This window comes from Oryzias latipes, chromosome 21 (genome assembly GCF_002234675.1).
Source record: "Oryzias latipes chromosome 21, ASM223467v1".
Taxonomy (NCBI): Eukaryota; Metazoa; Chordata; class Actinopteri; order Beloniformes; family Adrianichthyidae; genus Oryzias; species Oryzias latipes.
The window spans coordinates 3,403,626-3,475,714 of NC_019879.2; the positions used below are offsets into that span (position 1 = coordinate 3,403,626).

Sequence of the window (72,089 nt, forward strand, 5' to 3'; positions counted from 1 at the left end):
CAGCAGGACCCTTGTGAGATTTTCTGCCAGGAGGTAATGCCCCTAAGTACCTCAGTGGTACTGTAAAGTTGTCTCTGCACTCCACTGGTGCGGCGAGACGACAGAATCAAAACCACATACCAATTAAAAGAAAGCAAGCTTCAAGCAATGTTCTTTAAAAAAAAATCCTTTGATATGCCTTCGCTCCAGTTTCTGCCATGGCAGCAAACTTTCAGTGACTGAGGAGCTCAAACTGAATATTTGAGTTCCTTTTGATTTCAATTTGAATGTGTGACGGAATGCAGCAAGTTTTCAAAGCTTTGGGGTACAAAATCATTTTTCAATCCCTAAGGAAATGAAATACACTTCTCATGCTCAAACATGGGCTGGACTGTTTTTTTTCTTTTTTTTAATAGATCAACCTCAATCAATCCACCTTTTGCATCAAAGTTCTCCCATCTGTGGTGTTTTGTACAACCACACCTCAGCAGATATTAATTGGCAAAATAAAAGAATACTTCATCAGCAGGAATGTGATTTCATGGTCAGTATAGAGAGGGCCAGACAGAGACAGTCTTGCTTCACTGCTAAATTACTCATTACATCGACAGCTATTCGTCTCCAGCAGCACTGATGGAGGGTGAGTTGATCTGGAGGACACAGCCAGCCAATTCCCCGTACAGCAAGAAAATGTTCTAGCGCTCTCTGAGGGATGATGTCCATTTTAATAAGTAGTTGTCTGACAAGTTTCAAAAGGCTTTAGCAGCAGACGTGATAAATGACACGATTGACCTTCTGCTCACTGCATGCAGTAGCAGAACAGCAGCAATGCACAGGAACTAGAGCTACATTAAATTTAGCAGGCTGAATCGGGACACATACAGTGATTTTATCTGTTGTTACTGCAGCTTCTGACATATCTCACCTGTCTTGCAGTAAATGTTCTAGTGGTGTTGTTTGTTTCATCTGGTTTGTCCTCTGAATGCTCCAGTTACTAACTTATTTCTTTTGTCTGTAGCAAATATTCCAGTCATCTACTTCCTGTCTTTCTCAAATCCCAGCCAGTCGCAGCAGCCATACGCCCTTACTAAGTCTGATTTCGTCCAGAGCAGAGGTCTGTTACTTAAAGCTTTGCGGCCACATTTCCCCCCTCCATTGAGGCTCCAGTTAGTTTTAAAGAGAAACTTGTTTGGGCTACATGGCCCATCAAGTGTAATGAAACAGTCAGATAAGAAAAAGCAGTAAGTATCACTCCAAGTCTATGGCAGCCATAATGTTCCAACAATCCATCAAACTGTGTGCCTTTGTTTACCAAAGTCGTACTGAAACACAGACTTTGAAGCACTGTGTTCCACAGAAAATCAATTAGAGGTCAGTAAGCACAACCAGCATTGACACCCCTTGTGCTATCCCGTGGGGTCAAAATGACCCCACACTTACATTGAGGTGTTCTCCCTACCATGACAAAGGTGGATAAAGGTAAAAAGGATTTCATGTAATCCATGGACACCAGTGAAGATCACAAATCATTGAGCAAAAGATTCTGTGCACTGTCTTGTGGGGTCCACATGACCCTGCTCCCAATGATAAAGTACCTTGGATAACACAAGGGATACACAAAGCACGCCATTTCCATTGTTGAAAAATGTAAGTATTTTAAGTGTCTTATGGTCCAGAAATGCAGGAGGGGTCACTCAGTTGTAATTTACAAATTTCCGGCTGAGATGCACCGACAACGGCAAAGCAAATGGTGGATCTTTTCTTTTTTAATTCTGATGTCACATTACTTATGATTAAATTTGCTACATTGAGATGATCCTATATGCTACAGGGTTTCTTATTTTAAAAGGAAGTCATGTGATCCTCTATCAAGTTAAGCTATTTCATATTTGTTTCTTTGTTGATGGTTCATTGGTCCTAAAAAAAAACAAAATTGTTAATTCATTTTATTAGAAAATGGTGAAGCAGGACCCAATATGCAGGAGATCGGGTTTGGTGACGAAAACGTAAACATTTAATAAATTGACCGGATCGTGACAAAACAATGACGAAGTGGAACAGATGAAATGAAAGTCAGACACTTAAATAGACTGTGTGCAATTCAAATAAATTCATTTTTTAATATTGCAACAATAGTCTTCTCAATGGGCTTCAAACCATAAACATGAAATCATGAAGAACATGAAGTCAAAGAATTAAACAGATATTGGCTAAACTAAACTATAAACAGACTTAGCTAAACTGGGCATGACAATGACATAAATACAAAGCAGTGTTTTATATTTCTAAAGGGTGAAGCAAGACTTTTTGGCTTCTACTGGGTTGTAGTAAGTAAGAAAATGACTCAAATTGTCCTTTAAGTGTTAAAGGTTACAGACCCACACGAGGATTCTTCATATTCCTCCTCTCTAGCCGCGGTTACATGGGCAAAATATCTTGATCGCATCAATGGTCGGGTTAAAATCCAACCGTGCACATGGGATCAAAAAAACTTTTTCCCATTAGAAAAAACGTTCACATGGGCCACTCTCTCGGTCGGAATAAATCATTTGGGCATGCGCAGTAGTGTTAAAAAATCCCGGCAGAGGACATGAGTCCCGTTGTAAACATACAGCTGCCACATACGTTTCTGCAGCAGCTCTGTAATATACGAGACGATCTTCCAAACGTGCTTTTATTAATGTAATGAATATTATGAAGCGCCTGTTCGCTCATCATTTTATTTTTAATCCGTGTGGTCAGTGCTTTTTTTGTGGAAGAACGGAGATGGAAGAAGCCAGGGTTAAGGGAGGCTAACACGCGCTAACAACATTTAGCCTATCTATGAACATAAAAATTAATCCATGCGGGAAATGCTGCAATCTGCATCTTGGCTGCACGTAAATATGTGGGAATAACCTCAACCTCTATTTTTTCGGGACACAACTGGGAACACAAATCCATGTGCTTGTTTGAACAGTTTCTTGGCTCTAAGAGGCATTTCTGCTTTAAGCTCACACACTGCCCCAATGCCGCTGTGTGTGCTGGCGGTCCCAGCTCTGCTCGGACGCGACTCTCCTGAAGCTGGCAGCCGCTAACCCAGAGCGGCGGGACGGATCACAGTCCATCCAAGTCTCCCACACATAACAAAACAAAAAAACGCACACGTAACAAAGCATCCTCCCCTCCCCTCACACTCAAATTAATAAATCCGGCTTTTCTGCTCAGACTCTGAGACACGGTTCATTCTGTCCACTAGCACTCGAACCCGGACGCAGAGCTCAGGTGCTGGGTCACGGGGCACAAAGCGCCCCTCCCCGGCATCCCCCTCGAGGGGTGTAAGAGAGGGGAGGGTCAGCGGGGCGAGAGCCAGCGGGGCGAGATCGGAGTGGCGCTTTTCACGGTGCCACCGCAGAGCAACTGGTCGGCCCCGTATGCGCTCCAAAACTTTCTCTCAGCGAAACACCGTCTATGCGTGACGTAAACAAGAGCAGTCTTGTGCCTTTGCTGCACTAGAATCATGTTCTTTTTGTTCACTTTAAGAGCTGAGTGGAAACAGTAAAAGAAACTATTTGCATCCAATCTCTGTCATTTTCTCCAAGTATGTTTTAAAGGATTTTATATTCTGTGAAAGACAAAAACAAGCAGGCATCTTTACAGCAGCACCTATAGAAAACTTCTAGCCATATGAAAATGCAGAACACAAACTTTAGTGTAAATGTTGGTCCATTTTCAGTGGTTAAAAAAGGGACACACTTGCCTCATTATTCTGCAGTTGGCATCCTGACAATCCAAAAGCGTCCGCTGTCATTTGTGATGTTCTCCGGCCTGGGAAACTGCATCATTTGCATAGAATTTTTCTAAATGGCACCGACAGGAGATATGATTGCCGCTGTCTTCACAAGCAGAGCAGCTCCTCAAAGACTCCAAAAAGAATTCATCTCTATTTAGGAGCATCAAATGCTTTACCATATATGTTTCACCAGCAAAAGGTCTGACGGTCTATCATCTTTAATAGGTGTTTTGACATGATTGGCATCCTTGATGGGAAGTGTGTCCCTTCATGCTTTGATTTCAGTCACTTAAGAGGGGGAAAAATAGCCACACTAAGACATTCATAGTGGCCAGGTTCACCTTCAAAGTAAAGGCCCAGTTTAAGCTAATGATTAAGCAATTCCGTTGAAATTAATTCTGTAGCTGCAGCACCATTTACCTCAATTTGGCCAATTATTTTAATATTGAAAGAGCCACTAAATGCATGTGCAACATGCATTTATTCATAGCAAAAAGTTGTGTGCTACACCTGAAGGTTATTTTAAGTAAACCTGAGTTGTAACTGCAGTAACTATTCTACAGACCATGTGTATGGATAGTATACTGACTGTATATTTCTTCAGATTTTATTGGAGCAAGTATACAATATAAAGATAGCAAGTAAACTTCACTTATGCTGTCTGACTTTTAGTAAAGACTAAGTATGCTTGTAGAACACCTAAATAGACTACTTTTTTGTAAGAGCATTGAAAAGAAAAGTTATTATTTTTTGTTTTATTTTTTAGGAGGAGCCATAGAGACTTAAGACTTGCTATCCCTCTGCTGGTAGGGTGATCCACATTGTGCTGTACGTGTTTGTTTTCACCCTGCAGAGGAAGCTCATTTCAGCCGCTTGTATTATGGACCATGGTCTTTCGGTCATGACCCAGAGCTCATGACCATAGGTGAGAATTGGAACGTAGATCGATCGGTAAATTGAGACCTCGTTTTTTGACTCAGCGCTCTTCACCACAACGGTCCTGGCTCAATGAACCAACAGGACAACATCATCTGCAAAGAGCAGAGAGAAAATCCTGTGGTCCCCAAACCAGACCCCCTCCGGCCCCTGGCTGCACCTAGAAATTCTCCCCATAATGATTATGAACAGAACTGGGGATAAAGGGCACCCCCACCGAAGTCTAACTTACACCAAGAACATGTCCAACTTCCGGTCATGTGAACCAAGCTCTTGCTTGGGTCACAAAGAGACCAGACAGCCCTCAGTAAGGCTCCCTGGACCCCACAGTCGGAGCACCCACCACAGGATACCACGGGGGACGCAGTCACACGCCTTCACCAAACACATATGTCCTGGATGAGCAAACTCTCACGAACCCTCCAGCACCTTGAAGAGGGTGTAGAGCTGGTCCACTGTTCAACGACCACGAAGGAAACCGCACTTTTGTTCCTGGATCTGAGCTTCGACTATCGGACTAACTATCCTCTCCTGTACCCTGGCATAGACTTTCCCAGACTGACCTACTAATGTTGCTAAATTTAATGAAATAATTTTATCAAACCACACCTGAATTTATATTTAAACATGATTTACTTTTGCCTTGATTTCAATGACTTTGATACTTTCTATATTTCCTGAAACGACTTCAACTTAAATGAATGCAAAAACTATTTTCTGCACAAATAAAGGAAAGGAAAAACATTTTTTTCTGGATTTATGAAAAACAACAGAGGAAAAATCTGCTGACTGCACCCCTCTGCACTGCTGTCACAGAAGTAACTGTGATATCTAATAATGCTGAGTAAAAGCATTTGTTTTCCTGACATCCCCGTCATTACAGAGAGCTGTGGACCACTCTTTGCTAGGCCAGTAATGATCAGGATGCATCATGAAAGGACATTACAGTCATATTTATGCCAGCCATTCCCCAGTAATCCAGGGTTGGTTGTGCACACTTGCTGTAGACTCAGAAGTGTAGGGGGGAGGCAATAAAAGACCAATAGCAAAGACGTATGCTTACAATTTCAATAATTTTGTATCAGTCCTTTTTTAAGTTCTTGGGGCTACAACCTAATTTTTCTAAAGAGATTTTTGATCTGGCCCCTGAGATTACTCTGGGAGTTTGTTCTGACAGTAAGTGCTGCCATTATTGATTACATTCGTCTCGATTAAACCAGAAGGAGCTCCATTTTTAGATACTTTTTTGATTATAAACAGAAGTTGAACAGAGGTCAAGCAGCTCAGACTCTCAAACCGAAAACCTTGATAAAGTTTAAGAAATAAAAGTGCTTTACAGAGGACACTAGGACACGTTTTTTCTTTCCTTTTTGTTGTGACAATGAAAAAATCCCTGTCATTTGTCTTCATGGTACGCCAGATATTGTCTTTGTCACAAATTAATTTGTAAACATGATTTTATTCACTACAACAACTCTTAACCTGATTGATGCCTAAAAGTTTTTTGGTAACGCTTTCTTTTACAGTACAGTACTTACAGTGTACTTAAGTGGTATTTACATAGTACTTATTGTGTAACTACTTGGTACTTACAGGGCATTTACATGGTACTTTTTAATGGGACTTACATGGTTTTTTGTGTCTACCGGTACTCGTTACTTACATGGTACTTGCTGTGTATTTATGTGGTACTATTTGGTTCATACTTATGTGGTACATATTGGGTATTTATAATGGGTATTTACATGTTGTGCAAAGGTATCTTTTGTGGTACTTACCACATGTAAGAACAAGGTATGTACAAATAAAGTTCCTTGAATTTAAGTCTGCACTCGTATGTTTCATGGTATTTACCATGAATTTACCACAAACTACCCATTAAGTACCATGAAACTGGACTGTAAAAGAAAGTCAGCCCTATTTCCACTCAACTAAATGGTAATTTCAGTAGTAAATACTGGGTATGTTTACGTATTACCTTCCTGTTCAGTGTACATACAACGCTGTACGGGCACGCGCAACAATTTGAATTTCTCTTCCTTTGGCAGGTAAGCCAGTGTTTTAAATATAGAGCCCTGGATATATCTATAAAGAAGTGTGTCAAAAATATACAGTACACGCACAGTGAGTGACTTACGTCCTTTACCTTAATGATTACTGTTTTCACAACGTTTGATCAACAATGGCGGTGTAGGTACCATAACCATTCGGCCTGCGTTAACCGTTCAGGGTCCTTCGACTAGTGCTGACGTCACATTATGTGATTTTCTGTCCGTTGGTCCAATGACGTATGAGATAGTGATTGGTCTGGACAAATTACAACACTACCAGAAAAAGATATTGTGCGGTCCGTTGCAAACAAGCAGAGCTCCGATATGGAGCGAGATTATCTTCTAAACGTGCTTTCATCATTGTTATGACTTTTATGAAGTGCATTTGCAGCCGAACGGACTGCGTTCCGAACCCTTCCTTGTCTGCAACACGAAGCTACGAGACTCCAGCTGCTCTGCTCAGAGACACGGTTCACTCGTGTGGAGCAGCAGGTTCATTCTAACAGCAACAGATCTTTTTACAAAGTGGATTGTGGCAAAATCTCTATAAACATTACAAAGAATAATGTCAGACACAACTTATGAGGGAAAGGAAGAGATGAAAATATGTAGAGTCCGAGCAGATCTCCACGCTAGTTAGTTTGTCCAAGTGGGGCTACCGTACTCTGACATTATCCTCAGTCGAAAGGACCCCAAACGGTTATTGCAGGCCGAATGGTTATGGTACCTACACCGGCATGACCGGTCACTACAGTGACAAATACCATTAAACATATGATTGCAGACTTAAATTCAAGATACTTTATTTGTACTTACCTTGTTCTTACATGTGGGACGTACCACAAAAGACACCTTTCCACAACATGTTAATACCCAGTAAGTATATTATAAATACCCAGTATGTACCACATAAGTATGAACCAAATAGTACCACATAAATACACAGCAAGTACCATGTAAGTACAGAGTAGACACAAAAAAGTACCAATTAAGTACCCAGTAAGTCCCATGAAAAGTACCATTTAAACACCCTGTAAGTACCTAAAAGCAGTGATTGGTCAACATTTCTATAGCAACAACTCTCTCCAATCGAATGTAAGCTTGTTGGAAGTCCATACCCCTACATCTTCAAGCGGGATCTGGAGAATCTGTCGAATTCTTCTAAGGTTCAAGGTTTAACTTGAATAACTTGCACTACAGAAAAAATAAAAAATAAAAAAAGGATGATTAACAATTACATGTTAATTAAAGGAAACACAGCAAGAATGGTTAGTCTGAAAAATATAATACTTCACAGTAGTAAAACATCAATGCAATTAAGGTAATTCCAATGTATTCTTAAGCTAAGAAGAGCAGCCTTGTGCTAATATGCAACACTTTACAATAGTAAAGAATCCATTGGAATTACGGTACGTTAATTATGTAAAATTAACAGGACAGGGTCCAAATATTTAGAGTGACAGATTTGGTGAAGTGGCAGACTCAGCAGTTTGGGGGCCCCAGGCACACAAAAACACGGGGCCCACTGCAGCGGTTGCATTAATTTTAATTATTTTTTTAATCCTTAAAACGTCAAATACCTTCCTTACCGATCCACTTTAGACAGCATCAATGTCAAGAATCCAAATGTTTGAGAAAAAGGTAAAAACTCAAATCAAATTTTAAATGTTAAATGTATTTTATATTATATACATTAAATGTATTAAATGCACTAATTCATGACTTTCTGGAAGAAACAAAAGATGATTTTGTGTCTTTTATTTAATTTGTCAGGCTTTTCTAACGAGGACAAAATAGTTTCTTTTACCCTGTTCTTGTTTTTGCTTTCTTATGACTTTTCCTCTTTTCCTTGGATCACTCTGCTTCATTTGACCACTTTTTAAATATTGCTTTGAATCATCATTTAATCTCTGTCAGTGTAGTCAGATAGAGTTAGCCCAAAATCCATCTAAAGACCACCAGACCCCAAGAAAAACCACCCAAATTATTAATGAGCTTTTTCGGATAACTGCATGAGCCCAATCTGAGAGGACTCGGGTCGTCCACCACAGTCATGCACGTTGGGCCTAAAATGGGACGACCATGGCGCAAAAGTAGCGATGTCCACCTCTGATCGGTTTCTCGCCCAAACACCAAGCCTTACTTAACGCTCACCCACACATGCCCACCTTATGTACTTCACAAAGGTCAGGCAACAAGGGGCTTCAGACGTCTTGCTTGGCCAGTAAATGTGTGTGTTCTTGTCGTAGTTCTCTCAGCGATGGGGTGGTGCGCCTCGCTAAATTATGCTGTTAGTGAATACGACCCATTTGGAAGTAGGGAATGGGAACATTGTGGAGATGGAGCCAAACCCACTGAGAGGTGAGTGAGCTGGAGCACAGAAGGACACTTAGCAATGCTTGCAACCTGACAGGCCTTCCAGAAAAAAAGCATGTAAGAGCTGTCTGAACACACAGAATGAAATGCTGCAGCTTAACCATAATGGCTCAGAAATCACATGCATTTTCCATCTGTCCTGACATAAATGTTTTGTGAACCAAACGGATGACACGCTGCACAACTCTGAAGAACGGAGGCACCATTTGCATTTGGAAGTGGCTAGAGTAAAAAATGGATCATAAAAGAGAAACGCTTTCATTTAAACATAAGAACATCAGCACTGGATTCTTTAACAAATGTAGGTAAAAAATTAAATATTAGTATAGAAAAAATAAAATGGCATTAACTCCATGAACCTAAAAGTAAAAAAAAAAATCTGTAGTAAAAGATAAGTTTTAAAAAGTTCTGTTTCAACAGTTGTTTATATGTTGAATTATGGGTTCAACTGACAGCATAAAAAGAAACCTTATGATAAAAAGTTTGCACATTGTTCAATACCCACTCTGATGAAAATGGTGTTCTTGTGGCGTTTTTCTGATGATGGAAGACCTGCAGTAAGTAAAATGAAGGTCAAAATTGGATTTCTGAGTTTTGTTTTATTCAAATCATTGTGAATCAGAAGCAGACGAAAAAATGCTGTTTGAAAAAGGAGTCTGTCTATTTGTGACGTAAAAGAGACACCAGATCAGGAATGGGCAACTTCAGGCCTCGACAACTGCATTCTTGCATGTTTTCCAACATACCCTGCCCTGGCATCTTCTCCATCCTGTACTTGACGGTCAGAGGAGCGCCTTTTTCAAGAGGCTCAGGCAGCTTCGCCGTCACACCAACCGCTACAGGAGATCATTCCTACCTCACTCCATCAGACTCTATAACTCATCATCCATTTGCCATAGACAAACTCATTTGAGGTCTGTCTTGTTTTTCTAGAGCTGTCATACGAACCAATTGTTTTCCTGATTGTCACTCATTGTTGTTTGTTTGTTTGTTTGTATTGAGTGGACGCTGCAACAACACAATTTCCCAAGCTGGGATCAATAAAGTATCTTTATCTTATCCCTGGACTAAATCCATGTATGTCTTTGTTTTCCTCGCTCGAGCCGGCATCTGGTTCAAAAAAGTATCGTTAAGTAGCTCTACTGTTGCTCGCCATTTTTAATGCACTGGTAATGTTAGGGGCTGTAAGCGTGGGAGTGTAAACAAAAAGCTCAGTTACAGGTGATGGGAAGTAAGGGCGGGGTTGTTCTGCACCAGTGCCGCCCACAACTGGGAGGTGACTCTCTGATGAACAAAAAAACTATGTCTGACAAAACACTGTTTTTGTTTCTCATGGCTAGATCCAGCATAATTTGGATTTAATTCCACCTGGAACTCTTTGAAAATAGATCAGAAGATGATCGGAGTGGGTCTTTAAAAAACACAGATACAGTAGTTAAAGAAAAGTTTAATTATCACACAAAAAATAATAATAAAATAACTGTTGACATGGAAATCTGTGATATGTCCACATATCCTTACAATTTTTGGTTAACCCTGCTGTGAATGATCTTTAATGGTAATGACTTTTATCCCATGCAAGCAGTGAATGTGAGTCAAACCAAGGGCAACAAAAACTGTTGTAAACCAATCCACAGCGTCAGACAGCGCAGCCAGCTTCGTCTCTGTAAAGGTTTGCGATTAATCAAAATGGCAACACTGTTAATGGTGGCATTACGGCCACGGTCAGCTGGGAGGCATCATCGCACAAAGCTGTGAGCGGATGGTGAGGGTTCGGAGGATTGAGGCTGAGAAAAATTAAGTCTCAAGACAGTGCTCTGCAATGTGTTACGGGAGCCCCAGTCACCACATGCAGCCAGACAAGGCATTAATCAAAGAGATGCCAGACGCTCAGAGAATGCTCTTTTCTGCCACATGTACACACCTTCCATTTCAGTGATTTATTGGTTATTATTAACCATTGATTTCAGTTTTTTGTCCGTGATCTCTCATCTCCGGACGCATCATCGGCCTCAAAGGAGATCACTCTTGTGAGTGGGAACAGGATTTTTGAGTAGACGGTGTTAGAAGCGGAAACGCGTTGAACAGTTTGTGGTTAGACCTTGAACCAGGGACAGTTTCAGTGATTTATGGCAGCTCCAGAGCAATGACAAGATATGGGAATGTGAAAATTTCCCTCTCACAAAACAGTATCTTGTTTTTTTTTTACTTATCTCTCCATCTCAAGCTCCTTTTTTTGCACCTTTTTGAATACTTTTGGTGTGAACCCCTGTAAGAAATATGATACATGAAGTCTAGAAGAAACAAAAGAAGGATTTCGCACATCATCCAATGGAACAATGACTATTTCCAAATATAGCTCATTAGATTTTTTTTTTTTTTTTATGAACTTTGTAATGCAGTTTCAACGTCAAACCAAGGTTTGTAATTGTAGATGAGAAGGAAATATTCGGTCTGGACAATGTTATGGACTATCAATGAGGATGGCTTGTGCCATTTAGAGCTTGTTTTCAATAGGATAATCAAGAAGACTTTGTCTAATTGACTTGAAACTGCAAAGAATAAAATTTCACACCTTTATTTAGTTTGATCTAATTTATTGTCTTAATTTAAAACCTAAAACTGTCAAACTCTTTACAAAACAGTATTTGTCAAAATAAAATTGTGTGTTTTTGTTTGTTTTTATTTGTGATCTTTAAATTTGTATGGAAGTTATTTTTTCCACTCAACCCTTCAAAACCAGCTGCTTCAACAAAAAGTTTTTATAAAGTTGTGAAATAATCAAAGTTTTTTACAGTTTGGTCAAGATGGCACAAAAAAATGATGTAAAGTAGTAAAACCTTAGGACACCAAGATGCATAAAACAAATAAAACACTAAATTGTGAAAATAAAACATCAATTACCTCCAGTTGGGTCTAAGCATAAGGCTTTAGTTAAAAGCTAAGAAAATGAGATTTTTTTTTATCTTAAGCTTATAAGGACAAAAATCTATTATCCATCTGAATTACAGGAGGTCAACTATTTTGTAGAGGATATTTCTTAACCACTGCGTACTACTGAATTAACTCCTTTTGGAACAGACAAAAGACGTTTGGGGCTTTTCAATGAGAGCAAGTCTGAATGATAACTCTGGGAATTGCAGTTTTACATTCATTCATCTTCTAAACCCATTTTGTCCCTTTCAGTGTCACTGGGGGCAGCTGCAGCCGCAGCCCCACTTGTGGAAAAATATTTTGTTTCACTGGTAGTCAGGCGATTATGTCCAAAGACTGGTCTTTGATAAACTGTTCATTACTTTTACTGGAGTTGAGGAGTCTTACAGACTTTCTTTTTCATTACCTTGTCCTGTCCAGCAGCTGAGCAAACACATTAGAGCTGATGGCCTCCTGTGTTGGACGGGTGGTACTGTTACAATAGGGGGTTCAGTAGTTTTGGAAACACGATGAGTACATTTGTATAAACCCCTTTTGTATTTGAGGCTTAACCTAATTTCTATCAATATTCTAATAATCCTTATGTTTAATCATAAAGGATGCCACACCTTAGCCTTTTTTCCTGCTTAAGTGTGTTAATCTTGCATTTATATCATTACCATCATTATGTAGGTACAGAAATGATGCACCCGGGGTTGGTGGATTTCAAAACTCATCACAAAAAGGCAATTTGCTTACTGGATTTATAAAAATTAATTTGATAAACTTTGGGCTGCATGGTGGCACAGTGGTTAGCGCTCTTGCCTCACAGCAAGAAGGACCCTGGTTCAAGTCCGAGCTGAACTAGAACACCAATGGGGGACCTTTCTGTGTGGAGTTTGCATGTTCTCCCCATGCACGCGTGGGTTTTCTCCGGGGACTCCGGCTTCCTCCCACCGTCCAAAAACATGCTCCATAGATTCATTGGTCACTCTAATTTGTCCCTGGGTGATGTGGCCCTGCGACACACTGGCAACCTGTCAGGGTGTCCCCAGCCGTCGCCCACATTGGCCAGGATAGGCTCCAGCAGCCCAGTGACCCCGAAAGGGAACACAAGGATTAAAAGATGAATGATGAATGAATAAACTTGTTCCAAAAAAATGATATAATTACACGTCTTAAAGCCAAATGGACCATATCTCATGTAAAATCGGAGTAATGCCTGCTGTAACTTTGAGAAATGTCTGTACTAGTTTCACATCTTCTTAACATTTGGTTGTAATATAAGACTTCCAGTTTTCCCACAAGAATGTTCTCTAGATGATGGCACAGAACTTAAAAGGGGAATGAAATATGAAATTGGTTTCAATTGTTAATAAAATAGGAAAAGGATCTCTTGATAGAACTTGACATTTCCTGTTTCTAACTCTTCCAAAAAAACATAAATGAGGCATTGATTGAAATTTTCTCACATCATTGAACTCCCATTTTGTGTTTGTCCTTATTTATTAATATTTTGAACCATAACCTTTCCTATTTATTATTGTTTTAAACATCGTAAATAACATTTGAAGTAAAATATAAACTGTCTTTACATTCTGCAGAGTTTTATGGATAAATGGCAACAGAATTATAATTTAAAAAAACAAGTTTAAGCCGAATTTATTGGCTCAACTTTTTAAATGGTCATTAAAAAGCTCTGGGTTTTTTTTTAGAGCAATCTCCAAGAGGTTGTTTTCTCCTGCAGCTTTATAGTCTTTGTATTAAGATAAAATCGCTTCTCCTGAGACGTTTGTTTCTTAAAACTGCAATCTGAGCCTCCCAAGCTTTTTTATTAATTTGCTTTATTAGATTAATTTCTTAGGGACAGATTTAAAAACACAAAATGTAAAAAAGCTATTCCATGCTCACACCACAATAGCAACAGCTATTTTGCAGCTTTTGTCCTTTGATGGGTTTTTGATACAGAAAAAAGTATTAATGAATAAAATAGACCCTGAAGGATTCAAGTGATTTCAAAAGTTTGCAGAAACACAGAAACAGGAAAAGAACAAGGGATTAAGACCACTTGTGTGTAAGGCTGTTGCTGCTGGCACAACCAGGACTTTGTTTGCTTTATTAAAAATACTAAAGCTGGTCTCAGACTTAAGTTTGATGGGGAGCAGATTCCAAACCCTTCCACTTTTCACAGAGTGCAGCTTGGGCTAAAAGAGGTTTAGCAGAAAGACGCCTTATGCTGCGTTCACACCAAAGGCGTTTTACGCATCAAATTGCTATCGGCCGTCTCTCTTTGGACGCTCCCCACTTGCTGCTCGACCCTGATCCAGAAATGCGTGCATTAACTCGAAGCTCCAGATGCGCGTGGGGAGGGCATTGAACTACTGTTACTCCTTGCCCGTTTATGCATTCATTCCAACGGATTGCGATGTGTAAAAAAAGTTATTTTGCGGCGATTCCGTCCAACTGTCAATATATTAAAGATAAATCTCCTGCATTAGAGGTTTAAACTTACTGTTTTGCTTGAACAAAAAGAGTAGCTGCAATGTAATGGTATTTTATTAAAGAATCCAAACTTTAGATATTTTTATTAAAGTTTCTGGCTTGTTTTTCATTCTAGTTTATTGTTAAATTTGCCTATTTAACTGCTGCAGATTTTTGATAAGGTCTGGAAACACTCCGTTTGTCTGTGTTTAGAACAAAATATTTTTTCCAACCTTTATTTTAATATGCAACATGCATCCCTAAAAATATTATGCTTGGAAGTTTTCTCCTGTTGTGTTTCTTTCTTTCAGTGCCCATTTGTATTGCTTAAAAAAAAACAAAAAAACATATTCACCAATGCCCTGCCTTGAGGTGACTAAATTGTTGGAAAAGGCAGAGTTATTATTGCACTGTAAATGATGTTTCTGAATCCCATTCTGCAATAAAAGCACAGCACATTGTTAGCCTGGCTAATCTGTTTTCCTGGTAATTTAATACTTTTATAGATGGCAAACGATGATCTATAGCCAAGAAAGAAAGGCAAAGTGCGTTCCATAAGCCCTGGGTGGCGATTTGTTGACTAATGAAGCCATTAACCTCACACTACCAAATTTAATACAAGCAAAGTAATGGCTTCATTAGAGGGAAAAAATGGAGCTCCGCAACGAAATTTCAAGGCGCGTGTGCCGGTTGTGCAAATGATCCCCCCCACCACCATCACCACCACCAGTGTGAGCAGCACTCACACAAACACACACAAATCTGACTTTCTGCTAAACATGCGCCAACATGGAGCTGGGAACGTTATGGAGGAGCAGCTGTTTCAAATGAAGATCCATATTTTGTTCAATGATTCATTTAAAATGATGCATCAGTTTGTTGCTAAGTCATAACCATTATCTTGGGGTGTTATTACCCCATGCAATCTCCTTCATCTTTTGAGAGAATTGGATCAGGTATTAGCTTAAAAGGTGCATCACTGGTTCAAGTATGCAGCTCATTTTGTGACTCCAATAACAGCAGCTTTTTTCAAGCGTCTAAAATGCACGGGCCACCAGTTTGGCTCGCTGTAATTAAGATGTTTTAACAGCCTTGAGTGCTGGATATCATCAAAAATAAAAATGAATAAAAACATCGCCGCCCAGGTTTGCTCTTTGTGCTGCAGTGATATGACGGTGCACTGCCTCTCAGGCATAGGTCAAGAGGTTTTTTTTCCACTAAATAACAGGCTGACTCTTGTTTGCATCTCCCAAACGGTCCCCCCAAGGTTCCCGACTCGGGGTAATACATCATTCATTAAATTATGGAAAGCCATTAGTGCCAAGTTTGGAAACTTGCAAATTCTTTGTGGCACCTCGCTTAGCATATAAAGCAGAGCACACTCACTTTTATGCTCAGCTAAATATCGATGACGGCCCTAGTTAGTGCTGATGGATGAGCTTCATAATTAGATGGCGCCGCCACTTTGGAATATTAATGAGGGCTGCCTTACCCTTTGCACTGCCCAAATCTGAGGCATCTCATAGTTGCCAATCAGATGTGACCCGGGCACCACAGCCCTTCAGCAGAAACATTGTGGTGAATCCGCAGCTTGTACCTAACACGTTTACAGCTAGTAGTGAAGGTTTAACTATGGTTTTATATTTTGTTACTGATATTTCTTACATGGTTTGGTCATTTATCCAACAGGAATGGAGTTTGGGTTTTGAAAATGGTTTTCTCTATGGCTTGTAAATCCCTGTTTGACTGCTAGGTGCATAAATATGACTCATAATAAGTTAGGGATATTATTATTTGCATGAGTTCTTCTCCTATTTGGGCAGAATTTACGAAATACATAAAAGTTCCCATTGATATTACCAATGATGAATGAGAAGAAACACCATTTTTATTAATTTGATATTTATCATCCCAATAATTAGGACTATAATAAAGATACCCCAAATAATAAAAGTTAACCAAGTCATTAGAGATTGTTTCCATCAGTTGCTGGAATGACAGCATGACAGCAACGTCTCATGCTCCTCACTAGTCTCCTTTGCACCTCCTTTACCAAAGCGAACTCTGACAGGGATGTTGACCTTGTTGTATTTGCTCACCTCACCTTCTACATCAATGCTAACAACCATTATTTCTGTGCAAGGTGACCCCACACTCATCAGTGAACAGTACAGTGGCCTATGGCTGCATTGTCCAGGTCACAAGTTCTTGTGTCCACAGCAAACGTTCATGGTGGTGTCTTCGTGTCAGTGGCGTTACCTGCAACAGTCGTCTGGCATTCAAGTCAAAGCGGTGGAGTGAATGGTTTTTCTGGAAACCTTAGTACATCTGTAAACGGGCTGCAGCTTTGTGGTATTTACAAACCCATGTCTGAATGCAGAGGTCCATAGGTACTGGTAAACTTTAATGTTTTGTGATACTCTTCTTCTTCTTCATTGACTATCAATAACGGTGCATAAAATTGATGGAACCAATGAATGAATAACAATAAAAACATTTGGTTAAAAAACACACTTGCACAATCTACTGTGCTTTAAAGCTTCAGGAACAACAAGTAAATGGATAACCATCTTTTATTCCATCATGTCAACAAAATCTTTTCTATAAAAAAGTCAAATGGCTTAGTGTATATAAAAGTAAGACATTCTACCTGTCTAATGAAGCTGGTCTGATGATGAAAAGCTTTCTATGGCTACTACTTTGTTCCTTTCTTTCAAACAATGACAGTGTTAAAACCCTGTCTGGGGGTCAACTTATCTAATGCTTTCCTGGTTTGTGATGAACAGTAATTGTTGCTCAAAAAGGCCTGTCATTGCAACACTGAATAGTGAGCTGTATTGACTAAAAAAAGCAAACCTAAATCAGGAGTTTTACATAACAACAATAAAACAAGTCATTTGTGCTTGCTTCCTCATTCAATACATTTTAGCTGGGGTTCTGAATCTTTCCCTTTCACATGATTCGATGCGTATCTGAATATATGGTCCACAGATCCAAACATAAGATTCAGCTCACTTTGTGTTGATACAGCACAGTCCAATTCTTTTGTCTAAATTGATGCAATACATTTATTATTCATTTGCCTTTTAACAGAAACTTTTTTTACACCTTTTAGTTAGGCAACAAAACCAAAATGATAGGGACATAACAGCTACAAACAAAAAGAACGAAAGGGTATTTAAAATGTGCAAAAATACAAAAAGTAATAACATTTAACAAAAAGAAGAATCTACACCACCATTACGACTTAACATATGTTATATGTAATAATAAAACCAAATAAGGTAAAAGACAGTATATGCATACGGGCTACAGATGCATGATAACCGGTTTTGTACATAAATATTTAAACTGTGGCATTGTACAATCTAACAGCTGTTTGAATGAATGACCTGCGGAACTGTTCCTTCCTACATGGAGGGTGTAAAAGTCTGCCTCTGAAGGAGCTGCTCAGCGCCTCCACTGTCTGATGTAGTGGGTGAGAGGTGTTGTCCATGATGGATTTTAGCTTGGCCAACATCCTCCTTTCACCCACTTCCTCCACAAAGTCCAGTGGACAGCCCAGGACAGAACTGGGCCTCCTGACCAGCTTGTTGAGCCTCTTTCTGTCCCGGTCTGTGCTGCCTGCTCCCCAACAGGCCACGGCGTGGTGGTGGATAGCAGAGGCTACCACAGAGTCATAAAAAGTCCTTAAGAGAGGCCTGCGCACTCTGTGTGCTGACCTCACAGAGCTGGTCAGCACAGTCCCTGAGCAGTCCAGGTCTGATACCGTCTGGACCTGCAGCTTTCCTGGTCTTAAGTCGCCTCAGTTCTCTCCTCACCTGATCAGAAGTGGCAGAGGGGGATGGAGGTGGGGGGCAGAGATGGTATGGCTGTGGATGGGGGTGGTGTGCAGTGTTGAGAGTGCGTGGGGGTGGGTGTAACTGCTGGAGAGGACAAGAAGAACATGCGACTGTGTCAGGACATAGGCTGGATCGTTGCACAAAGCTGACAGCTTTATGCCTGAGAAACTGGGGAGAGGCATGACTTAAATACAGCTGAGCACAGGTGAAACCAATATCACCATTACAGGCTTAGCTTTAGGTAGAGGCAGGACAGGAACCTGACATGTAGGGACTTCCATGAAATATACATTCTGACTCCAACCACAACACCACAGTCTGGCCGTTGAGGAAGACTGTGGTGTTGTGGTTGTCACAAAGTGATTTTGCAAAAATACAATTGTACCAACAAAAAAAACCCCAATAACAATTGTGTATTTAAAGTTCTCCTCAGTGGCTTTGGTGCATGTCTCACAACTGAATGAAACTTTACACAACAGTTAGTGCGCAAGCCACAACATTTAGTCCTTTGGGCGAAACTTAGTGGCAGTTTCATGTTCATTTCATTCATTGGCAAATGCTTTTGGACATAACGCACACACTGATGGCGGCTCCACTGCTGAACACTGGCGCCAACCTTCCACCAGAGGCAAGGTGGGTTCCGTGTCTTGCCCAAGAGCACTTCGACACATGGTTGGGCAAGGCGGGAATCAAACCCGGAATATTCCGAACGGAGGTCGACCGCCCTACCACTGATCGTTATTAGCTTGCTTTTGTTGTCTCTGCTTGTACAAGCTGAATAGTCATTGTTTATACAACTACTATTCTTCATTTCATTGCTTGCGTCACACAAAATTGTTGAACATGTTGTCAAACATTTTACACATTCTTTATAAAAAATATTTTAAGATGGAAAAAGACAGACACCATGGAAGAAATGCATGTCTTCCACCTCACTGATGTCCTAGGTCAACAAGGAGTGAATATTAGAATGTTTGCAGCATTCAGAAGACAATGTGCACACCCATATTGCCCGTCTTGGTCCATACAATACATTACCCCTTTTGACTTTTTTGGATGCTCTTTATAGGGACACGATCCCTGAGAATGAAAGAGATGAGCCTGATGAGAATCTGAAAATGTATATAGTAGATTAGAACAGCAGTGGAGGGAATATGACCATCATCTGCATACCCAAATGACTCTGCTAGGAGCCATGGATGTAGCTTGTGATGACATCACAGTAGAGTCTGCAGAGGGTGGATTTGGCAATCAAGAAGAAACTTTCCGCAGTGCATCGACGGAGCTGATATTTTCTGTGATGTAGAGGAAAGCTTTTGGTCAAACAGATGGGAGCGTTTAGCTCCCCCACTCTCTGTTTTACAATATTTTCCGTTTCAAAACTACCACAAAAAATGAATGCAACCCTAAAACTCTAAGGAGCTTTCGAGATGCGACTGTTTTACCCAGGGGTGGGCAATTCCAGGCCTCGAGGGCCGGTGTGTCTGCATGATTTCCAGATAGTCTTGCCCTACTCATGGCTGATTACCTGGTTCAGGTGTGTCCAGCCAATAATCTTGCCCTACTTATGGCTGATTACCTGGTTCAGGTGTGTCCAGCCGATTAGAACATAACAGAGCAGGGTATGCTGGAAAACATGCAGGAATGCGGCCCTCAGTGCCCACCTCTGGTTTTACCTGTTTTTTTTTTTCTGTCTCATGCCACAATGATACCAGAGGACTTCAGCCACTTTTAGAAACTTTGACAGCAAAGGGATAATGTGCAATCTTTATGAGCAGTTTAACCACATTTTGCTCCCCTAAACTAAACAGATTTTAGAAATGTTGCACTACTTTTTCACATCAAACAAATAAAAAGATTAAAAAGTTTGGCTTTAATGTTCAGATCAGTGATGTGTTTTGGACTTGCTGACGGATGGCTTCAAACGGTTGTTCACTTGATTTGTAGGAGCGGAAGGCTCTGCTTTAGCAAAACAAGAATAAATCAGATGTAAAATAAAAACTAATGTCGTACATATGTTATTTCTTTAAAAAGTTAACATCCCTAAAGAGATGTTTTTTCTGATTCCGTGTGCTGTGGAAGCGCTGCTGCTGCAGAGGTTATTCATGTCTGTGGTGTCAAATAGCGGCTTTAAAAGTATCAAAATAAAAGGCTCTCACTATGAGGCAACAAAAAAGACTATGATGGCACATTAAAGGTAAATACAGAGGCAACACTCTGCAACACTCTTTCCTAGGAGACCTCAGAAAACAGATTTATTTTTGTGCTTGAAATTCAAAAGTCAAACTGAATGGAATATTCATGCTGAGTGCATTAGCTGTCTTCCCTTAAACCAATTGAGAGGCAAGAATTAAAAGAAAAGCGATTTTTATTTTTCAGCCGTTGTTGGAAAACATCTCAGTGTTGGGAGGAAAGGATCAACTTTTCAGCCAGCTTGCTTCGCTGTTGCTTGGTGTCTCATTACTTATTCATTCTGGCCTAAAAATGCCATACCAGAGAGGAAGACCTCCCAAAGGTTTAAAACATTCAGTGCCGGGGGTTATCTCTCCCACCAGGGATCCACGGGAAATATTCGATGCCAAACATCGTTTGTATGAGAAAAGTAGAATAAATTGAGAGCAGATCTTAACCCGAAGTCACCGTCATGATTTCCCAGGTCGATATTTGAAATGTAAATGTGAAAGTATGTGTCCGAATTGTATTAAAATCCAGGCACTGGATAGTCTCAAACTATACAATCATTTACCCACTGGATATAATAGACAACAAATATACATCTATTGTCTACAACTCCATTTTGGTAATCTATTACATGTCTACCAATAGTGTTCTAAAAGATATCTGCATGTAGAGGTCTACTACCTGTTGACATCTAATCTTTGAAAACTTTTAAATGTCCATTTGAGCCCTTTTAAAGTCCCTTCTCTTTAAAAAATAAATAAATACTGCAATTTTACATCAATCTATTCATCTTCAGAACCCACTGAATCCTTTTTGGGGTCACAAGTTTGTTGGTTTCAACCCAGCTACTGTTGGGCAAGGTGGGGTACACTCTGATCAAGTTACCAGTTTGTAAAAGGGCCAAAAAGCACAATCACACCTAGGGGCAATTTACAGGGCCTGTATCCTGCAAAATCAACTTTTTAAGCTTTTAAGTATGTTATAATGTTCATACCAAGCGATATTTTTATCCGCTCACACATTTCTGAGTATTTCTCTAAAACCCTGCGGTCTGAGCACCAGTCCCACCCAATCCACAAAAACGAGCAGGTTCTCACGAGCTGACGTAGACCAGGAAGAGCAGCCTCTTCCTAGAAAGGTCTCCGCTACCAGCACCGCCCCCAGGCTGACACACAATCATTTGTTAAGGCTCTACTGAATGCACGTCTATCTTTACAAAAGTTCTGATATTTTTTTTTGTATGTTTTTGTGGGCGAAACGCAGACACACTGCCAAGGCCGGCTCTAGGTTGACGTCATAAAATGGGCGGCACCCACAACGAGAGAAAGGTGGAGCCTCAGAGATTGAGTCATCTTACTTCCTGGTTGGAAAAAGGACTGTGAAAATAACTCATATTTCAATAATAAATTGTTCTTTATTGTGCTAAAGGTAATATTTTATCACACATATATATAGATATAGTTTACTCTAAAAGGCTTACAAAAAACACTGATAAAGGCCCTTTAACTCATGAAACATGTTTTTGGACTGCGGAAGGAAGAAACCCCACACATGTACGAAGAAAACATGCAAACTGCACACAGAAAGGACCCTGCCAGGTTTTAAACAAGAGTCTGCTTGCTGTATGGCGAAAGAGCTAACCACTACGCCACCGTGCAGACGTTATGTTCACAGTCAACTTATCACAAAATTCCACATTCCAAGCAGTAGAAAACATTTCTACTTCTAACCGAGTATGTCTAATATCTAAAGGATCAGCTGTTTATTGCTGCTAACCAAAATAAATAAATGTCAAATTAACATTAAAATCCCAAAAAACATTGTTCCTTGGTTCTCCAGGGTTGAAAGGTAGACACCTCTTCTGATTCTGTTGCACAACTGAGAAGCAAACAGTTTCCTGTTTCAATTAAAACTGAAGTGTTTCATATGATTCTATTCACTGAGCAAAGGAACAATTCTCTTGACCTTTAGAGTGTTAAACTCCATGTTATCTGCCTTCTCTTTGTATTTTTGACTCAAGTAAAGGGCCGCCTGGACTCTGGAAGCCTAAGGTCTCGCTTCTAAATGTCATGGAACCTCAAGAAACACCGATAGGGAAATACACCTGAAGACTGAAAAACACAATCCTTAAACTTTTTTTTTTTCTATAACAACAGCAGCCTTTCTTTTTTATTTGATCAACCTAAGTTAAACATCAAACTTAGTTTGACTGGTCATTGTAAAAAAAAAAAAAGCATTTATATAACTGCATGTTACAATATTAACATTCCATGTTAAGTCTGTAATAAGTGGAAATAAGTTGATGGATTTATAAAAAAACTGTTCCCCCTTATCCCCTAAATGTAACAAACCACTTGGTGAAGAATCGGAGGCTACATAACTCACAAATTTATGGGTGAGTAATACTTTAATGGTGTCACATGAATTCCTTTCTGTGCTCTTTGCAAATTTTTTTCATAACTTTGTCATATGCCAAGGGAGACAATCAACAAGCTGTTATCATTAAGGGATCATATCCTTTAATGAATCTAAAAAGCTTTGGAGTAAAAACAGAAAAAAGAAACACCATAGAACATGCATTTTCCTGTCAATCAATTTTGCACTTATCCTTCTTCTTTTGTACTTTTTATTTTTATTTATCTTCCTGAAGTAGATTATATTTAAAACCATAAGAGAAATAAAAATCTCTCCAATCATCATAAATGTTGTGAACTATACTCAGTTTTAGGCTTTGGAGATTTTTGTCTTTCAACTTGTTCTAGATGCATTGTGATATGCTCCAGTTGATCATGGATGGACAGATGGATGGATGGATGGATGGAGCTGTTTTTCTACCTTGCCATGCCATGCTATGACCTAGGTTTACGGTAAAGTCTGTCACTGCTTGTAGAAGATTTTTATTATATTTCTAGAAAATACTATTTTAAACAATTTCAAATAAACTATGCTCTGGCACATTTTCAAAAGATCCCTCTCTATCTGATGAAGAAAAATGGTTGAACAATAAATAAAATGTGCATTTCTGAAACAAAATCCTTTTGAAGACCCATATGTAGTCCTGCCCCTCACAAAGGCATCTATATTGTGTGTTGTTTAGTGCTTTAACACCAGAGATGTTGCCGTTGACACCTAAAAAACACATGCTCTCATACAGTAAAGCAATCAATGTTAGTTTAGATGATTCTGTTCTGTTCTGTGCAGAAAAAAGACACTTTTTTATATCTGCTGTGCACCGATCTGCAACACGTTACATAAAGTGTTGCATATGGCGCAAAGCCGCTAATCTTTATAACAGAATCTATCTATTATTTACACTGATTGTGTAAACACTTCACTACTGGGAAGTAGGGCTGGGTATCACCAATAATTTCCAGAATTGATTTGATTCACCAGCATCTGGATCAATTTGATTTGACGTTTTTTCATTTCTTTTGATCCACTTGATTCGATTCAAGTCAATTTTGAATTTACATGGTTCACAAATGTTGACTTTTGTATAGACATACAATATTAATCTATATATGTTTTAAAAAATATTCATATTTATCGGATACAGTTCACATACTGTAAAATGTATTAGTTAAATAATAAACCAATGAGATTGTTAACACCATACAATGTTTCATGGTTTCTCAAATGGAGAAGCTCAAACAAAAATGTGCAGATCATTAACATTGTAAAGGTCTGTAAAGGTCACCGGAAAAGGAAAGGCATAAAAGATAGATCTCTACTTCTATGGATCAATCATTGACTTATTAAGCTTGGATCGATTCAGACCTATTAATGGATTTTATCAACCTATAAAATGTTGCATACATAGAATGTAAAAACAGTTTTTGGTGGCATATCAGCACAAGGCTGATTTTTCTTCACTTCAGAATCTGCTGGCATTATGTTAACTGTTGAAGAGTTGAGTGACAATAGTTGAAAGAATGTCAACACTAGAGCTAAAGCTCTGGTGTGAACGGGTAGGAGAAAGGACACATTAGAAGCAGGTTTCAAGAAAAACAAAAGCACCAAACAGCCAAAAATGCATGATAAAGACCATGCTGAAATAAAACCTTGCTAAGAGAAGGAGAGCCCAACACACTTCCTGTCTGTGGAGATGAGATGGTAATTGAGTTAGAAATATCCTTGGGCAAAATAACTAATTTCTGTATCAATATTATATATTTAAATGTTTGCTAAATGCAGCAGTGAACCTTTGTAGAAAACACTATCTGTAAGACAATAAATATGCAAATGAACCTGCAGTTGAAAGTGCTTGCATACTTTTACAAACTGCTACATCTGGGTTATTGGCACGAAACATGGTCTCACTGAGAACTGGAACTTAGAACAAGAACTATATTTAGGGACTTAGATAGATAGATAGATAGATAGATAGATAGATAGATAGATAGATAGATAGATAGATAGATAGATAGATAGATAGATAGATAGATAGATAGATAGATAGATAGATAGATAGATAGATAGATAGATAGATAGATAGATAGATAGATAGATAGATAGAACAGAAGAAGTGAAAAGTATTAAAGAGGTGAAAATATATAATAGAACTGTCAAATACTCATTACATGCAGAGTGGTCAAGTGGGAATGTTGAGTAAAGGCCTGATCACAACGGGATTTTCACCGACGTTAAACGCCTCGTGACTAAACAAAGGGCACCAATGTGAGTGTGCACACCGACGCGAAAGAAACGCCACGTGTCAAAGCGTCACTTTTTAAAAAACGCCTAGGGTTTGTTTTTTTGGTTTGACACGTCGCGTCGAAATCGATTCGACCAATGAGAATGGCGCTTTTGCACACGTGTCTGGAGCCTCTGAAGTTACAGTAAAACACAACTTGGGGGCGCTAAAACACAAAACTGCCTTGCTGAGCACACATACCAGACGCCGAGTAGATACCAGACGCCGAGTAGCGTCTACACTGCCTCGAAGAAATAATGACGGACATTCTAAAATATCCCCGAACCAAGCACCAGTTGGACCTACCGGTGCTTGAAATATTGATGTTTTCTTTGTATGATTCTGACAAGCACGTAAATACTTGCTCTCTTCTTCTGAGTGAAAAGCGACTTTAAGAAGCGTAAAGTTGCGCAGCGCCACCTTGTGTACAGGAGTATTTCTGTTTTACATTAAGCGCCATCTAATGTCAGGGAATGAAATTGCATGTTCGCTCGGCTCATAGTCAGCGAAAATCGCCTGGGTGTGAACACAAAAAACGTGGCGAAAAACGCTGGCGAATAACGCCTGGCAAATATTCGTCCCGGTGTGTACGGGCCTTAAGACTTTATTTCTGATCTTTTACTATTTTGTATCCTTGCTTGTTCCTCTCCTCCTTTCTGTTTTAAATTGTTAGTTGAGAGGTTTAAATGAATAAAAGTCTAACCTAAAATAAACACTTGTCTGGTAGTAAGTCCATTTGCATTCACACTGTTGCTGAATTGCACCAGCTTTGACTTGTTTTCAGGTGGACTATAGTTTGTTTGTTGGTTTGTTTATTTGGACCACACTAGATTTCAGATTAATTTTCCCATTTCTTAAACACTGTAGACTTTCCAAGGTACCAAACTTTGGGGTAAGTACATAGTCCAATATGAAACCTTGATACTAACATAATGTAGTTTGTATCTGTGGTTTACAACCAATAGTGCTATTAAGCTAAATTCACACTGTCCCCTGCAATGCACATCAAGCGGTCATTTCGAATGAAAAGTCTATGTAAACTTGCATGAACGTGCGTTTTGTGCTTCTGCGTTCAAAACTCTCACATTCATGAATGGATACACAATTTTTTACAACAATTTTCACACAATACAAAACACGCAGCCATTGATCATGCGTTGCAAGTTAAACTCGGGTTAAACATTGGGGTGAACGGGATTTGATTGTCACGGATGGAAGTGCCAAATGTTTGAAATTGGTCATGGAGGAGAAATCAATAGTTGTGGTTTGTGCCCAGCTGGAATTATACAACACCAAGTTCTTTTCACAGATCTGTGAACGAAAAATCCTGGAGGATGATTTGTGAGATTTTTACCGCTTTGACATTTTGCACCAAGCCAACTGTAGGTGGCGGACATGTGTAACCGAGATAGCCTTTATCCTATTTTATAATAGCACAAAATCTTTTCAAGTGTTACCATACCTGAGAGATCTCTAACAAACTGCTGCAAATACACTCCACTCCAAGCCATCTTGGAGTGTATTGCTTCCTTCTTCATCTTCTTCTTTTGACCCCCCTATTTATTCCAAAGGCCACTGTTCCCCGCCTCTTTTGTATGATCTCCTGTCAGTGAGGTGGGTGCCATCATCCTAAAATAATTCATCCTATCGTTTATTGACCTTTTTGGTGTTAATTTTTATTTGTATTATTACAACAATATTTGTTTCAAACTTGTATTTATGTTTTAGGAGAGATATTTTGGGGATTCACTGTTAAAACTTAAATTTTGGTTTGTTTTGTTTCTATAGGAACTGGAGTGGGCAGGACCATACAATGTATTTTTTTCTGTTTGTTTGTTACCGGGTTTGTATGGATAAATGTGAATGTACAATGCATTACAAAGCCATTATAAAGCGTAAGTCTAGCATGCTGCGTGCGCCAAATCTTGCCCTTTTGTATGATCTCCTGTCAGAGAGGAACTGGAGTGGGCAGGATCATACAGTGTATTGTTTTCAGTTTGTTTGTTACCAGAAATAAAGGGAGGCTTCTCTCCAGGAGTTAACACTGTGTCACGACAAATGAATAACCAGCTCAACGCAGAAAGCGACCGGTTAAACATGGAGTAGTAAACGGTAGAAAAAGAAGAAGCCCTTTCTTGACTGTCCAGTGTGAACACCATAAACTTTATGCATGTTCATGAACCCGCAATTAGCTCGTTCTTGAACGCAAGTCAAATGCCAAAATGTACTAAGCTTTACTCTCATAACTAGGTCGATTTTTCAAAACATAACTGTATCCTTTAGATTCCTACAAGTTTGTCTTTTCTATTCCTTTTAACACATTTTGTAAGATTTGCATTGACTTGCTGGAGCCATCAAAGCATTTTTAAAGGTGTAAGACCACTGCTGTGCATATCTGAAAATACACTGTCACTGTGACTTTCTTTGCATTGCAACATGGGAATTTGGATGACTCTTGAGCCAGCTGTTTTCTCTTCTACAGTGAAAGGAGTCATAGTACTATGTTGGTGCACCATAGCTTTGGGAGAAGTAATAAACCTGAGGGCAAAACAAGCAGGCACACTTGTCTTTCTTCAACCTCTACCTGATTAAACGCCCAAAGAATCCATGAGCACTTATTAAACGGGTTTACAGATGGCTAATTATGTGATATTTAAAGCTTGCCACTTGATGAATGTCGCCCCACTCTTTGTTTTCCCTTTTTTTTTGTCTTTGGCTGCCCTGTAGGACAGATAGCTCCTGTGGGTCTGCAGGGGCGCCAGAATTGCTCTGCATCAGCACGCTGTAAGCCAGGAACATGAACATTACACATGCACACTGACTGAGGATCCCCAACGGCTCTCTCCATCAAATGGGAGAATCTATTTTAGACAGCTGACCTGAGTTCACTCCGACAGAATGAATTTCTAAAAGAGTACAAGCCTAACTTTGACTAAAACATTGGTGGTTTTGACCGTACAATGTGTCACAGGTGCTTTCCAGCCAATTACCCCCGCAGGAAACGAGAAGGACTGTCCTTGCAAAACCATATCAGCTTTGTAACTGCTATTTGATCAAAAGAGCAATTACTGCAAGTCAATGACACCTCTTTGGTCCTAGGCATAGCTCTCAGGGCATGAGCCACATCTGATGGATTGTCTGTGGTTCGTAAATACTCTAGTTTCAGTGCAGGAAATATTACCTCTGTAATCTGCAGCAGGAGGCATTTCAGCAGGAAACGGCTCTCAGTACTGGCTTTTATATATACGACTGTGTCTTAGTCTCGCCCATAATTCTGCTGGCTCCGTGTATTCTCCGTGGTCATGAGTACTGGCAGAATGACAGTGAAAACCACACTGGCACTTCAGTTGTTGCTTTATGACCAACAGAGACCCTGAGGCACCATAACTGGAGTGCTAAGCAAGAACATGGCTGCCAATCACTGGATATTAATCTCCAAGTGATCATCAAAGATAGCCAAGCTGTAATGTGAAACCCAGGAGGAGGAGAGGAGCTGGGACGAGACCCAGCTGGTGCGAGACAGACGGTAATGAGCTGTGGTCCTTCAGTTTTCCTGTGGTTCTTCACACACCTGCTTCACACAGGAAGATGAAGGTCAGATGTACCCGTGCTCAACTATGAGCACTATAACAAACAGCAATGTTAAAAGGACATTTTGGTGATTACATGCAGGTGGAGTAGTCTCCACACACACCAGTGCATTAGTCAATCAAATCAGCTGCTTTCAATTTCGTTGGGATGATGCCAACCTGCCATGAGTATAGTTTCCATTTGAAATATTCAGTGAAGGTTTTAAATAGTTTTTTAGTTTTAAAAATTTTGGTTTAAAACAAACGTGCTTTCTTCTAACAACATTTCTTGTACTTTTTCTCTTCCTTTGTTTATTATGTGTAGGCTTAACCAGTAGTTAGCATTTTACCATTGTGATTATTGATAATTACGACTCTTTTGTTGAATATATATAGGTGTCAACAAACAGAGGGCTGGTTCTTGGACAATGGAGCACAGTGCTGAGTCTATGTGGCGCAGAGTAAGAGCGGTCAACCTTTGATCAGAAGATCGCAGGTTTGGTTCCCACCATGTATCGAAGCGTTATGGACAAGACACTGACCTCCACATTGCTCCTGGTTGTTGTGGGTTGGTGCTGTGCGGTGAATGAGACTGTCTGTACCTTCAAGGAAGGTAGAAAAGCACTACATAAGTTTACGCCATTTACCATTGCCTTTACTCAACAAAACAGTTTTATTTTTTAAATGTGCCCACCTGAAAGCTCCTTTGACCTTTGATTTGAATACCAAGATGTTAACAGGTCGGATCTGGAAGTGAATAATAATGCATTAACAAAAAGGAATAACATTATTGCAAAAAGACAAAGGTGGTTTGAACTGATTTATAATAACTTCAAAGAACGTTAACAGATTGAGTAGTCCCAAAAATCAAATTGCGAACCAAATTCATTTTTTATAGTCAAGATGAGAGTCTGGTTGTTCTCATTATCTATCTACATGCCTGTCAATGTGAATGACTGAAGGAAGGAATTCTGCTGCTCTCCAAGGTTAATGACAGCAGTATTCGGTTAAAAGCAGGTTACTCTTTAAGGACATTTTTTTTTATATGTATTTCATGAGATAATACATTTAGCTTTCAACTACCATGTCTAACTGTAATGCCTGCTTTTTGGTAGGCCACATTAACACTGAATGCAGAATTTCTCACCCATTAAAAGTTGAAAATTAAGGCTTAAGTGTTAGAGGCACATGGACTGCAGCTTACAACTATTATCTTTATAAAACAAAACAAAAGGTAAATTGTTAACTATGGTTTAAATAATTAGACAGAGCCCTCTTAAGCTTTTAAAATACTTCAATTAGGAAATGCCAAATATGTGTTTATTTTTAGTGTAATATCAGACTTGTCCACAAAAAATTGCTCCTTTTGACATAAAAATCCATTGTTTTTCTAAGAAACTGTAACATTTGGTACATCCCAGTTTGTATCAAATTAAGGGATAAAAAGGACACAATGGAATACCGATTTTTTTTTTTTATATTTAAACACAATCTGGCCGGCTACAAAATTAACATTTAAAATAACTAAATGTAATTTTACATTATATTCCTTAAGAAAATAAAGATTTCTTAAAGAGATTAAAGTAAAATCTGGAAAAAAGGCAAATAATTCAAAAATGTAACTCTTAAATTCCTATTTTCTGTTTGTTAAAGTTGTTTTTTTATCATGAATTTTACATAGCAGGTTAAGTAGAAAGTGTTTCTGCACTGAATTAACATGAAACCTTTGAGACACAAAGCACATAAGCACCTGCATTTCGCCTGAGAAGGCTCTTTCTTTGACTCTCTGCGCCATTTGCGTAAGCCTACGGCAGTCCTATTGCAGTTATGGAGGGAAATGACGTAGAGCAGCTTCCTGAATTCGCCAACCATCCGTCCAGTGACGTAAATTCATGCGGACTTTTCCTTTTTTTTTTAGTACCGAGCGGAGAGGAGATGCACACGGCACTCGAGTGAGGTAACTGTATAAAAAAACCTCCACTTGTTTTCATTCACTCCCACAACATGGACCGTGGTAGCGTTAGCTACGGTGTACAATTCTAATATTCTAGTTGTTCACATCCAGAGCAGAGTTAGACGCATCAAAGCAGCGCGAGGCTCTTTGGAGACACGAGGCTAATTTCCTGTGTGGTCTGCTAGCTAACAGTTGCTGCTTTAAATCCGCGCGTTTACGAATGGGGCGCGAGGCTAAAAATCGAGTGGGATATTTAAGCAGCGTATTAGCCAAAACGGGGCATTGCCTTTGCTCGGGAGAAAACGCTGGCGCGCGTTTGGTAGTTCGTTTTGTGAAAGTCTGGTTCCAGTGACGCGGAAGAAGAGCCGCGGTCAGCTTTAGTGTGTGTCTTGGAGGCGCACCACGTGTAGCGTCTGCCGGTCAACAGATGGGCAGTGTCGCCGCTTCTTCACCGCGGAGGCTCGCCAGTTTCGTGGTCGAGATGGACTTTGACCAACGTGTAGAGTATTCCGCTGCGGTGTAGAGTGTGTGGAGCGCGGCGCTTCATATACCTTAGCTTTTCGTTGTGCTGCACGCGGCTTTTCTGTCCCCATCTGTTACACAGTTGAAAATGCGTTTCGTCATGGTGAACAGTTCCTATCTGATTAGCCTAAATCAGTGTCTCTACAGGCTTAAGCACGCGAAGAAAGCTGCATGTAGGAACTAAAACGTGTCAACTTGAAACTACGTTTATATGCGTAATCTGGTTGGGTTACGAACTCTTAAAGCTTTTTACATTTGTTGAAAGTTTGACCTGGATTTAAAGTGAGGCATTGAGAAGTTTGCTCACTTCTGATTCAGTGTTTCTCTCCCTGTTCAAACCCAGCCCACGGTGCATCAGCATACCCTCCCATGAAGGTGATTCATGGTTACCACTTTGAGGAATCCAGCCAGCTGAAAACATCACATGTTTAAGAAGCTCCTGTGTCATTTTTTTCCAAAAGTTAAATGGAACAGTTTTATGTTGGATGATGGGCTGTATTTTGTTAACCTGTAAAGTGACTGTTCTTTCTTAAATAGTTGAACTGGAACTGGAAACATTAGTCATAGTAAACCAGTGCTGGTAGTCGTACTTTCTATCAGAATGCAGTCATCTGTCCTGTTCATTAAAACAAAACCCTAACCAGATGGACCAGTTGGTCCCTCTATATGTTTTGTTGCTGGCGTCTTAAATATGCAAACAAACTTGGAATGAATCACAGGTGACTTTGGCAGAGTTTGGCGCCTGATGGCCTTCCTGTCACTGACACAGGAAGACTTGGTTCTCCTTGTGGCTACACAGCTAGGCTGTAGCGGGAAGGGTATTGGCCAAAGGCTCACACTGGATGAAGCTCCTTGCGCCCCCTTGGGAATCAAACCCTGATTTCTCATGTGCCAGTCCTACACATTATGGATATTTCTGCCAAGATTTTGCTTATGTTGTGCTTTGTTGAATTACAGCTTTTTACTAATTGTCAGGGTTTTGATCTGTTTGATGTCAGTCTTTCTAACAGTAATCGACCAAACAAATCCTGAATACTACTTTTTTTTTTCCTCCTAAATAAAAGCATTATTCTTCAGACGAAGAAGCTGCATGTGTCAGCATGATTACATTAGCAGTTTAATGAACTTTGAAATGACAATCGAACAATTCTTATAACTGGCCATGGCCTCCATCTGTGTTAAATTTAAATCCTTTCTTGATTTTCTTATATTAAAGCAATTATCGCAACAGGAAGGTAATTTATAACAGATGCCCTATGAGCTCTTATACTTTAAATTTACCGTTTGACACAAACTAAAAAAAAAAAAAACCAAGTGGGAAAGTGACAGATTTAGGAACAAATTTGATGTCAAGTAATAGGGAAACCATTAAAAATACTAAACCTTATAAAAGCTTTGTCATTTCAATTAAGGATTTATTGTGAGGTTATTTTTACCCTGGTTTGCATGTTATGATGACGTCTTTTTTTCTATGCTCATTGTATTACTGTTGTTCTTTAAAAGAAAAGAATAGAGTAAATGTGCCTTAGTTGACCAAAAATATTATGAGGATAAAATCTGTAATATAGTTATCTTTGCAGCAGTGCGCATAACCCTAAACAGATGAGCAAACATATTTCCAAATAGCCCAAAAAACAAAATTAAAGATTTGAATTAGCCAAAATCCTAACCCATGTTTAATTGAGTTTGCACTGGAACACTAAAAAAGACAGCTTCATTTTTTATTGAAGTAAATATTTAAAAAACAGAATTTTGGATATATTTTTATTTTAACAACTTGATTGTCTTGGTTTAAAGAAAAGAGAAGGGGACAAATGTAATATTTATGCAGTTAAATTCTATGTTTTATGTCTTGAGACATTTCCATGTTTGATTTAATGATTGGCAGATGTTATTGGCACATATTTATGCGTGACCAAGCACAAAAACCGACTGACATTCATGTTGGCCACACGTAATCAATGGAGCCAGGTGCACTTTGCTGCATTGGCCGCATGTATTTTAAGCATGTCCAAAGCTAAATATTGTTGTTGGTCACATGTATTAACAGTCCTAACCTTTTTTCCTGGATTGTACAACCAAAAAAATGAGAGTTCAACACTGGCCTTAGAAAGTTACATGCTAATAGTCACCTTCTTAATGATTTCTTGGTGAACTTTTGCTTCCAATTTTTTCTGGTGTGACTCTATAATGACGTTGGCCCCTGAAACAGGTCATTTTTTTCGTGAAAGTGTTTAAACGTCAGTGACTTCACAACAAAATGTAATAAGAATTTGCATTATTTTAATCCAGCTAGGTATAATAAATTCTTTTTGTATTTTTTTTGTTGTTGTTGTTCAAAAGAACAAATATAGACCAGATCTAAGTTTTTTTTCCCTTTTTGTTTTATTCCCTAAATTATTAGTCTTAAAAATCACTTGTGAAAACTGATCAATAACAGAACTGTTGCTGCAGTGGATGCACACTCATCTTTTTGGTCCCACTAAACAGCTACTAAAAGCTGGAAATGAACAATATGTTGATGAAAAGTGGCTTAAATACATGCGTTTCTTGTTAAAAACAAAACAAAAAAGCACTAAATTGAAGCATTGATGTTTTATATTTTGCATGAAACTGATTGGCTGGTCAGGTTGTGCAAGTTTTGCACAGCTTTCTGACTCCCTCATGCCTCCCCACCTCTCTGTACGAATTACTCAAGTGACTGGACTCAAAAGCCTTAAAACATACAACCCATTGGAGCGTTAGTTTGTTAAGCTTCCAGGTTTTTAATCCTGCTTTGTTTCTATCTGGGGTCTCTTTTTAGCATTTTTTTGGAGCAGGTAAGCAGGATTTTTTGTCCTTCTGCGACTGATATTTCTTTGACATTTGCAATGTGTTTTTCTTGTTGTTTGTTGTGTGTATCTGGTAAAGTGTTGTGGTCTGAAACGCACATGCGCTGCGATGAGCGGGTTTCCAGGCCACAGAGCATCATCCTTGCACCTGCGTCTTGGCCACAGACGCCCTGCGTCATTTGTTGTTGTAGCTCGTGGGTTCCTCGTTTAAGATGAATGGCTTTAAGGGACAAATTCAGCATTTGACTCAACAGAACTGCATTCATCACCTGTTTTCTTACAAGAAACTGCTTGATGGAATTCAGTTTTTAATTCTCACCGGATTATCCATGGAAACACTGCTGTGAAATAAAAAGAACGCCGTCTAAACTTTGAAAAATGACAAGTCAGTACATTTTCAGAAGACTTATCAAACTGCTAGACTCCACAGAATAGCAGGACTATCAGACAATTGCTGTTTTGACCTGATGAGATGACAAACCCCATCATTGTTTTCCCTTGAACTTTGCTGAGGTAATGCCTGTAAACATAGGTTGTGTGCCTCCATGGGAGTCTTCTGCACAGTTATGTCACGCTATACAGACGTCTGATTGTCTGTCTGTAAACATATTTGCAGCCCTGTTAGATAAACCAGTTACATTTAGTGAAAATATATACATGCATTGGATTTTTTTCCCCTCTTTTCTATTTTTTTACCCTCAACATTCCCATGGACCATCTGCTGATAGTTGGCTCCATGTGGCAGCTGACATCTGCCCTTTTTCACACGCCTCTGGCCTTACTAAGATAAAAAAACAAACTTTTCATATTTTTTAATTTCAGTTTTCACCTTATTTACTGTTCTTTCACTCTTCTTAGGGTAAACCTTAGGACATCTATCGTCCTGGTTTAGCAGCGTGATCATACATTGGGAACATTATCCGTTCTGATGTAACCATCTCCTCACTGGAAATGTTCCTTCAATGATTTTCCCATGAAGTCAACACTTACCAATAAAAATGTTTTGTTGGTTTTAACTTTATTCTAGTATCTAGAAAACATATTTATTTGAGCCAAAACAAAAGTTTTATATAAAGGCAATCAGCTTTTGAAAAACACAACTTCTTTATATTTAATTGTTACTAGGGGAAAACAAGTAACTCCCTGGGTTGCATTCTTTTAAAACCAAAATATTTGTTTAAAATTTCATCCTACCCTGCACAGACACTGGCTTGTTACAGAGACGAAAGGGTTTTTTTCATGGTCGTGTGAGAATCATATGAAACAGCTTACGGGGTCCAGTGTCTTTTTTTTCTCATTCTTTCTCAAAGAATGAACAGTTCTTTCATTGCATACCTCATTTGTAATCTGTTTTTAACCCCTTTTTGTTAGTGCAGTGAATTTAAATTGTAAGCCAGTAACTCTGACGTACAGCTGTTGTCGCAAAAAAACAAGGTAATTTCACTGTCCATCAGACAATCTTGTTATTGGTGAAACTGATAGCTGACCACAGCACACCAAAAATGATCTATATGCATTACTAGGCCATTTATATCTCCAAATTCCTTGTGGGATGGGGTATGCGTTGCCTGATTGGAAGGTGAGCAAAAAATAGAAGCAGTTTTGTATCTTTTCAGAGAAAATTGTTGAGCAATGGCAGTTTTTACTCCTTCTATAACTAGGAACACGTTTTGTCTAAAACTAGACTTATCTTGAGTGTAAATCAACAGTAGCTGTTTGTCTGTGGCGGGAGTTGCATTTTAAAATTAAGCTGCGATAGGTGAAATTTGCAAAGTAGTCAACTGCATTTTTTATGCGCCTCTGTCTATGGCTAATCAGGATGCAAAACACACTTGTAAAACAAAACAAGCATGAAAAATTGTGTACTGGTTGGATCCAATGGAGGAAAATGATGGAAATTTGTTGCTACAATCTCTTCTGAAGATATGTACGATTTAATTATTTCTTGGTCATTTCTTTAGATCAAATAGACTCCATGACAACCCATTTGTTTCATAAAAAATAATAGATCTTTTTGCTCCTAATTCATTCATCAATCTGATGTAGGACTTTCACAGTGCACAGAAGGGGGAGTTGATACTGCCCCAGGACTGTCAGTTACACTAAAATGTAAAGAAAAGCAGAGTGATTACATTTACACAACGAGATGAGTGGCTTGAGTAGTCCTGTAACGAATGCATTGGTGTTGATTGCATCCCAGAACACTAAAAAACATTGGCACATTAAGTTGTAAAATTGTGTAGAGTAATATGGGTTAATGTGTAACCTTAATTAAGAAAAAGACAGCAGACTTTTGCAAACAAGTGTTGTCTTTCTGTGCATGAACTTGGTTGGTGAAACATTGGGAAAATGAAGCTAAGAAAGCTTTTTCCCCCCATAAAATGTCAAATACAACAGCAACTCTTAGTAGAAAAGTCTGGAGGCTGTCTTGTAGCTCCGAGGGTGTGCTCTTAAAAATAAGTCTTCCTTCTGCCTCAACCTATCTGCTGCTCAGTTCAAAGGTCACTGCCGCCTCATGTTTATAAACACAGTCTTGTCTGCGGCGGGGAAGCAGTCTTAGAAGCTCTGTTAGGTTGAGTTCCATCATTCTGGTTTTGGTCAGACTTTCACACACTAATTATTTCAGAGAGAGAAAAAGCAGCCATCAAAGGTAAGTGACTTTGCTCAGAGCCTCAGTAGATGCTGATACAGGCAGCACTTTGTAGGCAATATCTTTGTGTGGTTTTCTCATTTCTTGTTTAGTTTTCGGCCTTTTGCAGTGCGGGATGGAAAATCTTTGGTTGAAAAAGTTGCATGTGCTTTGGTGTTGGAACAGTTTTGTTCAGTTTACAGAAATGTCTGACCACAATTAGAGTGGTCAGAAAGAAAACTCCTATGAGCTGCTTATCACACGACTGTAAGCTCCAGTAATTTTGGCAGCGATCAAGGCTTTAAATTAATGCAGGCATTGTTTGATTGTTTGAACTGCCAGTCACAGAAGTTTTGTAAGCTAAGCTTGTACATAGGACATACTTTCCTCTGAATGTCTTTAGTACTGAACATCTATCCGTTGCAACAATAAAACCACCAAGAAGCAAACATTGAGGTAGCGTCAATGCCATTAAGATGGTTTGTTCGTGTGGGTGCTGGCATTTGTGTTGGGTGGCAGTTTGACTCGTTTGACCCAACTCAAGCTTGGATCAGATTGGAAACCTCTTGTCCACTTCTTTGGCACCTCTGAAGAGCAGTTGGCAGTTCACAGCCACACACATTGCCCAACAAATATAGCCACATTTGTCCGACTTACTGGTATAAATCTAGTCAGAACCGTAAGCTTCATGCATCAGTGTGTGAAGGCCATAAGCCAACCAACTGGGATGTCTCAAACCTCCGTCAGATTGAAATATTTATTGGAAATAGTTGTAGATGCTGCAGATTCTTGTGATGAAAAATATTTTTGTGCCTCTTTTTTACTTGCGATTTTTTTTGAGTGTGTGTTCTCTTCCCATCTTGTATATTCCTAGAAGGAAACATGGATATATTTTGATGTTTTTAGTTGTTGAAGCTGGTCTGTACTCCTTTTCGTTTTATCATAGTTTTTGTTCTTCTCAACACACTTTACCTCCCTAGCGGTGCTGTGAGATATACTTCCAGTTTCAACTTTTCCTACAAGCTGGTGGCTAAAATGTCCGTGCATGTTGTCTGGTCTGCGCTGTCTGCTGTGTTCCCATTAACCAGCAACATCCCTCATCTGACCTCCCTTTGTCTCTCCGCCCCCACCCTTCACGCTTCAACCACCCACAGGCTTCACAAGAGACCTTATGAGGATCATTTGACTGGAATGATATTGCTGCTTCGGGCTTTTAAAAGTGGAAGAAAACAAGCAATTTGTTACTCAATCCTCAGTAGAGTTTCTGGAGCTCAAGAATACTTCCTGATCTGATCTGAGTCTTATTTATTTTTTAAGGTAAAGGTGCAGCTTCTCTGGAATGTTTGGATTGGAGGCAGCTACTACATTCCAATAAGTCAGTTTTCTCCACATGACAGAGACTCCCAGTCACCTTTTTTTTTGATTTTCTGTTCATCAGTGCGTCATCAGTTTGCTTGGAATACCAGAACACACAGCAAGATTATGAAACTAAATTGGTGACTTCCTAAACGTTTCATTCATTTGCTTTAATTTACCTGGACATTTCATTGACAACCAAATTCCCTCAAAGGATTTTTTTTTAATAATTAAGGATTTTAATTGCACCTTATAGTGCAGGAAATTCAGGGTGTGCTGTCAGTTTTCTTATAGATTCTTTTATATTAAGAGTCTAACTCTGTTTTTCCAGGGGACCAGAAGTGTGGGGGCAATGCGAGTCCACGTGCACACCAAGTTCTGTTTCCTATGTGTGCTCACCTTCCTTTTCCACCACTGCAACCGTTGCCATGGAGAAGGGGGCAGCCATCATCACGGTGAAGACCACCACAGTGCCGACAGGGATCTACAGATTTCTGAGGCTCCTTATGTGGAAGCTACCACATTGTCTTCAGTATCGAAGCCTTCTGAGGAGGATTCGCTAGTGGAAGAGCAGCGCTTCTACATTCAGCAGCTTTTTCGGCGTTATGGTCAGAAGGATCGCTTAGATTTCCAGGGATTTCAGAGTCTTCTGTTTAGCCTGGGTTTAGGGGAGGTCAAGGTTGTAAGTGTGGATCACGGGGATCTTGGTCATGATCATGTAGCTCACCTTGACTTGCTGGACTTGCAGAAAGGGCTGCATTCACATTCAGCCTCCAACGAAGGTCCTGCTCATGGGCACAAGCCTAATCACGACCATCCACACAAGCCACATTCCCAGCAGCCACATGTCGATCATAATCCCACACCCTGCAGCAAGACTACAGCTGCCAGTTCGGCTGCCGACACAAAACATTACCATGACCACGGTCATAATCACGGACATAACCATGAGCACGCTAAAGAAAGGCATAGCAACCATGAACATCCTGAGGAACACGTGCTGGATCAAGACGATCATGACCACAACCACGATCACACACATGACTCAGAGCAGGAACAGACATCGGTCGACCACAAAGACCTGCCTCCTCCTCATCCTCACAGTAATCATAGTGATGATCATCATCACGTTCACTCTGTACAGACAAATCTGACTCTAAAAACCCTCGAGCAGCCGCACCCTATCCCCCCGGGCCCATCCCCAGATGCAGAGCCCTCTCCTGCACCCAAACGGACCAGTAGGCAAGACAGGGCCAGAGGACAAAGAAGGAAAAACAAAAACTCTTCTCCAACATCTCCATCTCATCATCATATCCATGATCATGATGAGGAACGTGACCACAGTGGTTCTCATAAAGACAAGAGAGAAGCTCCAGGAGGCCTCGCCACTCCCAATATGCAAATGCTCAGTGGACATCCTGGTGGACCGTTGCATCAGCACGAGGAGGTAAGGCTTGAATCCAACAGGAGTCACTTGAAATGTGATGACAGTCCCACATTTTTGTTTTGTCTGCATCTTACAGGTTTGCGTTCTCACTTTGTCCTTTTCTTTCTAGTGTTTAAACCTCACTCAACTCCTCTCCTACTACGGCTTGAATCCCCACTCGCTCATCTCCCCGAGCCAGTTCACCTACCTGTGCCCGGCCTTGCTTTACCAGATCGACAGCCGTGTCTGCATCCAACACTACCATCAGATGGAGGTGGAACAGAAGCCTGTGAACTCAGGTCAGTGCCAATTTTGGATCTGCTCTGTTTAAGCTGCAAGGACAAAAGAGTAAAAACGTAACTCTAGTAAAGATTTAGCTTCAAAACCAACCGTTTGTATTTGTTGGTACTCGCTGTTTTCTGTAAAACTATGGGCTTTGCCTAAAGTGCTGAAATAATCTGTAAAGCTCAAAAGTGTTTGGTGTCAGCTTGTCATCTGAAAAAGATAGCTCCCACAAAGCATTGCCTTTTAACCTCTGACCACCCCAGCTTGATCTCTGTCACAACTGCTTCTCTGATCAATAGATCATTGTTCAGTGGTTTAAAGCTAATGGGCCGATGATGAAGTCGTCATTGTCGGTGTGTTTCCAGCATTGACTCCCCAGATTAAAACACCGGAACACTGCATGTAATCTAGGCAAACATCAGGGATTTAGTCCGTTTTTCACATGGTGTCAGTGATTTATCTCTTTTAAACTATGTTGGTGGATTGTAGTAGGTTTAGGGGTTGTCATCTGGACTTGGTTTTAAAGTCCAGATGACAACCCCTAAAACTACTACAATGGAACCAACCTGGATGAATGAGTCTTCATAGATATGTTGGTGGACTTCATGGTTTATTGTTTGATTTAAGTCCATTTAAATTTTTTAAAAGTTGAACTAAATTTAGAAAAGCAACAACTGATGTCATGATGTACACCATCAGGTCAATCTTTATTTATTTAGCACTTTTCATATAGAACGTAACACAAAGTGCTTTACACCAGAGCAAACAATTAATATAAAAACAAGCAAACAAAATAAAAATAAATCCCCCGACCCACACAGAACCTCTAACCCCATTCACCCCCCCCCCCCTTAAATGATGGAGATCAAATGACGGTTTTTAGGCCATTGTTCGAATCAGATCCATGTCAGTCATCTCATTTGAAAGGGTTCCATTATTTACACAAGGATGTTTTTGTTGTTTACATGTCTGTGTGGTTCATACCCAAGTAAGCCATTTTTTTTTTACTAACTATAACCCTTTGCACTCAACTCTGAAGAAAATAATTAAAAAAAGCAGTGCACAGCTGGAGGAAAGGCAAAAAAGGTGTGGATGTCATCATATTCTGAAAGCAATATGACCATAAAATGCTGCATTTATTTGAAAACACATGACAGTCTGGGGATGCAGGCCTGTCAACCGTCTTATTGCTTTGTTGCACCTGCTGCTTGCATCACTTTCAACTTATGTCTCAGCAGAATAAGATGTAAGGAAGAAAACACAGACAGGAGTATTAGACTGTGTCTGTGCTTTAGAGCATGGAGATCAGTGACATCCTTTTTTTGGGAGACTGAGTCACAGTTCCTAAGTATGCCGCATACAAACAAGGCTTTACTTCTTATTTTATCCATATTCATTTCATTTATTTTTTCCTGCTTTATGTTATTTACCACACTTGGTGGTCCCTCTGTGTATGAGGTTCACGCCTCTTCCTATTTTTTCCATCCTAAGACTTAGATGGAACTTATAAAAGAGAGTAAATCAAACAATGGTAGTAAATTAGCTGAAAATCAGGATACTGAAAGTCTGTGCAAGCTTCAAGTATTTTCACAGCTCATCCCAAGAGACTGAACCAGTCTCAAGTGTCTTGTACAGCTAGAACAGCAATACTTAATCATGTTGTATTTACACATGGAGGAGAAAAGAAAATCTCTAATTTACCAGCGTTTTAAGATTGTAGTTGTGAGGAAATTAAAAAAAATTAGGCCTCTGAGGTTTGCAATTACACAAACTGTGAGAAGAAGAGTCATAACCAGGGCTTAGTTTACTCTCAGCTGTTAACTCTGTTACCCCTGATGTGGAGAACTCTGGTCCGTAGCCACGGAAGAAGTTTACCGCGGTCACAGTTGCGTCATCCCTGTTGGTTTTTTGGGGAGTCTGTCATTTTTGTTGGAAATATTGGAGCTTTTTTACGGTTATCTATTTTTGGAATTCACTGGCAGTTATTGAGAGAATACAAATCTGTTGTATGGCATAATTCATGAATTTAATTTGTCAATCATATTTTGGTTCATATGTTGTCATGGTGGTAGTAACTTAACCGTACCATCAGATGGTGTGAAAAGCTTTGAAAGCAAACATCCATTTTGTATCTGCAGTTGCAGGATTGAAGAGGCAGCAGGTTTTTCTGAATAAACTTGAGTTGTTTTATGCTAGGGACTCGTCCATTGCCCGCACTCCTACCGGGCGATTTCTAACAATCGGTCGGAGGCAGGGGTTGGCTGGCAGTCTGAAATCGCCCGACCATCAGATGATTTTGGGGACCTTGGAGCCCGCCTGTCACTGGACTGCCACTGTGCAACCTCCAAATGTGCATGGGCGGCCAATGTCAAAAAGGGTTTGGGTTTGCCAGGCTTATAGTCGTCATTTATGCTAGATAAATAGCAAACAATTGACTTTTTCTTCATGCCTGAGTGAGATCTTGTCACCTTATTTTGACGTTTAAGTTCCCTTGTCTGATGAAGCTACTTGGATGAGTTTCGTCTTCAAGAAGAAAAGACAATAAGTTCAGATGTCATAACAACTTTCATAAAACATGGAAACTACAGAACCTACATCAACGTCTTGTCACCTTGTCTTGAAGTGAAAGTGGATTTGTCTAAAAGTACTTGGAGTGGTGAAATGTTTCACAAACAGAAGACAATAAATCCTCATTCTTAAGACGTCATCTTGATTAATGAGAATCTTTATTGACGCTTTGCTACCTTGTCTAAAAGTTGAAGTTGTTCATCTGATGAAACTGACTGACCGGCTTTCTGCCTGTATTATAATAATAATATAATAATACATTTTATTTATAAGGCGCCTTTCTTGGCACTCAAGGTCGCCGCACAGCATGTATACAGTATAAAAAATACAATAAACAGTTAAAACAACAACAACAATTTAAAAACATACACAATTAAATAAAATGTATATAAAAACATGAAAAGGTCACTGTTAACGTGAATTGGCCATTTGCTTAGAAATGTGGGAGTGTGTCAGTGTTGCGGAGGTCAGGGGGGAGTGAGTTCCAAAGCCGGGGAGCATGCCCGGCTCCCCATGGTGACAAGACGGACAGAAGGGACAGAAAACTGGATAGAGGAAGAGGAGCGGAGGGAGCGAGCAGGTATGGCGATATGAAGGAGGTCAGAGAGATATGGAGGTGCAAGGTTGTGAAAGGCTTTGAATGCGTAGAGCAAGATTTTGTATTGAATGCGGTATGGGATGGGGAGCCAGTGAAGCCGCTGAAGGATAGGTGTGATATGGTTGATGCAGGGAGTGTGTGTGATGATACGAGCTGCTGAATTTTGAACCAGTTGAAGTTTATGGAGGGTTTTTTGTGGGAGACCAAGTAGAAGAGAGTTACAATTGTCCAGGCGGGAAGTAACTAGTCTGTGATTTATAATATCACAGTTCCTTAAAGGCGGCCAAACACTTGTTGGGAAATCAAACTCATAAAGCAATAAATGTACCATACCAGGGTGGGTAAAAGGACAATGTGTGCAAAAGTTAAATCATTTAAAAAAGAATCCTACAGTTGTCTTAATGCGACAAATATGAAACATTGAAGGAGTTCTGCAAGGATGTACATAGATGAATGCAACCTGCAAAAATAAACACCTAAAAAACATGTATACATGCATCTAAATCTAATTTGGAGTCAAACAAGTTTGTACTTTTCTCCCCACAGTACTGTATAATTATTTTGTCTTTATCTAAAGAGACGAAAGACAAAAAGGTCTTAAAATAGATCAATCAGAGCTCATAAGAATTAATAGCGGGGCTATGAAATGATACCTTTTTATCAGATCATCTTATTTATGGTAATTTTCTTTTACTTTTACTGCATTTTTTTCAGTTTTAAATGGAGTTTGACAGAAAAATATTGAAGCTAATGTTGGTGTTTTGGTCATAATACCCTCTGCACCACCTGACTGTTTAAATAAGGCTCTAAGAAAATGTCTTTCTACCAAAGGAAACTCTTGACCACCGAGAAAATGGGCACTTTACAGTTCTGCAGTTGGACGAAGCAGCAGACACTTGGGTACTATTCTCTGAGCCTTTAATTATTAAACACACAGTCCCATCTGTAGAAATCTGTATCTAATGAGCCTCAAGCTACAGCGTGGCACAATTCAGAATGGTCCTGAAAAAGATAATGATGAGGAGGGAGACGGCACCAACAAGTCAAAAGGGCAGCAGCGGCTCCTTATTAGTGGAAAAACATGAGGCATTAGATTCTCAAAACTGCTTCAGCAAAATTCAACCACGGACATCAGCGCAGTCTGCCGAGCTGCTTCTCATCTACCTCCTGCCGGACTTCACGGGGAGCTCCGAAAATGTGCCGTTGTTTCTTGCTGATTTCCACTCCCTGTCTTTTTGCACGGTGCCAATTAGGGGAGCCTAAGCGTCACCGCAGGGCCATTTTTCTGAGCCACGGCTCACAGGAGATGCCTAATTGGAGAGAAGCCACAGACCAGTTGGTCTCTTTTTTTATTTTTTTTTATTTCTCCCTCTTCTGTTCTTTTATCACCGCATTCGACCGCCAGCCCACCTCCCCATCTGCATACACACAAAGCCACCTCTGTATAAAGGTAATGAAACACAGTAGATGTGCCGTGCGATTGTGAAGTTCCTGCGGTGATGGACCGACTCCTATAGAGTTGTCTCTCTGGGACGTAGGCCTCGATAATGACAAAATAAGGAATCGGCCATCTGTGAAACTTTACTTTGTAGAGCACATTGGAACTGGAAAGGTAAGGACAGAAGCGTGAAAGTGAAGGTTATCGTGTACCTGAGGTACAATGAAATGAATTTAGATAATCAGGCTTCCCTTCACCTGAAAATGATGGATTTTTGAGTCTCTTTCCCACTTTTTATAAAGCAAATGTATTTAAATGCGCAAAAGTATTGTTTGAAGTCATTTAGTTGTTAAAATACTTACCTGTCTCCTCAAAAACACACTACCACCCACTAGCATTGAGCGGTAGACCTCTGACTGCAGGTTTCTGCAGTGCCTGTGGGCAAGACTGCGTCTTTTTCTTCTTTGCCTTTCAGCTGCTCCCTTTAGGGGTCATCACAGTGAACCATTCGCCTTCATCTATCTTTCCTCCGCCTCCTCCTCCTCCCTCACAGCATCCACCCCATGTCCTCCTTGACCACATCAATGAAAGTCCTCTTTGGTCTTCTTCTAAGCCTCTTTCCTGGTAGCTCCAACCTCAGGGTCCTTTACCGATGTTATCAATGTTCCTTTTCTCAACATGCCATCTCAATCTGGTTTCTCTGGCTTTATCTCCAAAACATCCAACATGTACTATTCCTCTGACGTATCCATTCTTGAGCCTATTCGTCTTCGGCACTCCCAAAGGGTACATCATCTTCATCTTCTTCTCTGCAACTTACAGGACTTTGGTCCTTAAGGGAGGCAGAAAAGCACTGTGTAAGTAAATACCGTTTCCCTATAGTTGACTTAAAACAATTATGATTAGTGTCTTGTACAGGAGTTGAAAACCTTTTAACTTATTAAGGCAATGGCTTAACAGTTTTTGGCATATAATACAGTGTTCTTTATTAGATCACAGCAGGTATCCGGTAATGAAAAATCATACTAATCAGTTTAGATTTCTATCAGTGCAGATAAACAACTGTGACACATGTGTGAAAAGTCCGTTAGACATAGATGGACGTATGTGGAATGGTCGTGGGATGCCACAAATTTGCGTATGGGTCTTGCAAAAATCACGCACATTTGCCTACGATTTCCGTAATAATTGTGTATAAACTACATAACATACACGTAAACCGCATAGTTCTTAACCGACCAAAAACAGCTCAAAACCAAATTTGTAAAAAGGCCCGTCGGCCTGAAACCCTCTATGAACATGTGCGCACGTTGATGAATGACTATGGCGACAAACACTTATGAATTACGTTTATCACACATGTATCACAAAAGACCAAAATTCCATACATGGAAATTCCACAAAATTCAGAGTGGTTGTGTGACCCGGCCTGCTGAAGTACTTAAAAATTTTATGAAAGACATCAGCTTATTGATGTTGATTTTTCTGATAAACAGGATTTCAATTCATTTGCAAAGATTTAATTTCTCCATGTTATCTGTAAACAGGCTTTTTGTAGTTGTGTTTTATTTTATGAACCACTTCCTGAAGATTTACATGGAAACGCCTCTGTGAAGCTCATTTGTTTTTTTCATTTTCTTACAATATAATAGATGGAGAGATTAAAAAAGTCAAATGGAGTTGGTGTAAAACTAAAAAAAGATGTCTCCAAGACAAACTGTTCATTATCAATAAAAAAAATAAGTAAATAAACCTCAGGCTATTAGTGCAGTTGCTGCCATTATTTCTCCTAGACTCACAGAACCGCTATTTTTACACATCTTCCATCAGCAGTTTTCACACTTTTAACAGCCGGAGGGAAGAACCTTTTGTTTTCAGTCAATTTGTTCCGCATTTTATGCCGCTGTGCTGCATTCCAGGGGTTAAGAGGGCAAACAGTTCATTACCAGGATGAAAACTGTCCGTGATGGGGTTCCTGACCTTTAGTGAGCAAAAGAAGGTGGAGATGTCCTCCAGAGAGGACGAGGGACGGTTGTTCTTCTGGTGACCCTATAAAGAGCCTGTGTACCTTACATTTTGATGCGGTACACCAGCACATGCTACATTATGAAGGGGTTAAAGGTCATCAACGGGTTTCCATCCAGGTTTTTGGAGCAGTTTCCAGAAGGTCAGATTCTCTTGGGACTTCCCTCCAATCAGGTGTGTGCCGGCTCTCATCACCCGACCCAGATGCACAGTTGTGTGCTTTTGTAATTGATTTTTACTTCGCTCGTCTTTGGTAAATAAACACAAGATCCTCCTGTGTTTAGTTAAAGTCACTTTTATCAGTTCTGGTCTCTGTGTGATTCAGAACAGTTGAGGATGTAGTCTTTAATTTTCCATTTGAGAAACAGATGTTTGCAGACATTGACGCAGATTCTTATTGATGTTTTTGAAAATTCTCTTTCCTAAGCTTCCCAAAATCTTTTCCCTCTGACCTGGTTTGGCTCGAAAAGAAATTGTAACCTTATACTTTGCTGTAATGCAGCTGGGAATCACTTGAAAAGGGCAGCCTGACCTTTTTCCTTACAATAAACCAGAATCTGCCGTTCGTCTGGTTTTCACGCCGATTCGTTTTACTCTTTCAAAGAATCTCGGTTCTCTTTGAATCCACACAACCAGCTCATGAGATAAAATCAAGCCGGAATGAATTGATCAACTTTAGTATAAAGTATAAATATATACTCAATGATAGTAATAATAATGTTTCTATTTAAATGAAATATTGCTTTATAGTAAGGATCTTTGGTTTATTGGTAAAATAGGAGAAATATTCAATGTTTTTGCTGAAATACTTGGAGAAAAACCTCCATAGTTCCAAGATGTTGGTGCTGCTAAACCTTTTAAATGTTTTTATTTATTTTTTGCCCCTTTTTGATAGTAATAAGTCTTTCATGTAAGACCTTTTCTTGTTGTAATCTAATAAAAGTTGTATTTAAAAAAAAAACCCAGATATTTAGATGCTGAACTATATTGGATGATGGGTCTAATATATCAATCTAGTTTTAGAATAACACATAAAAATTTTCTATTGCATTTTATAACACAAAGTTACTTTGCTTCATTTTGAAATAGTAACATTTCCAATCTTATTGTTTTCTTTTATTTTGTTATCGTGTTTTGTAACATGTGCTGCTTACGTCCTGGTTTTTTTACCTTGTTAGATAAAGGTTAATAAAAAAAATTAACAAATGATGAAAAAATCTCTTTCTTTTTTTCTTTCTTAATTTTTTATTCATGTACAAAAAGGCCAAATTTCAAAGTCACAAGTAAAGTCTCCAAACTCGCACACTTGTGATCTTACGTCAGTCACGGACACACAGGTGTGTTTTTATTTTACTCTCACAAAGCGAGAATCTGAAGAACTTGCAGGAAAAAGAAAAAAAAAACGCGTTTCGGAGAAAAACATCCACAAATGTAGAGATGCTCGATCTTTACTTGTGTTAAATGTTTAGAAATAACCTCCCACTCACACACAAACATCATGAAAAGGAATTAAGTCTTTATTCATCGCAAAAATCCCCAAAAGTCAGGCTGTACAAATGTGTCATGTCTAATTTATGGTTGGTGATAAATTAAAGTTTTAATTCAATTCAATTCAATTTTATTTGTATAGCCCAAAATCACAACAACAGTTGTCTCGATGGGCTTCGAAGTAAAACATGAAATCAAAAGGATCACGAATACAAAGAGTTCAATAGAAAAATACTAAAATGAACTAACAAACCGACTATGCTATACTGGCATCCCTGCCCTTAGACCCCCCTTCGCGGTAAGGAAAAACTCCCAAAAAAACCGGATTCCGGAAAAAACGAAGAAACCTCAGGGGTGCCCACATGAAGGAGGGATCCTCCCCCAGGACGGACAGGCGATTTACCAGAACTATTAGAGAAGAATTAACTTATCTAAATCTACAACTACAAATATAAAAGTCCAGCAGACGAGCTTCATCCAGCCGTGGTTGTGGGGACAGTCAAAGGCGCGAGTCGAGCCGGAGACAGGATCCACAGCCAGGTGTAGGAGCAGGAGCAGAGACGAGGTACTCGGTCAGGCACAGAGCAGAGACGAGCCAGAGATGAGCCAGAGGCAGGATCCACAGCCAGGTGTAGGAGCAGGAGCAAAGGCGAGGTAAACGGTCAGGAACTGGAGCACGGATGAGCCAACTGGGGTCTGGAAGCACTCCCACTCCCCAGGAGGGGAGAGGAAAAGAGGGACAATACATGAATCGCACTGTACCAAACAGAGGCATGGAGAACTAAATGATAAATTATGATCAAGAATAGAGGAGAGGAAGGGTAGAAGTAAAAAAGGAAAGAGGACAGAACCCCAGTGCACCATAGTTACCCCAGCTTCAACTTCAACTAATGGGAAATTCCTCCTATTGCAACCTGCCTCCAGTAGATTTTGGTGGAACTTTTAACGTTTCAATCAAATTTGTAAGAGAAGGTGGGTTTTTTGTCTCATGATCTCCAGTAAAATACTGTCTTTTAACTGATAACACCTTAAAAAAGTGCTTCATCTTCTGAGAATATTTCATACTTTGCCTTTTGTTTGTGTCTACCTGAACGCTGCTTTGGTTCTGAAAGGTACCCCAGAGTTGAAGCATGATGTTTCTCCTCCTCCTCCTCTTCCTCAGTGTGGGTGTGGGTCTGTGGCTTCGTCTCCATCACCGTCATCAGCCTGCTGTCTCTGCTCGGGGTGGTGCTGGTCCCCATCCTGAACCAATCCTGTTTCAAGTTCCTGCTCACCTTCCTGGTGGCTCTGGCAGTGGGCACGCTCAGCGGCGACGCTCTCCTGCATCTGCTGCCTCACGTGAGTGCCGCACGTCCGCTTCATTTATGTGGGATGCACGATGAGGGGAAGTAGAAACAAAACCCGGACTTCAGCTTTGAGGTCATTTCAAGTATCTGAGCTGCTATAAACTGACATGTTCTAAGAGGAAATTTTGGATTTAAAACGGTTTCCTCATTTCTTTGCAGTGCTGTTAAAACCCCCAAAATTATAGTTCTTTTTTTGTTTTTCACACCATCATGTCAAAGTACACTATAGACATTACCTCATTAAAAACCCAAACAGCATTAGAATTAAAGGAAGATTACAAAATAAAGCTTGACTGAAAAATAAAATCCCAGAACTTGTTAAATACTCACAATTTGTTATTCAATTTTAACATTGGGTTAAAATTTGTTCCAAATTTGTTATTATTTTCAATTTAAAAATACTCAGAATGGCTAAAGTAACTGGAATACATTTTCAAAGAATCCTTCCCAGTACTGCTTCTGGGTCCATTTTACTGTTGACCCGGCTGACCTGCAGTGAACCTTGACCCTCCACCTCCTGAAAGGATCTTTGGGACTGAAATCCTTCAGTAGTGTCTGGACTGCAGCCTCAGCCACAGGGTCCCGGTCCAGAGTCCGTGATCTTCCTCTCAGCCTTCCTCTCCTCCTCCTCCTGTCTGCAGTCTCAAGGCCAGCACGACCACAGTCAGCACGGAGCCAAGGAAGCCACCGACCTCGTTACAGACTTTGACGGCGTGTGGAAAGGCCTCACAGCACTGGCCGGCATCTACCTCCTCTTCATCATCGAGCACTGCATTGCCATGTTCAAGCACCACAAAGACCAGAAGGTCAGAAACAAGCACACTCATGGTTGACCTTCCGTGTTTTTAGTTTCTAAAAAGGCTGTTTCTGGCTGCAGAGTTTGGGGAAGACGAGTGAAGAGGGCCACATTGGCAGGAAGCTGTCGGACCACAAGCTAAACCGGCGCTCAGATGCAGAGTGGGTGCACCTGAAGCCCCTCACTGAAGGTAAGAGGGGTTTCAGAGCGGCTTAGTGCGCCAGACAGCTTCTACCACATGCTCTCTCTCTCTCTCTCTCTCTCATCAAGACCCCGACGGGACCGCCGTCTCCTGTGACAACGGCCACAACGACACGCAGCTCTCTGAGCTCCGCACGCCCGACTCCCCCACCCACAAAACGCCACTGGCATCCCCCAACCCCCCACAGGATCCGCAGTCGCCCAGCAAGAAGGAAGTCCGGAAGTCCAAGCAGCACAGACACGGCCACGGCCACTCCCACGGGGGGAACTGCCACTCAGACCAGGAGATGAAGGACGCGGGGATCGCCAGCATTGCCTGGATGGTCATCATGGGAGACGGCATGCACAACTTCAGCGACGGCCTCGCCATAGGTGACCACTGCAAACGTCCCACTCCCATCACCTTAAGATCAGTTTTCAAAGCGTTCCCAGTGGTCTTAGGATGAATCTGCTGCTTGAGCCCAAATCAAAAAACCTGAGTTGTTTCTTTGGACGGCGTTTCTGCAGAGCGGCAGGAGTTCATTAAAACTCTTTTCAGAGTGGAGCAGGGAGCTTGTGGCCTACAGAGCGTATTTTCTACGTCACAACTACACTGTTTTTTTCAAAGGCCTCAGTTTGAACAAAGACTTGGTCTTAATAGGTTGAATACTATAAACCACTTCAACCTGTTTCTCTTTCTTTATTCTAGTATCTTCCACCATTTTTTGCCGCTTACCACTTACAGTTTTTCCGCTATTTTAACCATTCAATATGAAAACGTTCAGCTCTTTCAGCTTTTTCCAGCTGTGACTTTTGGTCCCTGAACTTTTCATGATTTTCCAGGATTTTTGCCTCCATTGAAATACATGGGGAATCCTTAAAAAAAACATAGCTTCTTTCTACCATTATAGCTTCAACGTAGAGACACCATTCAAACCACAGGACTTTAAACTGATTCCAATTCTTTCAGATTTTTAAAATATGTTTTAGTTTCTGAAATATAAACCTTTAAACTTTGTGGTAATTTCAGTTTATAATGGGTTTCAATGGGAGATGCTTCCGACGTTTTCACCAAAGTTCTCCATGTTTCCGAGCTTCATATTTCGGCATTCTTTCAGCTAGAGACACCATTAAAACGCTAAAATGCTCACATGGCTTTGGACTTTTAGTCTTGTGTGATGCAATTTATAGTTTTATCATAAATTGACTCCAAACTTTGATCACCTTTCAACAATCTCCTCCGCTCTGGCGTGACGTCATACGCTGTGCCAGTCGACGGGGGGAAAAAAGTCTTCAACTTTTACGAGCAAAGCTCGCTCCCGTCTAGAATGTCAAATCAATCCCGATAAAAAAAATATTTAAAAACGTTGGCATTTTTGTTGGCGTTTCCAAAACGTATTTTGTGTCAAGAAGTTAGTTTTACTTTTCTTTTTAATCATCCTAGATGCCAGAGAGTCGCTGTAACACTAAATGATGAGAACACCTGTTATTAGTCCCGCCCACTGTACCTGGTTGGTGGTGTCATGGCGTGATACTTTGCTGGTTCGACACCCGGCTCTGGCGGTTTTCACAAAAATATCTTTTTTTTTTATCATTTTGCTGTTTTCACTTTATTTATGGCCAACTTTGATCATTTCTTTCTCTTTTTTTTATTTATTACCCTTCAAAGTTTATTTTCATTCAGCAATACAGCCTTCAACCCTGCATTTTCTTCTGGAAATGAAGCTGCTTCTAGTTTTCTTGATATATGTCGTCATGCCAAACACACCATTTGGATTGGAGTGGCTCTTAAAAGTTACGTTTTGTTGACGTTTATTGTTTAAGGGAAGCATGTGCGCGTCCTCAGCTAATGTGTGGTTTCTTCTCCGCTCCCACTCTGCAGGTGCTGCATTCAGTGCCAACATCACGGGCGGCATCAGCACATCTGTGGCTGTCTTCTGCCACGAGTTGCCTCACGAGCTCGGTAAGTCAGACAGGAGACGCCGGGGTCTGTACACAGGAAGGAGGTCGTTCCCTGAAAACAGGCTGCAGACGGCCGGCTTTCTTTTTTCTTTTCTTTTTTTCTTTCAAAAGCGCTGTCGTCATCACGGTCAAATCACCATTTTCACACAGCGATTCTGCATTAACCTCATTAAAACAGGAGGGATGTTTACTTATACCATGGTCCAGGTAAATACTCGATTCTTATTGGCTGCTGGGTGTGCATTAAAACCTGATAACCGCACGGTGAAAAAAGAAGTTCCGGTCACCTAACTTAAATGTTTTGTATCACTGCACCGGCTTCTTTAAAACAACCTTTTGCTTCATCATCTGGAGAAAAACAAGTGGTAAGAGGTGAACTTTTTCTCTGAAATGATGCTTTATTCAACCCATCCGGACGATCAGCATAAATATATCGCTGAATCTTGACTGCAGCGGTGGTGCTGCGCTACTCGGATTATTTATCGCGCCACATCAAATGGTCCGCTTTTTGTGAGAAAAGCGATCCAAATCGGAAAAAAACAAGAACAACAAGGACTAAAAACTGGTTAATATGTATTGCTTTTGTAAGTGACCATAGTATAAGCGGGTTAATGGCCGATGAAGTGAGCGTTATTACTTTTTAACGCACTTCGCGGAATCAACCGTCCTCCACTTTGCGTCGGACGGTTCAGGCTTCCACGGCGTGCGTTAAAAAGTAATAACGCACACTTCGTTGGCCATTGACCCTTACATAAATTGCAAAGATGACGTATTTTTGGTTCAGTGGATCCGGTGGATCTGTCAGAATTCCATTAGTATTCCGTCTCTTTGAGAACATGACTCTGTGCGGGACGTTGTTTGACAGGTTTGCTAATGAATTCCTGCTAAAATGGGAGGGTTTGTGCAGCTGCTCCCTCTAGTGTTACTCTGCACAGTAAATACAAATGTTTTCATCCAAAACTCTGAAAACAGATGAATCGTGTTTTATTTAAGCTACTGTTGCTGTTTGCCGGTTTTCTCTCTCACGATGATGTTGAAAAAGCCTCAAATCCGGCGGCGCCTGCAGGATCTTGAACCCAAAACAAGAAGCTTTGATTGGTCTCCAACCTTTTTGGTCTTTTTTGATCAAGTTTGCCCTTCTCACTGGCGCTTCCAGATGGCGTCCCGCAGCACCGCACTCTGGTTTGGAAGTGCTGAGGGCTGCATCTCCTTTATTCCTGTCGGTCTCCTCCAGCGGCGGCGGCGCTCGCCTGCTCCCGTCAACCCATTAGTCTGACGTGTGCGCCTCTCAGCTCCTCGTGAACACAAAAGCCGTCCCCCGACCGGCATCTGGATGGAAAAAGACGATAATTACGAGGGTTCTTTAACCACCCAGAGTGAAGCTAATCGGCAGTGATGGGTGTGTTAATTGCGGTAGATGAGGCGGCGGCAGGCGTGTCTGAGTGCCTGATGGATCGGCGCTGCGGAGACAGAAGAAAGTTGAAGAGGGTGCTGTTGAAGAGAGGCGTGCGCGGCCTCCTGTGCTGATTGACGGATGAGAGCAGAGCGCTAATATATTCATTTTGGTAATTAAGGAGGGAAAAAGGCCTCTTGTTACACGGCGCAGGAAATGTAGGCCACCTAGCTTCTCTCTATTCATCTTTCTCCAAATCCAGGGCGATTCCGCTGAGACTGGCCGCTCTCCGCATTTGGCCCGGCGAAGATTGAGAGTGGCGAGGCTCCGGCGTGCACGTGTGATCCTAAGCGCAGCAGAAGAATGCACCAATTGGTGTCTCCTTATCTGAGCTGGTGTTCACCTGCTGTCAGACGGAAGGAGGCTTCTCCGAGCGTGACGTCTGACATCTGTGCTGGGGGGGAGGGGAGCGTTGCATGCTGGGGAATGGCAGTAATGAGCGTCTCGTCTCTCCGGCAGGTGATTTTGCCGTGCTGCTGAAAGCTGGGATGTCGGTGAAGCAGGCCATCGTCTATAATCTGCTGTCGGCCCTCATGGCCTACGTGGGGATGATCATCGGCGCCGCCGTGGGCCAGTACACGCACAACGTCACCAACTGGATCTTCGCCGTCACGGCAGGCATGTTCCTGTACGTGGCGCTGGTGGATATGGTACGTCAGCCTCTGGATGACCCCCCCCCCCCCCCCCCTTGACCTTTGACCTCCGGACAGTGTCATCAAGCTGTTTTTTTGTCTCCGACAGCTGCCGGAAATGCTCCACGGGGACAGCGAGGAGCACAAGCGCTCCCACCTGGGACACTTCCTGCTGCAGAACCTGGGCTTGCTGACGGGGTTCAGCCTCATGCTGCTGATCGCCATTTTCGAGGACCGCATCGTTTTTGACTTTGGCTTTTGAAGCGGCAGAGCGGTCTGGACATCCTTAACGTGCTTTAGTTCCTCCGACGGCTCTGTCCTGCATGCGGCGTGCCTCTCGTCTGTGTTTCAAACATGCTGCTGTGGGTTTTTTTTACATCCCATGACTGATCGTGTTACCCCCACCCTCTACACCCGTCTGCTGTCACTTCCTGTGTGTCCGGCGTAGAACAGGATGGAGGCCAACAGATCGCTCTCAGAAAAAATGAGCTGTTGGGCGTCCTGCAGGCGGAAGAGGGACTCCCTTCGCCTGTCCCATCATCCATGTGTTCATCGCATGTTCTTCAGCCGTCATCCATCACACGCCGCCGCGCGGGTTTCAGAACGCTCCCGCCCTCCGTTTCGCAGTCCGTCGGTCTTGTACCTGCACAGCTGCCAAAGCCTTTAGAAACTGGCATTTACAGCCATCAGTATTGTTTGTTTTTTTGCCTACGAAGTACAAACGTTTGTAGCCACAAAATAAAAAACCTCCTAGTTAATATGATAATAATTTTATTTAGTAGGAACCAAAAGTGTGAAACTGTGAATCCACAAACTAGAGCTTCGTCTCCAAAGTGTTCAAACTTTCCGTTGATTCGTCGTTGGGAGGTTCAGTTTTCACGTCTGCTGTAATAAGTGACGAAAAGGTACCGCAGTCCCTTCCTGACAATCATTTTTTGTGATCAGCAGCTGAATCCGCTCGACCGTTTCCCAGCATTCCTCTGCTGCGAGGCTTTACCCCCCCCCCACTCCCTCCCCCCACACACACATGCATTCCATTGGCTGCTCGGCAGCACACGCGTCCAGCTGGAGCACACGTATGTGTGCGTGCCACTTCATTAACCTGTCACTATGTGACGTCCGTGTCCTCGCTCGCTCGCTCGAGTGAAACGGCGCGGCCTTTGTGTTGTTTTGCTCTTCAGAGTCGTGACGTGGAAAGCGTTTCTTTTAAGCCGTATTGTGATGATGAAGGGAAATGACCTGGGGTATAGTGTGTTTGGTATTTTTGTCATCATTATGTCATCTGTTGGCGCCAAAAGAAGCCTCGGTGGCGTCTTCTCCGCCCCCATTTGAACAACGCTAAACGTTAGCCGTTCTCTTTATCAAAAATGGTTTTTGTCTGAAGGATTGGACACTATACCCCAAAGACAAAGCTTCCTGCTGCTTATTTATCACAGAAAAGCCAACAATCTGTTTTTTTTGTTTTGTTTTTTGTCGTTTGTTAAATGTAAAGTGTGACATTCTGGCTGTTTTGCTTGTCTGTGCATTCTTTTCATCGCAGAAGGAAAATAAACAGAAAAGATTGAGCGATCCGTCGTCTGCTGATTCTTTATGACGTCTGCTCTTCAGACATTATTGCAGAGTTTAACTGAAGTTCTTTAATTTTTGTTCACTCGATTCGTTTTAGCCAAGAAGCTTACATTAGATGGTAGACAGTAGATGGAAATATGAATATCTGATTCCTGTTCCAGACGCTGGTGGGCTTTGTTGTTTTTGTCAATTAAAAAGTTGACCTTAGCTCAAAAAAGGTTGGAAAACATTGCTGTAGGTTTATATTTATCCTGCTAAATAAAACTAATAGAATCCGGTGACTTTCTGTGCAAAAGTGATAAATTCTGTTGTTTGGCACAGAGAGGCTAGAAGGTGCATCCTGCCCCATCCTTGGAGCCTGGAGCCATTCATGTGTCTTTTTTTAAGTTTAAAGGTTGATGGACATCAAGCACATTCAGAGTTGAAGGGAAAAAACGCCATCCATCCATCCATTTTCCAAACCCACTGAATCCCTTTTGGGGTCATGGAGTTGCTGGAGCCTATCCCCGCTACTGCTGGGTGTCCCGCACGCTCACATGCACACACCTAAGTCCAATTTAGAGTCATGAATGAACCGATGCGGCCTGTTTTCAGACTGGGACGAAGCCGGAGTGCTCAGACGTAAAACCCGCACATGCACGAGGAGAACACGCAAAGTCCAAACGGAAAGGTCCCACACGGGATTTGAACCAGGGCCTTCTCCATCACGGGGAAGCCCAGAGGACCCTCAAAAATAAAAAGAAAGCAGTTGGAAAATGTGCCATTTCTGCAAAGTTTAACACACGACGCTGCAACAGTTGAGCTGTTGAAGGAAACAGAGGAAACTGGGTTTCTTTGCTTTTCAAATATTCGTTTACAAATTAGAACTGCAGGGACACGAGCGTCGAACAATGAGATTAACAAGAAAGCACCCCCATGGGCTATAAAGGAGTTGGGGTTGTGCAAAAGAGATAAACTGGGCCACTCAAAAAAAATAACATCTTTAACGCAAATAACAAAAAGAGTTTGTTGAGTTGCAGCCTAAGAAGTTCTCATTTGGTTGCAATGCCAGAGCTTTGGTGCACATTTACATTTCAAAGCAAGCCTCTGTTGTGTTCTGCTTTTTTTTGTGCCTTCCACCACAAATAATAAACACAATTTTAATTAAATTCTGCTCTTGTTGAGAGTTGATTCCTTCAATAAGTTGCCCCGAAATGTCTGAATATTTAAGAAGTCGGTCTTGTGCATAATTTATCGCCACTGAATGAACGGCGGAAAGAAGGAGGCTGAAGAAGAAGAAAACCTCCAACAGTCGTAGCTCTCAGCCTCTCCCTTCCGTCTCTCAGTTGGTCTGCTCTCATATAGCAGATCCAGCCGCTTTAATTAATAACACAATGGCAATGGAAGGAGGCGGGCGTCCTGCAGGGGGAAATGTAAAAACTCCGCTGAGCCACATGGAGCTGCAGAGCCTCGTGTCTTCCTCGTGATCCCCAGCCCTGTTTTAATAGCTACAAACAAAGCTTCAGTTTCTGCTTTGTTTTCATCATCCATCATGGAGAACGGAGCATCGCCCTCTTTCCTGGCTCTTCCCTGAAGCTCCGTCTGAGAAAATGGAGAATGACACCCGACACGGCTGCCTGCAGGAGGTTTTTGCTCCCAAAAAACACGGGCTGAGCTCAGACAGGTCTGGTTTGGAGCACGACAGTGACAGACATAACAAAAACAAAAGGTTCATTGGTCACTGATCATTTTTACCATGCTCCTGTGGCGTTTCTCTCATGATGGAGAAAGAAAATTCAGTTCATAATTGCATTAATGGGTATATTTTAATTCTAATTGTTGTGAATCAGGAGCAGATGAAAAATACTTTTGGAAAAAGCCTGTAAAGCTGTCTGCTCTGCTCCATTCTGATGCATCCACGCGCAGACAAATACATCCCGCCCACAGCTCAGTGGTGAAAATCTACTGCTGCTCTGCAGAAAATGAGAGGTTTCTTGATGGTAGCTAACAATGCAATAATCATAATTATCGTAATAAAAACACCACTGTGGACGCTTTGAAAATGGATCTAAAGATGGGACTTTAACCTAAAATTGCACCGCAAATGTCAGAGTCCCATTACAAGCTGCACAAAACGAGAAATTGGCTATTAGTCTCCAGTCAGTCTCAGTTTAGTTTCATGGGATCAAAGACTCCTCACAGTTTTCTCAGTCTTAGTTTAAAGTTTATCTATCCACTGAAAAATAACTTAAACAATAGTCACAGGTGCTTTGGAGGCGTCTCGAGCTCATCTCAAATCATTCTCCGTTCAGTTTCCTGAAAGTCAAGCAGTGATAGATGAGAAAGGATCGAGTGAGCGGTCAACAGGGATCTTCATAGAACTTCCAGGAGAATTTTGGACCAAAGGACTGGAAGGTTTGTTGTAAATCTCTGAACACACACAAGAAACAGACATTTGTCTCCCCACCAACAAATAGTTTTCCTCCTTATCTGTGCACGATTTTTTTAAAGAAAGTTTTTTCCCTGATTTGGTCATTAATGCTGAACAGATGTAGTTAAAGTCTGATCATCTTTTGATTTTCCCAGTGGTCTCAAAGAAACCTGTGTTTCCGCAGAGCGGCACTCATGGGATACCTGTGAGTAATGGGCAGGACAGCTGGCATGGAGACATCCCACCCCACTTCCCATCACTCATAACTACAGCCCCTCATTCCCCCAACCTAACATTGCCATCTCGGATGAGGAAACCGTACATGATTCGTCTACGAGCGGATGCATCAGAATGGAGCAAAGCACGGAGCTTGTGACCCACAACGCATACTTTCTACGTCACAAATACAATCATTTCCAAAGAGCATTTTCCGTCTGCTCCAGATTCACAACAATTTGAATAAAGACATACTCAGAAATGCAATTTTTTAGATCAATTTCCTTTATCATCATCAGAAAAAGGCCACAAGAACATGTTAAAAACACCACCAAAAAGGGTTTTTTAACGCAAACAAACTGACATGTCTTGTAAGTAAAACATCCGATTCTCCCATGATTCCTATATGTAGGGTCCATTGGGAAGCTGCTGCACTTTGTGGGAGATATAAAATGTTCTGGTCTGAAATAACTTTGTTTTTTTGTTTGCCACTTTGGAAAAAACTTTTTTTTTTCTTCCTGTATTTGTAAAATTCATACAGGCCTTAAGGCAAAAGAATCCTGAGGAGTTCAACCTCCATAGGTGAACTCACAATGTTTCCAACAAGTCAAAACTGTGAGTGAAAATAAAAGAAAAAAAAACATTTTAACAGGGAAACAAGTGTCCCAAATCAAGGAAACCTAGAAAGGGAATATAAAAGAAGCGCCAATTTCCAACCCTCCTTAGCTGCAGTCAGTTTAAAAGGATGCAGCATGTCTGCAGAGTGGACACTGCCAAACAGTCAACCAGAGATTTTCTCTTTGAGCACGATCAAATCTCTTCTAGATCTCTGGAAATCTGCAGCAGTCAGCCCTTTAGCTCCACACAGCTGACTGGGAGCTCAGCTCATAACTAAGATCTTCCTGTTAGAAATGCATCAATATTTCTCCAGGTTTGCTTAAAAACTTCTTTATTTTCTCACTGTGAAAAGCTGTTTTTTTATTGCAAACTGAAACAATCATCTGGTCTTGCAGTCACGCCCATAAGAGCATGCATGCAAACTTGGAGAGAAATAGCTGCTGACCTCCAGAGGGGGATTTTCTACACCAGAGACAGCAAAACTTTAATCCTCACGTTCACTTGTCCGCTAACATCTGCAGGTGAAGCCTAACGCTGCGCCTCAGAAACTAGATGCAATCTGCAAATGTCATCTATTGAAAGAACAAAAACCTCCTCTGTGCCGGAGCTTTCTTAAATGTAACTATAATTTGAGCCTTTCATTTAGCTGTGGAGGTTCAAAGAAGGGAATGCACAGGCGTCTCGCTGCTGCCGCCCTGTTAGCATCACACCGAAATGCACAAACACACTGTGGGATTAGGAACTTGGCTGTATCAGCTGAGTTTGCATGATGGAGCCCCAGCTGGGGACTGATTGAGGGTGAGGCTTTATGTGAGATTTGACTGCGAATCTCACAGCAGAGCTGCAGGCGCAGCAAGGGGCTGATGCAGGCCTGCATTTAGATCAGAGGAAGGGAGGCTTTTCTTTAACTTCCTTTATCGCCTGGCGCGTCGCCCTCTCCTGTCGGAATCTAACCTAATGCCACATTTCATCCTTCGGCTTCAACCGTCTCACACAAGTTTAAAAACTCACTTCTGAAGAATCTGCTGTGGATTCTTCCACCTTTAATAAATAAGATAAACCTTGCTTTGTACTGGTAAACGACCACAGTTTCTCTTTACATGTCCTCCCCTCCCATCCTGCTGTCCTTCAGGGGTCAGTTTCTTTTGCCAAACAGGTCAATAGGAGGGTTTACGGCCAGGCACACTTCTGTGATGAAGGCCTGAATATTCTGTTATACCATAATTTCTGCTCTATAAGGCACATTTAAAACCTTGATTTAAAAAAAGAAAAAAATACATTGAGCTTTATAATCCAGAGAGCCTCACACATGTATTACTACATAGAATAGAATAGAATAGAATAGAATAGAATAGAATAGAATAGAATAGAATAGAATAGAATGCCCTTATTGAACATAAACATATGGTTGGGTGTTATCATAAGTAGGCTAACGTGTAACGGTGTCAGACTGTTTTTTTTTGACGTGTTACTCACAAGGTTGGGAGTCACGGGTATTGTGAACACGCTAAAGCAGAAAACGTAGTTAACATGTAGCTTATACCATGGTCCAGGTGAATACTCCATTTTGATTGGCTGCTGGGTGTGCCTTAAAAAAAATGATAAAACAAACTTTAGCTTCATCATCTGGACAAAAACAAGCGGTAAGAGGGGAACTTTCTCTCTGAACTGATGCTTTAGTTAGCATAGATATGGCTTTCCTTCGGTGCTGGCTCAGCGCATTGTCATGTTACCGTGACAATGCGCCGCACCACCTAACAGATAGTGTGCCTTTTGTGAAAAGAGCGATCTAAACCGGCAAAAAAACAAGAATAAAGTACTAAAAACTGTTTGAATATTTATTTCTTTTGTAAATGACCAAGGTATAAGCGGGTTAATGGCCTTCAGAATTAACGCACACTATCCCTCTCTTTCTTTTTCAAACAAGTTTTAGACTGTGAACACAGTTTGCTATCCAAGACGTTGGGAGTAGAGTCATCTGGAACCCACAACACAGCGCACTGACCTTTTTTTCCCTGCCATCCGTGGCAGATAAGAAATCCTGCCCCGGGATGACACGTCAAAGTTAGGGTGGGGTCATCTGGACCCCACAGAATAGCACGAGGGTTCATAACGTCTGACTGACTGACTCTTTTGTCTCGCACCTTCGGTGTTCAGTTTTCAGTGCACTTTATGTATGAAATAAGGTCAAAAATAGACCTCATAATCTGCGTGTTGCAGAGAGTACGATCCTCAGTACAGATCCAGATCAGCTCACAGGCACATTCATGCATGCATACATGCAAACACATGCTGAGCATGTGTCATTCCTGCACAGGTAAAAGTATCCCGCAAAGGTGAGCCAACAGCTCCTGTCTTGGTTCCAGTGCGGTAGACGATGGAATAGAATGTAGAGGATAGAACAAAAGAGGGGGAGCACCCAGTCAACCCCCATAGGATAACGCCTCTCCTATCAAAAAAAAAATGTCTTGAGGTGGTGATTCATGCTTGATTCAACGCACTCTACACATGCCTTTCACAGCAGAGTGTGTATCACCTCCAGTTAGTCCAAAATGCTGCTGGCAGACTCCTAACCAAAACCAGAATGAGAGACTACATCACTCCAGTTTTAGCGTCTCTGCACTGGCTCCCAGTCCGTTTTGGAATAGATTTTAAGATTTTAATGATTGCTTTTAAAGCACTCTGAGGTCTGGCCTCTAAACATATAGCTGATCTCCTTGTTCCTTATGTACCTGGTCGCAATCTTAGATCTTCAGCAAAAGGCCTTTTAACAATCCAACAATTTAGATTGAAGACCAGGGGAGACAGAGCCTTTGCTAGAAGAGCCCCAACACTCTGGAACGGACTCCCTGAAGAGATCGCTGAGTCCCTAGCAGTATTTAAATCTCTTTTAAAAAACTACCTCTAAAGGCATGCTTTTAATGATTTTACTGGTTCTTAAATCTAAACATATGATTTTATTGATTTCATTGATTTTATTGATTGTACTGATTTTATTGATTTTAACCGCTAGCACTGCTTCGTGTGTGTGCTGGGTTTTATTTCTACGTACTGTAAACTTATATTAATTGTTCAGCACTTTGTAATCTGGATTTCAAAAAGTGCTATATAAAAAAACTTTATTATTATTATTATCATTATTATATTAAATAGAAGGGAAATTATTATTATTATCTTTTTTAAATAATTCAAATTTATACTGTTGTAAAGTAAATAATTGGCGAAAATTTTCATGACAGGAACTTTTGGAAAACATTTGCTGCTCGCCACACAGAGAGCGTTATACACAGTGAGGTAATCACCACTTTCAAGGGTAATGTACTCATACTGTAATACTTTTGCATTATTAGTCAAAGTATCCCATTTTTTAGAATTCTTTTTATGACAAAAGTCTTACTAAAATGTGGTTCTGCTTTTGTTCTCCAGCAAACTCGTGACTCGGCCTGTGGGAAGCGGAAAGGGCAGGGATTTCAGTCACACAGAAAGTTCATTCTTTTCACCCGGATGAACACGGATGAGGCAGGAATGTTTGTGTGCCGGAAGCCGTCGGAGCTGTCTGATGGAGCAGCTCACGCAGTAGACTCACATGATGGGTCAGGCGCTGGCATGAACTTCCAATCCCAACTTACTATCCTGACCCAAGGGGTAGAAAACTCATCCTTATGCCCCACCACCACCCCCAAGTGAGTTAATAAGCCACGGGCAATGCAGCACACTTGTATAATCCACATGTGAAACATCCTAAGGCAAGTTCCGTCCAGTTTAGGGTCTACCAAGACACGTTTTCAAGTTTCATGTTTCCCCTTTTACTTATTAATTTTTTGGCAATTCTGAACTGCCAGGTGATTCGCTTTGCATGTCGGTCTAACATTTGACAGGAAATCAGAGCATTTGGTCGTTTGTAAGCACTGAAGCAGTTTAAAGTGAAAGTAATAAATCTTATTTAGTCTCTCCAGCTGTTGAGACGACACATTCAGGAACAGAATGAACGGGGTTCTGGTCTCTTCTGGTGAGAAATGCAGTTGGCTTGTTGTTAAATAATGTTCTTTTTGAACATTTGTTGACAGCCTAATAACGGGAACTCCTGCTGCTCAGTGGGGGGGGCTTTGATGTCATCCGGGCGACATGAATGCGCCCAATTCTCTGCCTGATCCTGTCATGCTCGAGTCAGTTCAATCTCTCCAGGATTCTTTTCTTTTATCAGAAAGAGAGGAAATGTTTTCCTTTTTTGTACGTGCTCACTCATGCTCCTTCACTCTGAATAGAGTGTAATTACAAGCACCTGGTTGCACATATTCACACAATAACCATTTCATCACGTTTTTATGACTTTGATTAAGGTCTGTAAGGGAAATGTCAAAACTTACCTTCCAGAAATGACTATTTAATTCATGACATTAAGAAATTGGTCATGTTTGGATTTGACTTTCTCTGAATATCTCACCAACTAGTAAATAAACAAATGAGAACATATGCAAAAAATAATGGGCTTCTTTTACTATAGTGGGAAGAAGAAAGACAGGCCACATTTCAAAAAGTTATTTTCCAACATTAGCTTATCCACAAGCATTTACATACTGAACCAATTTAAATCTGAGATCATTTGTCTTTCTTGTAAGATTACTTTATTACAAATCACAAAGAAGCAATGGTGTCGTTTTCTTGAGACTGAATGATGTTTCTGAAACAAAATACCAAACTACATGAAAGGATTTGCTTGTGAAAAGCAGAAGAATTTGTTGGTGGCAGACGGATTCTGTTGAAGCTGCATTTGTCCATCTGCAAAGCAAGCAAGAAGATCAGATAGGATCTTTGATGATCTCCACCTTAAACACCTCCGTCATACACATTGACTGTACATGAGAAGTGGACTGAGTGGCCCCGCCCCCATTGCATTCCAAACAGGAAGTACCTGCTGCTTCAAGAAGCCAAAATCTCTTCTACTTCAAAAGAGAAATAAACAGCTGTCATTCTATTGGTCAGAATAACTATTCTTGATCTGATACCAATTCTTTTTACCATGTTCGTGCAAATCCTAATTTTTTCCGTGACATTTTTTTCTGTAGCGTAAGTTCCTCAAGTTTTATACTCACCAATCAGATGCCTCAATAACAGTATTTGGTTCTGGGCTCTTCATCCAAAAATCGAAATGGTTCATTGATAGATTCTCTTGAACCTGTATTCAAATTTTAGAGATGTGGCCTTACAACACTACAAATTGGAGAGAGCGGTTGCCATAGAAACAGCGACTCAGACCGATACGAACTGTTACCTGTCAGCCTCAGGCTTCAGACCGTAGTCGAAAACCGCTGTTATTTCCTGTCCGGTCCTGGTCAGGACACTACTGGACCCCACAGAATCAGACGGGACACCACTGCTCTTAAACAGACAACAGAACAGCCCTTTTTTCCTCTCCCGCGCATCTCCTCTCCTGAGCCTGCATCATCACCAGGCGCACAAGGCAACGCCTCCTTTTGTCGCTGCGTTGCTTCCATGACAACCGCAGTCACACCAAATAAACACAACAAAAAGGGGGAGAACAGGCTAAGCTGCTAACAGAACCAATCAGTGCTTCATGATGTCGTCTGGCTCCAACATAGTGGAGTCCATATGGTGAAAAAAAATGGCAACCCAATTGACTTAATTTCATTGTTATTTTCTATGGGTGACATCATACTCACTCGGTCCAGTTCTTTGGTACAGTGAATTCTCATACATGAGCTCCTACCTTCAGAATCTGATGCAAACAGAAAGTACCAATAGTTAAGAAGGTGGGGGGTTATATCCAATCCAGAAACAAATGTATTTTTCATTCTGAATAGAACATTTTAAAGTATATAGAATTATTTTTTTATTAAACTGTTGGGGTAAGATGTCTTAGTCGAATTAATCGATTTTATTTTATATTTATGACTGGCAGGTGGGTGGACGTGTAGACAAAATCAGCAATACTCTACTTGTTTTACCGCTCCCAAACACTAAGTTTTGGTACATATTAGACCTTGGAAGAAGAAGAAAAATCCCATTTCAGGCTTCATTTTCCCCATCCTGGATCTTTAAAGAGACACCAGTGATGTCTGTAGCCACACCTCACCCCTGTCTTACAGCTTTCATGCATGTCCTAAACAATTTTAATAACATTCATACAAAACTACTGCACCTTTCTTACCTACACTGTGTCCAAACCTAAAACCCCACTTGCAGCTCCTTCCAGTCTTTTCTGAACTTCTCCATCAGTCTCCATTCTCTTTCTTGGCACACTTACTTTAAAAGGCACGTCTCAACATGAAGTCCATAAAAACATTGACTTTTTGACCAAAATGTGTAAGAATTAAGTGTTTTTTTACTAATAAGTACACCAGCACTCTTTCCACCCTCCTGATCCTTGTTCCCGTTCAGCCTCTTGAAGGCTGAAACTGGAGCCTGAGATCGTTCTCATCAGACTGTTGAAGCGACTCATCGTCTGCAGCCTGTTGTCATGTTCAGTCATGTCTGATGGAGAAAGCTCCTCATCGCTGCATCGACAGTCAGCTTGTTCAGGATGTCAGCTGCCACATCAAAGATCGTGTCACTTGAGGATTTGGCATCGCCGCCTGAGGAGCGGACCTGATCAAAAATGCAGAGGTACACTGTGCCGATTAGAAGGGGACATTGTATTCAGTCCATTCTGGTCTGTAGTGTCTAATGACGCTAAGGAAGAACATTGATGTGTTTCTGATTAGAACGATTGTGGCCATCCCATTAAAAAACGAAAAGATCCCAGTTTTCACCTGTATATCCAATGTGTTTTCACCTAAAAAAAAAACACAAACTTTAAATTTTCTTAATCTAACTGTTGTCTAACTGGGTCAACTCAAGTGACTTGTCATTAATAATTTGACACCTAAAGTGGACGAAAATAAAAATAAAATTCAACCGAAATTGGGTGCAAATAAGTACAATTCTTGATCAAATTTCTCTAAACACAGCTACAAGTATCACTGATCACAGATGTCTCACACGCGTCATCTCAGGAAGTCATCATCATGCAGCAGCTGAAATGGTTCGCAGCCTTTTCCATCAAATTCCTTCCACACAGTCATCCGACACGCTCTCATCAACTGTTCTAATGCTCATTCATCCTGATAATCATTCACTCTAATTTGTGATTCTTCTGCTTTCCTCGCGGTCCAACGTGCTCCATTTACCTATATGATCTTCAGTGGCTGGCCGGCGGTAATGGATAATCATCGGCTAATGGCGCCGGGGGTTACAGTAGGGAATGATAAATAGCTGTTTCGGTGCCTTTTAAGAGTCTCCCTGTTTATTGATCATTGAGACTGATGAGACCGTATTACATGCTAATGAAGTACACACATGACTGAAGCCAGTATTAATCTTGTTGAATGAAAATTACATGAATAAATTCCGGACTCCTCGGGAAGCTCATTGTAACTTTAAATCTCGCCGCGCTTGCGTGTTTGTTTGCCGCCGTTTTGACACACACTCACTGTGCACGCCGAGTTGAGACAGCCAATCTCTCCTCTCTTGAGTTACAAGCATCCTTTTAGCACGGCTAAAGACTTTGGATGAGTGTTAGAGAATCTTTGTCCTAAGATAAATAGATGGATCTGCACACGAGCAAATTTCCTTTTTTTCTAGCAGAAGCTCTTTCATCTTTAAGTACATCTCCATGTAGAATTTGCTCGGTTTGATTTGCAGCAAACACTGACGAGAGCCGACACGCTGTACGATATAATCCGTGACAAACTCCCAAAAAAAAGTCTCACCCTTCAGAACAATGTAGAAACACATTGCTGATCTTGAGCCCCTGTGAGTCAGACAAAATGAGTAAAATCTAAGTTCCTTTTCATTTAATGATTACGTTACAATACGTACATATAATAGCTACTTTTGAAATGTTCGTTCATGCTTTCAGGATAATTAAAAAATATTCCACAGAGTGACACATCCTTTGTTTCTTTTCTAAATAAAAATGTTGTTTTAAGGATTACATTTATTAGACTTTCCCATCCTTATAGTATGACTTTCTACATATTCCAACCCCCAAAGGACTTTTCTTCAGTTTTTTCAATTTAAAAGGGACCACATCGCAAAAAACCTTTTTCTCCAAACTATGTACATTTTGCGGATGTTCCACGGATGAGATTTTGGTCTATCGGGACATATGGAATTTAAAAGTTTTTTTTTTGAATTCGTCAATCGTCGATGTGCGCAGGTGCCCTTCGAGGGTTTTGGCTGACGGGTCTTTACGTGAATTCCGTTTTAAGGGTGTTCGGTTGACAATGTGCTGTTTATACATGTTTTAGCTAGTTCCTTATCATTATTATTGGAGCAGCAGTTGTGTTTCTTTATTACTATTATTATTATGTAAATCTTACGCATTTTTGCGTGGTTTTTGCAAGATACATGTGCAAATTTGTGGTTTCCAGGGATATCTGATGGACTTTTCACACATGTACCACTGATGTACAACTTTCACATCACGTATACGGCGCACATATCACATTAAAATTACGTAATTGACGCACAAATCAGAGGGATGAATTGAACAAAAACAGCACAATAATCACACGCGGTTCACGTTCTGTGTAGATTTATATGTTTGTTACTTTTGTTACTTTTTCCGCTGCTTTAACGTGGTTCATTCCTGATACATCTGTGAAAATTTCACATAAATAACACAATTTTTTTCACATTTTACACATATATTCACGTATGACCAATTTTCATTCATGTATCCATGCGCAAAATCTATGTGTTGACTGTGTGACATGACTCAAAATTCAATTTTTAACCAAGAATTTGGCCCAACATGAGAAATTACTTTACTTTTACTGTACATTCAAGTTTTTTTATCCATCCATCCATCTTCCTACTCTCATCCGGTACCGGGTCATGGGGACAGCAGTCTAAGCAAATATACCCAGACTTCCCTCGTGCCAGCCACTTCCTCCAGCTCCTCTGGGGGGACCCCGAGGCGTTCCCAGGCCAGCCAAGAGATGTAGTCTCTCCAGCGTGTCTTGGGTCTTCCCCGGGGCCTCCGCCCAGTGGGACATGCCCGGAACACCTCCTCAGGGAGGCGTCCAGGAAGCGGAGCCACAAGTTTTTTTTAAAATTGTTTTTATGTTTTTTTTCACTTATTGTTTTTAACTGTTTTTATTATGTTAAGCACCTAATTTACAGCATTTTGTTCACATTTTAACTTGTGTTAAATCGCTTTTTCAATAAAGATGATAATTTACTCAATCACCTCTTTCAGCAAATGCCAAACAGGTTACAGTGAGTATTTGATACCGACCTGGTGACTTCAGCTGTACTGTTTGAAGGAAGTAACAGCATATTTTCTTGACTTTCTTGTAAATAGTCTGACAGCAGAGTAGTTTCTACAAAGTTTCTGTGTCCGGCAGCAGTGGATGCAGTTTGTTTTTTATGTTTGTAAGAGAGAACACAGCTATAAGGGTTTTGTCTGTACCTCATAAAAAACAGCTCTGTAAACAACAAGCCTTCATATTAGGGCTTCAAGTGGCCATGAGTCTGCTGAAAAAATAATTTATACTAAAAAATATATTTTATTTGTGTCTGAAACAATCAATGTCAGCAGCAGTGCTTCCCCAATACACACAGTTTAGAAAATAGATTAAGGAATACGTTAACTCTTTTTTGACACTTTTGATTTATTAAGCTTTTTTTTAAAATCCGGTTCAGGGTCTGCATCACAGTCAGAGAGAAGAGACGAAAAGGAGCAAAAAAAATGCATATACATGTATTTTTGTTGTTGTTTTTATCAGGAAAAAACTTTTTTTTAGACTTAAAAAGCAAGATCTTGTGTGATCAAAGTTATAGAAGGGAAAAAAAAGCCACTCCTTTCTAAAAGATTGCTGACATTTACTTGTAATGAATATGAAAATGTGACTTCATGAATAAAAGATGCGGTTGGCAGGGGGCGAAGTACTGGAGAACCAAACGCTAAATAAAACAGGGCACTCCATAGATTGCACTTGTGTTAACAAAAACATCAGGCCTCCCCCTGCTGTGACTTGTTAGGCATATTTGAACTCCAGATAACTCCGGATTTCACAAAGAAAAGAGGTTTAGGGGTAAACTATATCATAAAATTCTCTAAAAAAATTGGCATTTTTGATGCAGAAGTCTGTGTTTTATGGTTCTCTACATTTTTTCAAATGTTTCTTAAAATCGTTTTTGCTCCAATGTGTTTTTAATTTTTGTCAAAAGCTGCAACCTTGTTTAAAAATGCAAAAGAATAGAAAAAAAATAACACATCCGTTCCAAGTTTGCTTCAAAAATGTGTGACTTTTTATTTCTTTTCCACAATTTAAGCACTTGGGTTCAGTTCTAAAAAACACAACAGCAGCAATGGAAACTTTTCATGCATCTTCAGTTTGTGTTTGCATATCGGCAGGCTCAGCAAAGCCAATGTGTCAAGAAGAGAAGCTCCCTCTGCTCTCTGAGGATGCAACAATTTACACTGGGAGCAGAAAAGGGAGCCGCTGAGGAACATCAGCGATCGGGTGTAGAGAAGCTGTCAGCTGAACAAGACTTTCGTCCCAACAGCTGAGGATCTAAAAAGAAAAAAAAGGTTGGAAAGAATCTGTAAACATGTGTTGTTTAACCTGATGTGAAACTGGTGGAATTCAAAATGCAGATCAGTCATTTCAGAACTCAAATCCTCTTAGTTTGAATGAATTCAATTTTCAATTCAATTCAATTTTATTTGTATAGCCCAAAATCACAACAACAGTCGTCTCGATGGGCTTCGAAGTAAAACATGAACTCAAAAGGATCACGAATACAAAGAGTTCAATAGAAAAATACTAAAATGAACTAACAAACTGACTAAGCTATACTGGCATCCCTGCCCTTAGACCCCCCTTCGCGGTAAGGAAAAACTCCCAAAAAAACCAGATTCCGGAAAAAACGAAGAAACCTCAGGGGTGCCCACATGAAGGAGGGATCCTCCCCCAGGACGGACAGGCGATTTACCAGAAATCTTAGAGAATAATTAACTTATCTAAATCTACAACTACATATATAAAAGTCCAGCAGACGAGCTTCATCCAGCCGTGGTTGTGGGGACAGTCAAAGGCGCGAGTCGAGCCGGAGACAGGAACCACAGCCAGGTGTAGGAGCAGGAGCAGAGACGAGGTACTCGGTCAGGTACAGAGCAGAGACGAGCCAGAGATGAGCCGGAGGCAGGATCCACAGCCAGGTGTAGGAGCAGGAGCAGAGACGAGGTACTCGGTCAGGTACAGAGCAGAGACGAGCCAGAGATGAGCCGGAGGCAGGATCCACAGCCAGGTGTAGGAGCGGGAGCAAAGGCGAGGTAAACGGTCAGGAACTGGAGCACGGATGAGCCAACTGGGGTCTGGAAGCACTCCCACTCCCCAGGAGGGGAGAGGAAAAGAGGGACAATACATGAATCGCACTGCACCAAACAGAGGCATGGAGAACTAAATGATAAATGATGATCAAGAATAGAGGAGAGGAAGGGTAGAAGTAAAAACAGGAAAGAGGACAGAACCCCAGTGCACCATAGTTACCCCAGCTTCAACTTCTAGCAGCCTTTTAAAAGAAATAGTTATTATTAAGTTTAATTTAAACAAACTAACATTAAGTTAAATAATCTCTGAATACTAACTAGTCTGACAATAAGCCTGTCCAAAGAAGAATGTTTTCAGTCTAGCTTTGAATGTAGAAACTGAGTCGGCCTCTCTTACATGAGCTGGGAGTTTATTCCATAAGACAGGGGCTTGGTGGCTAAACGCTCTACCTCCAACCGTACTTTTACCAATTCTAGGAACCACAAGCAGTCCTGCATTTTGCGAGCGAAGTGTTCTGATTGGTTGGTAAGGGACTATGAGGTCCTTAATATAGGACGGGGCCATTCCATGTAAGGCCTTATAGGTTAACAGGAGGATCTTGAACTTAATTCTAGAATCAACTGGGAGCCAATGGAGCGAAACTAACACAGGAGTGATGTGATCTCTTCTGCTGGTTCCAGCTAACAATCTAGCTGCTGCGTTCTGAACAAGCTGGAGACTTCTAAAGGAACTCTTAGGACACGCTGCTAACAAGGAGTTACAGTAATCCAGCCTCGACGTAACAAATGCATGGATGAGTTTTTCAGCATCACTCTTAGAAAGTATATTTCTGATCTTAGCAATATTCCGCAGGTGAAAAAAGGCAGTTCTACACGCCTGAGATATATGAGCCTTAAATGATAAATCCTGGTCAAATAAAACCCCAAGGTTTCTAACTGTGGAATTGGGGGCTATACTTATGCCATCTAGGGGGACTATCTGAGCAGACAGAGCATCTCTGAGGTTTTTAGGACCAAGTATAATGACCTCAGTTTTTTCTGGGTTCAAGAGGAGGTAATTAATTGTCATCCAGGTCTTGATGTCACTGATGCAGGCGTTCAGTTTCTCTATCTGGTCATTCTGGTCAGGCTTCATGGATAAATACAACTGCGTATCGTCGGCATAACAATGAAAATTAATGCTGTGTTTCCTGATTATGTTTCCTAGGGGTAACATATAAAGCGTAAACAGGATCGGTCCCAAGACTGAGCCCTGTGGGACTCCATAGTTGACTCGAGTGCACTGAGAGGAATGGCCATTTACATTAACGAACGAATAAATGAACGATGAATAAATGAACATATTTTATACAAATATTTGTTGTCACTTAACCCACACTTCATATAAATGGAACATACCACTGTCGTGCGCGTGGTAAAGATTGTAAAGTATGTAAGACGGATTCACAAAAAGAAATCCTTTTTTGATCGGACTTCCTCTCACTTTTCAAACACCAACACACTAGATGATGTATTTTGAGCCAGCAAACAACTCCCAACTTTAGATTTTTCCACAGAATCCACTTCTGCTCCAATCAGGTGTCTTGACACTACGGCACTCCTACAATCTTTTTCCTAATGGACAAAAATGTCAAAACTGGGTATGTTTTCACC

At 40.7% G+C, this 72,089-nt stretch overlaps 1 protein-coding gene and 1 long non-coding RNA gene across 5 annotated transcripts; one reads left to right on the forward strand and one right to left on the reverse strand.

Moving 5' to 3' along the window:
• Positions 1–19,030: 19,030 nt before the first annotated feature.
• Positions 19,031–29,537, reverse strand: LOC111946804. The gene is made up of 3 exons (XR_002872566.1): positions 29,488–29,537; positions 29,336–29,395; positions 19,031–19,645 (listed from the first exon to the last, which is right to left on the reverse strand). It is a non-coding gene; the product is annotated as an uncharacterized LOC111946804 (long non-coding RNA).
• A 1,108-nt stretch (positions 29,538–30,645) lies between these two features.
• LOC101174784 (zinc transporter ZIP10) lies at positions 30,646–55,853 on the forward strand. Of its 4 annotated transcripts, none has more exons than XM_011489215.3 (10): positions 30,646–30,750; positions 38,417–39,532; positions 39,642–39,810; positions 49,076–49,251; positions 49,901–50,065; positions 50,137–50,245; positions 50,326–50,628; positions 52,118–52,198; positions 54,110–54,300; positions 54,392–55,853. In XM_011489215.3, exons 2-10 carry the CDS (start codon positions 38,438–38,440, stop codon positions 54,542–54,544), a joined length of 2,442 nt encoding a protein of 813 aa, XP_011487517.1. In that variant the 5' UTR covers positions 30,646–30,750; positions 38,417–38,437; the 3' UTR covers positions 54,545–55,853. The 4 variants fall into 4 exon arrangements, with proteins under 4 accessions (XP_011487517.1, XP_020568500.1, XP_023806433.1 ...); XM_020712841.2 differs by lacking the exon at positions 30,646–30,750 and adding an exon at positions 30,807–31,644; XM_023950665.1 differs by lacking the exon at positions 30,646–30,750 and adding an exon at positions 33,688–34,088.
• Positions 55,854–72,089: the final 16,236 nt, after the last annotated feature.

Excerpts from the sequence above, each read along its gene's own strand:
- LOC101174784 (XM_020712841.2), top strand. Across the intron at positions 39,533-39,641 it reads CGTTGCATCAGCACGAGGAG|TGTTTAAACCTCACTCAACT; the intron begins GTAAGGCTTGAA and ends TTTTCTTTCTAG. Across the intron at positions 50,066-50,136 it reads AGCACCACAAAGACCAGAAG|AGTTTGGGGAAGACGAGTGA; the intron begins GTCAGAAACAAG and ends TTCTGGCTGCAG.